The sequence below is a fragment of the Myxocyprinus asiaticus genome, chromosome 47 (assembly GCF_019703515.2).
Source record: "Myxocyprinus asiaticus isolate MX2 ecotype Aquarium Trade chromosome 47, UBuf_Myxa_2, whole genome shotgun sequence".
NCBI lineage: Eukaryota > Metazoa > Chordata > Actinopteri > Cypriniformes > Catostomidae > Myxocyprinus > Myxocyprinus asiaticus.
In genome coordinates, this window is record NC_059390.1 from 23,614,994 (window position 1) to 23,687,082 (window position 72,089).

The window sequence follows — 72,089 nt, forward strand, 5'->3', positions numbered from 1 at the left end:
TTGGAAAGACCGTGTGACATATTCTTCCACTTAAATATCCCCCCCTCTCTTTGGGCGAGGTGTGGTCTCCACGGTGTCTTCCCCATGGGAGGGACACCCCCGACTAGACCTGGCGGCCCAGTCGGATAATCCCCCTTCTTTTTTAGGGAGTGGAAAAAGAGAAGGGGAAAAGAGGCCATGACTGGGTTAAGCCTGTCTCTATCTTTGGGTAGTCGACTTGTCCCCAAAAAGGGCCATTTTTGGGGACACTCATAACTATGTTGGGGGAGGTTATGTGTCGACCTGGTGTGCTGGCTATGAGGCACACAGCAGTCTGCCCACCACACACCGCCAGTTCACGTAACACAGTTCAGCCAGTTGTGGCTTTTCGTATAGGGACCCCTAGTGTCACTACATCGACACAACGTCGAGTGATTTACAGATAAGGAACGTCATGGTTACTGTTGTAACCTCCGTTCCCTGATGGAGGGAACAAGACATTGTGTCCCTCCTGCCACAATGCTAACTACCGGCTGAAATGGCCGGACCTTATATTGGCTCCTCAGCATAAAACCTGAATGAGTGGTTGCATACCAGCTCCTTTTATACCCGTATGTCTGGGGGAGTGGCATGCAAATACCACTCGCCAATTTTCACTGGCCTTTCATCCAAGACCGGAGGTGTCTCGGGCTCCCAAGAGTGACCCCTAGTGTCACTACATTGACACAACGTCTCGTTCCCTCCATCAGGGAACGGAGGTTACACCAGTAACCATGACGTTATGACCTGCGATCACTTTTATAACTGACAAATTAATGATTATAGCCTGATGTACCATTTAAAATATGTGTAGTGTTTTGTAATCACTTATAACTGACAAATCGATGAATATAATCTTTAATCCTGTGTTACTCATGTAATTTTACTAAAAATGGTAACTATTCATGATAAAGCACATCATGTTCCAAGGAAGCCCTTCTCTTCTCTGCGCAACGACACACACGTCCTCCATGCAGAAGGCCTCGCTTCAAAGCCCGCCTCATCATCCATCGACGCAACAGACAGCAAGTTATCTACAATCTTAACAGATGTCCAAAACATCGACGGCACCACCCGAACTTTCTACTAAAAGCCAAAGAACCAAGCAATGCAAGGAAACACAATAGACCTTTGCTGAATGTGCTGGTGTATTATTTAAATACTTTGGGTAATCCGATTGCAAACTGATTTAGAATCAACGAAGTATCAATGGTTCTTAAGGCATTGTCTATAGACTCCATAAAGTTCCTTTTCTCTGTATAGATCATTACCATCCAAGTCACTCTGTTCACTTTACTCACCAACCTGTTTCATATTTGTATGTGTTAGATTAGTTTGTTTTTTATGTTTAGATTAGCAATAAAGTCTTGTTTGTATTCAAAGATAATTTGACTGTGGTCAGCAATCTGAAAATATTTTATGTTTAATGTACAGTTACGAGGAGCTAGATTTCAGAGTAATGAGAGTTCATAGTGGGCGGGGCTACACAGCACAATGCTGCAGAAGAAAAACCAAGTGATCATCAAAATGTCCTCTTGCTTAACGTCTGTTGTAGTCACGGCTGTTTAGGACAACAGTTTTAAAAATAAGTAGTAAGTGAAACAGTGTGCACTTCAGTAGTATGCTACATTGTCGTCACATGATCTCAATGTGTCCAGTTATTGTCTTGGAAATAAATGTGGTTATTTTCAGTGTTGGGTTACTCAAGTTACTCAAAAATTTACTATAAATTACTAATTACTTTTCAAATTGTAATTACTTATTACTTCATCGAAAAGTTATCATATTACTTATTACATTACTTTTAATTTACTTTCTAAAAACACTTTTCATAGAAAAGTTTTAGTTTTTTGCTCAATGAGCAACACTAGTCACACTAGTCACACTCAGGACTACACGTTTCTTCCTTACAATGACTCATTAGGGAGTGTACGTCCTTCAGCTGTCACAGAAACACAAACAGATGTACAGTATGTACATAATATTAACATAATTCATGTTTTGAATTCCACATAAATAATACTGACACTTAAATGAAAGTCAGTAACTATAATCAGATTACTAGAATTGAAAATGTAATTTATTACACTACTTTTTCCCACTGAAAAGTAATTAAACTACATTAATTACTTTGTAATCAGGTTACAGTCAACACTGGTTATTTTGCATTTTTCATTTAATTTTGTTCAAGTTTTAATTAAATCCAATCGGGGCAAGTTGTCAAGCGTCTTAAATGTTCTAAGTGTACAGTACAGTATAATCACAACATTTGTAAGCAAAATGCAATGATTTGACATTACCTTTTTCATTTTTGCTGTTTCATAAATTGTTTAGTGTTTCATAATTGTTTTGTTTATTCAATAAAGTGTAACCTTTTGATGGACAATCAAAGTTAAAATATTCAATAGGTTTTTGTTGCCAAGACTTTAAGGTATAATGTGTCTATTCGGCAACTGAGTTTTAAAAATTTACTTGAGAACCTGAGAAATATTAATGAAGTAAAAAGTGACAACCAACCCCAGTTGCCCCTATATGTTGTGGATTGTCCAATTGTTTGCCTCTCAGTTTCATGGTGTTTATATCAAGAGAAATATTATTTCTCAAATACACACACACACACACACACACACACACACACACACACACAAACATACACCCGTCTCTCTGCTGATGAAGAGCGTTCAACATTGCACAGATATGATCATATTTTCTAATTGTGAATAAATGATAATATAAATTAGCACATGCACAGCTTTACTTCAGCGTATAATAGGCTGGCATAGAAACAGATTGTGTCTTTATGCACGTCTGATAGGCTGTCATAATTCATCCAAGCAGCCTCTCATACCTCCATAACTCGAACAGCATCAGACACGGGCATCTTGCAGACAAAGCTATCGTCTTAAGAGCTCACATCAGTCACTTTAACAACCGGCTGATGTTCTGCACTCCCTGTGGTTCTGATATGGTTGCTTGGAGGGGGGTGAGGAATTCTTCTCATATAAACACTGTGATGGCATGGCGCTTTGGGAACGACCTGGCATTGCAGAGGAATTAAACGCCCGTTTGTCATTTCCCAAATGCCATTCCACTTAAGAGCACAAAAGGAGGGTGGGGGGCTGCCTGATATCTAGGAAAAGGATAATCCTAATGAAAAAGAGAACAGGGAAGAATGTTTGTCTATAGATTTAGCAGATGATCAGTGTGATTTGAATGGCAACTGGATTGTGCAGTGTGTCTGTACTATTCAATCGGACTGATAAAGCCAAGAGCCACAAGCTCTTCTATGTATAGTACATCTGCTTGCTCTTCAAATTTTCCCACAGGACAACTACAATGTCCATATAGCATAATCACTAGACAACGGTTACTACATTACTCAAACATTAATCATTGAAAGACAGTGAGAGTCTCGTATTGGGCCACATGACGAACAGCTAAATATACATACGTATATATACACTATATATTGTAGATACTGCAAAGTGAACTGCAAAAGAGCTAAAAGGGTGATTTAAACATTACAAACTTAATAGCACTTAATAAAATACATTTATTTATTTGTTTATTTGTTTATTTTTATTTTTATTTATATTTATTTATTTGACATTTTTACATTCACTTTATGCATTGGATCAGTTTGCATGTTCCCTGTGAATTAAACCCATCACCTTGGCGTTGCTAGCACCATGCTCTATGAAAAGAAAAACAACCCCACGCTCCTTTTTTTACCTATATGTGTACATGACTTTTATGTCTTTATACTACATGCAATTAATGGTTTTTTTTAAGTTATTTTGGTCAGCTGTTCATTAGGATTATACTTATGGTTTTATTCTGCAATTAAATCATTAATCAATTGCTGATTTCCATATTTTATTTTATATTATTTTTTATTTATTTAATGGATGTAATAAAAATGCAAATTAATTCAAATGGCTTCATAATGCCAAATAATGGGAAATCATCAGGACAGTTAATTTCTGAGATTAATTAATTTCACGAAGCTGTCGGCTTACATTCAACATTTCTGAAAGATATGCAGCAATTAATTGCCAGTGGAGGAAACTGAGCCTTCTGTTACAGCTGGACAGACTTCACTGAATAATTATTTTATAGTGATAGTAGATACCAAGAAGAACATCCACGTCCAAAGGACGAAGGGAAACAAAATAAAGGCATGAGATATCCAAGGGTAGTCTCGCAGAGCCACTTTTTGACTATCGCCATAAAGTGTGGTCCACATTGTAGTTTATTATGGTTAAAAACCACCTACTTGGACAGGTAGATGCCATCTGACCATCATGAAAATGAATCAACCACAGTTCGCTGTTTTTTTCTGTGATGTTAACATTTGAAATTGGTGATTCCTAAATAACAGACCAGGATTCAGAGCCGGTCAACCCATTAGGCGACATAGGCTAGCGCCAAGGGCAGCATCGCTTCAGGGGCACAGATCTATCGAGCCAATAAGTATGTGTTCAATCTGTATCAAACAAAATGCGCCCTGTGTGTTCCAATAACGTGTTTCGGAGCCCCCCACGGAACAAAAAGTCTGTGTACTAAATGCTTTACTACCATACAGCTCTTACAGTTTCTGTTATACCTGTGTTTGGCAAAAAACAGTGAGAGTAGTATGAGTAGTATGCCATTGTGAACACGGCCAAAGACTAGTGTGCGGCTCGTGAATCAGAGTGATGCCCGACGCGTGAATTTATCAGTCTTTTGAGTTGGTTCTTCTCAATGAATTTTTTTTAACAAGCAGGCTGAATCGCTTGAAGCGCTTTGTCATGCAGTAAAAAAAAATAATGGGATGCTTTAGAAGACAGAGAACAAAAACAACACTGAATGAAGTGGATATTTACTTACAATTCATTGAAACAAAACCTGCAGCAGCATTCAATTGTTTGCCAGTGATGAAGAAGGTCATGTGCGAGTACGAGTGCAGTCTGTGAATGATTGTCTACTGCAGGTAAAGATATTTTCTAAATAAAAGTATATCAAAACACTTACATTATATGAAAGCACTTAAAAGTACCAAAATTACCAAACCAATACCATGCTTTTTTGGACATGTTCTTTGGAGTAGCCTTCCATATAAATACCATGAAATAGGCCTACTGTATATAATAAAAATACCAAGGTTTTACCATAGTGTACCATCACTGTACCATGATACTGCCACAGCTGGCTTTTGAGAAAGGTAACTTTGATAAACTTCAACTTGTGCTGTGTAATGTGAAAAGGTGACAATATGTTTTTAGTCCACTCATTAATGCTATACAATATATATATATATATATATATATATATATATATATATATAGGCTACTAAAGAAAATGTTCAAATGATGCTTTTTTTATCGGCATTGATGTTGATCTAAATGAATAGTCAAGAGATGAGGAACACACAAATGAGAGTTACTGTATTTATCGGCATATCGTTCTTGATTGACAGCGTTACGTGAAATGCACTGCAGAAAAAAAAAAGGACAATCCTTCTTTTAAGTGGAGTTTATATCAGCATATGAGTCTTCATTAAGTTATGCTTTTTACATTATGTTTGTGAGGTAATAGTTTGATCAGTTGTTTTTTGCCAATTTAAGCAGATTATAGATCTGTGTTAAATATGTAAAGCTATTTTTAATATCAGCTCCTGTTTTTTACTTCTATGTTGGTGTGCAGTCGACAAACTGTAGGAAAAAAGATTGATCTGCTGTGTTCTTAGAACATTTTACTTGTTGTGTGAATAGATATGTAGACATGCTTTTTTATACATGAATTCATACGGACATTATTGAAACTCATAATTATTATAAGACTATTGTTGTCTTTTGATAAAAGTCATACTCAGCAGCTCACAAACTTTAGGGAAAAGATAGATTTACTTTGTGTTATAAAGCTTAAAACCTCTAATAAAGTCTCTTTGTAGGTCTGTAGACACAAATTTTAAAGGATTAAAATTTTCTTTTGATCGTTGATTCAGTGACTAACTAATTTCACACAAGACACTCATTTGTCACCACCTTCTGGCATCACCAGAAATGGTCACTGAATCATTAAATGGATCTGAATGAATTTTGGTGTATGTAGTCAAAACACTCGAGCCACTTGGATACATTTAAATCCCACAATGCACAAGCACAGAGTAAAAAAATAAAATTGTGCACATGCACAATTGTCATTATTGTGATTGATTAAATAATTGATTCAGGACCAGCTTGTGCTCAGTCTTTTATTTTCATGTGTGAAACAGAAGCAAGTGCTCCAAAAGATGCCCTTTATTTTTGCAGCTAATTTTGCAATTATTTTGCAATACTTGAATCTTTTAAATACTACAAATATTAACAAGTAAATAATATGTATATATTAATATAATACTTATATCATGCTTATATATTAATGTATACTTTAATATATTAATACTGCACTGTAAGTGTTGGGTCTGTGCAAGCCACCTACTGACATCTGTGTCCCTCCACTTTTAAAATAACTGCTACGCCCCTGCCTATATATAGTGATACCCATTTATGATACTTACTTAAGAAGCCATAACATACACTTGCATATTTCTTCCCAACATTGTTATAATTAATGTCTTGCTAGTTTGAGATTATACACATTGTGATGTATTTAATTATGTTTTAATTTGTACTTTTTGTGTGTAAGGAAATTTGGTAGTATAAATGTACACGGTATGGATTGAAGTGCCCACATACCTTCACCAATAATATGTAGGAAATTATATAATGGAATTAGCTGCGTTCGACCACCTTTATAAGAAGGATAAATGACAAATTATCAGATTGTAAATCTGAATTAAATGATCCACCATTAATATGTAATACAACGGCGCATTGTATCCGGTCACAATTTATATGTAAGGAATTATCTTAATAAGGGAATTATAATTAATTCATTTACTGAAAGAATTAAAGTGTATGTCTGATCACTCTGCCACCCTTGGCATCTGTTAACTCTTTAGAGTAATACTATTCTCATGGCTTATTGAAAATAACATCACAAATATGTTTAGATATGGTTCGAGCTTCGGAGCGCAGACCTTTTAAAAAAATCATGTGATGAGATTATTCATCAAAATATACCACAGTCAAATTATCTTTGAATACAAACACTACTTTATTGCTAATCTAAATTGAACAAACTAACTAACATGTATAGACAAACATGAAACAGATTGGTGAATGGAACTTATCTTCAACAGAGAACATTAAACTTTATGGAGAGTATAGACCATGCCATGAACCATCAACACTTAATTTAGTATGCCATGATTTGAGATCAAATTTACTCAAATTATATTAAAGAGACAGAGACACCATTACTTTCAGCAAATGTTGGAGATGTACTTGCGTTTCCTTGTGTTGCTTTGGTCCTCTGGCTGGGTCAGTAGAAAGTTCTGGTTGTTTCAGTCGATGTTTTGGACCTCTGTTAAGATCATGGATGTCGGACAGTTCTTTGTCTATTGCGTCTATGGATGGGTGATGGAATGACCAGATGGGGCTTTGAAGCGAGGCCTTCTGCAAGGAAGACTTACGACTCCCGTCATGTGTGTGAGTCGTAGTGTTGAGAAGAAAAGAGATTCCTCAGAATGTTACGTTCCGAACCTTCCTGTACTCTACATTGTGTGGATCCTGGGTGTAGAAGGGCTAAGGGCCCAGAGGGAAGAGGGCAAGAGTGTGAAGAGAGCAAGAGAAAGAGTGTAAGTGGGCTTTTTTCCTAGGCGGGGAGACTTTGTACTATTGAGGTTGGCCACACCCCAAAGGTGTCTTGAGCCAATCAGTGTCTTTTCAGATACCATGTGATCATCTCCCTGTCCCTCCTTCTGAAGGTGATTAATGAGACTTTGTCTGTGAAGACTCCCATTTCCCACTCAAAATAAGACAATGTTTAATCATGACCTTTTATATCTCAGACACAACTGAATATATAAAAAATTAATTAACATAAACATTCTTGAAATGCTGAAAGAATCTCAACGATAGTAAACATGATGTGCTTTATCATGAATGGTTACCATTCTAGTAATATGACATGAATAAAACTAGATTAAAGATTATAATCATCAATTTGTCAGATATAAGTGATTACAAATCACTAAACATATTTTAAAGGCTACATCATACATTTGCTAGTGTTATAGCTCATAATGTCATGTGTATTTTGTTGATTCATGTCTTTTATTTTGAAAAGTTTAGTTCCTGTTCCCTTGTCATGTGATTACATGTTTTCCCTCCATGTTCATGTGTCATGTTTTCATTGGTTTATTGTTTAATTATCTTGTTAGAGTTTTGTTTGTTCATTGGTTTATGTTCTCCCATGTCTTGTATTTAAGCCCTCATGTTTGCCATTGTCGATTGTCAAGTATTGAATGTGAATGTGTATGTGCATTGTCAAGTCATGTTTATGGTCAAGCCATGTTTATAGTCAATTCATAGTCAAGTTCATGTTTATGTTTTATGTTTCACATTTGTAGTTAGGGTTATTGGTTATCACATTTGTAAATAAACTGCACTTGGGTTCTTCATCTTCACGTCTTCGTCATTGCCAGCAGCCAGCAACATTACACATTATACATGTATATGCTTTGGAAAAACCTAAGAAAAGTTAGTTTTGCTATTGTGTCAAAGTTCCTGGATTAAGATGAGATGTCCTGCTAAAAAGAGTTCAAAGGGATCCTTCCAAAGCAGAGTACAGAGTTTTAGTATGTGACACATGAAATGTCTCATGGTGGTCATTCAGTATATAATTTTAAGTGTTCGTGTGTTCAGAATGAATGAAACAAAGAAGCTTCTTTTGGATTTCTGGCATGGGGGTTTCTTCAGAAGAGTAGTCTTTAAGTCATGTGATGACCATTATGTGTGGGGGTATTTCTGATTTACCACATGTACGAGGAGAGGCATTGGTTCATCTACAGAACTATCTTTGTTCTCAAGATGGTTGACTCCCAACAGAGCAGCTTTTATGGACTCTTTGGTAGACTTTTTGCCATCAGCAGGCAGAGTTTTTCATTTATGACATTGAGGAATTTCTGGGGCCTCTGTGTCTTAGTTTTAATAACTTGGAAGAAAATATCAGTGAAAATCCTAGATTTAAGTCTGTCTGCATAGAAATGGTTAATTCTTCTGCCCATAAGATCGTACATGTGTAAAAATGAATACATAACTCTCTAACTCTCTAATTTAGATGAGATAAGATAGGTACATCTGCATCACACCATCACACACTGACATACACCTAATTAAAGAGAGATTTTTACACCATGTTTACGCTGCAGGTGAACGATGTGACGTGACGAAATTAGAACACTCCTATTTTAAACAAGTGCTTGCAGTGTAGGCTGATTTTTTTGTTTATAAAGGGGCATTCACACTGGGTGCTGGAGAGTCTCACTTAGGGTGCCAAATGGGGTAGGACCGTTACTGCCAGGATTCAACAAAGTGCTAGCTCTTTCAAACAATAGTGCATCCAAATAAAACATTTTTTTTTCCATATGACACCATCCCACTCACAAAACCTGATCAACACTGATAGTAATTCTGCTGTTTTGTTCATACACATTGGGTGGATTGGGAACTATGGAATTAACAGCCAGTTTTAATCACATTGTTTTGATGCTATGGACCGAAGTCAGGGTAGATGCCAAATTGTATTTGATTTGATTGAAAATAGGGCTGTAAGAAACTAAAGACAGACTGTACAAATATCCCTCACAGCCTCATTTTCAGTGGTCCATTGCCTATGTTCTTTTATATTTGTTTCATATTGATTGGAGTGAACAAAGTTCTAGATGTCAGATGGACCTAAAAGAGATTAAAACCAAAAAGGGAAACACTATTTATTTCACATTGTACAGGGGTGGAAAAAAAAATCCTTGAAATGTATTAATATAAAGAAACTTAGAAAATAATATAGAGTACATAAATCAGTTTTATAAATCCCTTTAGTATTGAAGGAAGTGCAACTCTGCTTTAGATTCTGCTCCAGAACCTTTCAGACAGATTTTGATTGAGAAAGCAATCAAAGGTGTTAACTGAAATATTGGAACATCACAAGAGAAGGGTGTTGGAACTGACCCAAATAAGATTGGAAGGCCAATGCATAAAAAATTAATAAATAAATAAAATAAACAAATGGACATAATGATTCCCAGGAAATGGTTGGCAATACCATTTCATAAGCTCCACAATGTTCAGTGGTATTGTGCATATTGTGCATTGAAGAAATAATTTGGGTTTCTCCAAATGCAAATTCATCAGAATATAATAAATATGTTAACAGACAGACCAACTTTCTTGTGTTGCTTCAGTTTTCATCCAACCTTTTCACCATTTCTGTAGTTGTTTTATCACTCAATCGCTTTGTAGTTCTTTGCATCTACCAATGTGCTAGCTATTATCTACAAGGATGACCTTGCGTCTGACTTTCCTTTACAGTCAATTTCATTTAATTGTAAAAACCATTGAAATGCATTCAGCTAAAGACCTGAATGAATTTATGCTCTTGAAATTCACATACATTCTGCCTAGCATCCAGGATGTTGCTAGTGTTTTAAAAGTGTATTAATGCAATACCTGTCACAGTGGCAAGAGCTGAGAGATCTTTGACCTTTGTGTTAGACTCTCTGGATTTACTTTTCTCAGAATCAAGAGCTGGATTTAACAAATACAGCACAGTAAAAGAAAAGACAAGTCTAAGAAAAATACTTTTCTTAGAAAACTGCAAGGAGAAACCGTGGTATGATGCGAACAGTTCTTCCATCAATGTGCAGTGCATCCTGTATCCACATGACTAAAGATTGGCAAACCTAGTCTCACCCTTTCTAGTCTCACATTTCAGTGGGAAATATGCCAACACAGGAAAGAAAACCATTTCATGGGGACTTTAAAGGCAAACATTTTTGTTTTATAAATCAGTAACAAGTAGGTCCCGTCCATCATCCTTGTCGGTGAATCTTTACGCTACACTGGTAACTGGAATGTGACAATGTAACTACACGAAAACCAAGCAAAACGTTTGTGTTTTGGTCCACAATGTATTTAAGTCCTGATGTTTACAAGTTACTTTAAATCCCATTTAAAGTAATGGTTTGCACTGGGTGTTCTTGTGCAATATCTCACAGGATTGCAGGGTATTTCTAATTTCTTCTTCATCAGTAACCCACATCCCAGTTACATTTGTGCAATCACAAAGAGTTCAAAAGACCAATACCAAAATTACAAAACTCTAAAATTGGGATGATCCCCCAAACATGCATTTTTTGTTTTGCAAAAGCAGGAGCGAGAGAGAGGGACTTGTGTTTTCCATTCTTCAAATTGAATCAGGCAAGATCCAATTTAGGCTTGACAGTAATGGGCTGGCTTGCTTAACTAGAAATCAAACACCATTGGCAAGTTCATCAGGATGGGTATTGACTGGAACGAGGTCATCGAAGGAAGAGATGGAGGAAGCATAACTGGATTAAGGAACATCGGAACCCAGAGCGACTGCTTTCCAAATGCGCTGCTTAATCCCTGTAGCAACATTTGCTTCCTTTAACCCATTCGTGAATATGTCTCCTTTTCTACTTTTCTCTGCCTCTCATTTAATGTCTCTCTCCAATAGACTTCCCTCTAGGGCTGGACAATACATCCAGTTGTCACGAGATGTCCTTATTGGTTTTGCTGGCGATATACAACCATATACTACATTGAATATCCACAGTGGACAAGGATATTTTAGCAGTGAGGTTTTTTTTATCTTTACTCTCCCAGAGTATAAATTTCAGCATTGAAAAGAGGCTGCTTTGCAGTTTTTTTTTTCACACACACTCAACACACGTCCACGCCAGCTTCACCCGCAGAATTTCGACTTGCAAATGTATGTGTGACCACGCCTTACTCCTTAAACCTAAACCTAACCGATAGTGTCATAAAGAAGCATATGTAAGGTGACAAACATAATTGCTGAGGCAACCAAGTCATTTGGTGGTGCTTCTATGACACTTTTGACTCAAGTGTCAACTCTCACATGCTGTTCAGGACTCGTACTCCAGTCCTTTGTTTAGTAAATCAATCAGTTCAGCTACTGCACAATTTGATTGCACTTGAACAAGTTTGTAAATGAGTTGGGTATGTCATGCAAATGTTAAAAAAGTATCACCTTACAAGTCATGTACTATATTAAAAGTGTTTAGATGTCATAAGATGAAACACGTGAAACAGGGTGAGAAGTAAGTGTTTAACTGATAATCTTATTCGTGAATTGTGTGAAAGGGAATAAAAGTCATCATTGTTGTAGCACCTCTAATGTTCATTTCACCAGGAAACTGATGCAATATATATAATGAGCCATGTAAAAAAATTTAAATACATATGTTTAGTAACATTGTATTTTTGTGATTATTTGTTTTGAAACAACTGGTCCTAAGGCCAGTTATATTGAACATATGAAGTCTGTTCTCCTAAAAGTAACACGTTTCCTTGCAGAGTAATAACAAGTTCATCAAATTAACTATGTACATGTTCCACTAATTTTTGAAAACCAAAGTGTCCTAATACTTTTTGTCATAGTTATGAACAATATACATATGTACTGTTATAACATTTGAAACCTTAACAAACTTTTTAAAACTCATGTATTATTTGAGCATTTTAGGGTTTTATTGTTTGTTGACTTTACATCGTCATGGTAACAAAGTTGTAAAATTGGCAATAACTTTACACAGAAAAGGTTAGTAAGTGATTTTATCCCACTAAAATCATGTTTACATTCATATTGTTTATGTCTTGTGGCTATACTTTTGAAACAGTGAGTATTTTAATGTTCAAAATTTGGCCTCATTCACTTCCATTGTAAGTGCCTCACTGTAACCCAGATTTTTGCATTTTTTAAAGAAAAGGAGGGGCAAATCAAAATCAAAATGTATTTTTGTGGTCATCAACATAATGCCACAAATGCTGTCGATTGAGCTTAACTTGTATTGAACACAGAATATTCCTTTTAAAAGGTGTGCTATACTTCTTTATAAATGTTACTTGGTATATATTTTGTTACAGTTGTTTTTTTGTTTTTTTTTACACAAAGTCTAAGCATATCATTGTGGCATGGGGGAGAGGGGGAGCGGAAAGGCTCATCACCTGGGTTATGATTATTCTAACACCTGTCTCTCATTATAGTGATGGAGGAGTCAGGAGACAACAAAACAGGTTCAAGGTCAGTCTCTTTAATAACTATTTCAGGTACACAATCAAAGGTAACCTTCAATAACATAAAAAAAACTCGGAGACAAATGAAAGCACTCTTAAATAATAAACACTCCCACAGTTCGGGTCGCTCTCTCTCCCACACTGATGCTCTGGCGTGCCTTATCAGGTCTCCCTCCACCATCACTATATTGAGAGACAGGTGTTAGGGTAATAACAACCCAAGTGACGAGTCTTACCGCTCTCCCTCTCCCATAGAGAGACACATGACCACGCCCCCCCCCCCCATGCCACAATCATATAAAGTTAAAGATAATAACTGATAATAATGATGTTTTGGTCACACATATGAAAGGGTTTGATCCCTTTTGTAAATAGCCAATAGCCTTTAGTTACATCACTGCCATGAACCACATTTTGGTTCTTGCTAGTCGGTTTCAGGTGGTATTATTGGGAGGGACATACTCATTTTAGAGACACAAATCTGTGTAGTGCAAGATGAGTCATCAATTATTTCAGTCTGTTTTGAATGAAGATAAAAACTGTCAATTTTAAATGTGTATATTTGCTAAAAATGAATTTTGTAAACACCCTATACTAGCATTTAGATGACCTCAAAGCAAACACACAGTGACTGGAAGCCACAAAACTGGGTTCTTTAAAGCTTAAGAAATATTGAGATATAATTTTGTTAGCTACATCACTCAGCCCTACTTCCCACCACATATCCTTTGTTTTCTCTTTCTGTTTCTGGTGGTTTCCATGCATCTCTAAGCTTCTGCAGATGTTGCTTGCTCCTTGAATAGACCTTTTGCTCATGGCTGAGTTGGAATATGGCAGGGTTTGCTAATCTACTTTGCCTTAATCTCTGTAGCCCGGACCTGTTTTGCCCAGCTCCTTACCAATTCCTCAGAATGAGACGCACACACATTCGCAATCAATAATAATAAATCTCTTTATTTTTCCAGGCAGTGTTTGGGGACATTAGAGCCAGTGAGTGGTGTGTTGGCATGTGTGGACAGGTTTTAGAATGGTAAATAGATGGTGAATGCTGCACAAGCATGAGAGGAAAGTCTGTTTCTGCCTCAGGGGCTTTGAGATATGATGCGATTCGTTTTTGCGGTCCCTCCGTGCAATTGGGAGGTAAGCCGGCTGGATCCGGAGAGAAAATGCTAGAAAAGTACCACCCGCACAGGGATTTGGGTGCCAACAAAGAATACTGGGACAAAGAGACAGCTACCATTCGATAGCTCATTGATAAGTGAAATAAATTATTTATTTATTTAAAGTAAAAAATTGAGAAATGAGGAATAAAGATGCTAGCATTCTTTACAAGAATGTAGGAACTTCAACCTGCCACTGGAGCTGCTGACTCAGTTCTACTCAGCCGTCATTGAGTCTGTCCTGTGAACATCTATAACTGTCTGGTTTGGTTCAGCCACCAAATCAGACAGAAGAAAACCACAATGGACAGTCAGGACTGCTGAGAGGATTATTGGTGCCCCCCTAACCACCCTCCAAGACCTGTACGTCTCCAAAGTGAGGAAACGTGCAGGTAGAATCACTCTGGACTGCACACACCCTGCCCACTCCCTTTTTGAACTGTTGCCCTCTGGCCGGTGCTACAGAGCACTCAGCGCTTGGATAACCAGGCACAAGAACAGTTTTTACCCTCAGGCCATTTACCACATGAACAATTAAACTGCTTTCAGGACTCCCCCATAGTGCAATAATGTATAAATATTTCATGTAAATTCACTCATATTTAATTCAATAACAGTACATACCCCTACCTTGCACATATATTACCACTTGCACATGTACATATGCCATTCTATGTTATATGTCCTATTTTTTTTTGTATGTCTATTTATACTATTACCTTGTTTTATATTCTGTGTCTCATTGTAAATGTTCAGTGTGCACTTGCTTGCTCGTTTCCCCATCACCAAAAAAAATTCCTTGTGTACGTGAGCACACTTGGCAATAAAACTTATTCTGATTCTGAAGAAACACACACACACACACACACACACACACACACACACACACACACACACACACACACACACACACACACACACACACACACACACACACACACACACACAAGTAACCTGATGCTTAGATTTCATTAAAATTAACCTGCCAATCACCTGCTTGATTTGTTTATCCAATGCTTCTGTGTCTAACTTCTGGTTTTGCATGCAATGCCAGTATCAGGTTTCAAATGAAAGTATCTTTACTGGAACCTCATAATATACACAAGTGTACTGGTGGGTGAAAATCATGGGTCTATGCTCCACATAATGCAACAGATCAGTGAAAGAATTCCTACATATTACAAATAAAACATAATATGTCAAGAGCACAGTTTACACAATATGCAAAACATACAGTAGACATATCAGAATGCCTATTAAACACAAATAGTGCCTGCTGATAGTGTTGTTTATTTGCACATGCTGTCTGTCTTTTTTATGTGCCCAGTTCACTAAGAAATTATATAAATCAGGGAAGAATTCAAACATGGCCAAAAATTAGTGCTGATTGTAATTTCTATGTCGCAGTCTCCTATCTTGCAAGCCATTGCGAGGGCTAGGTTGTGTAAGACACAGCAGACTACCACATTACTTTTCAGGCATACTTTTGTAGGACTGTACAGCATTCAGACACCTGAACTGGCTCTATAAAATAACAAAAATACTCAAGAACCCTTATGGATATATGGCCAAATATCTCTTCTCCATCATTTGATGAATTATTCTGCCATGATTGCTAGAAATTGTACACAAATATTTGTTATAAACAAAATGCTGTATACTGCCTGGCCTCCATCAGCGGTAGGCCTAGTAGTGCAATGTCAGTTGGCTTTTGTGAATATGGTGAAATCCTTAATAAGCCTAATTTAGGGAGCCTGCTTGTGCTGAAAAGAATGGCAATGATACTCATTGTCCAGGGCTATACCAGTGCACATAGTGCTTGGTTAAACTAAATTGCTTGTGGTTAGTAAATAAATGGTAGGTTTTTGTGTTGCAATGGCAAAAGTGGTGCACTAATTTAGTGGTCACCCCAATATGCATAATAAACATAAAACAATAAGCTGCAAGAGGCCATGAGTTACAGTGATCTTAACATACGTATGTGGTGTTTTTAGGCAAAAATATCCAGGATAGATTCCAGAGGTCTGGTCGCGGGTGCCAGATGGTGCCATGTCCCTGAGAAAGAAGGTCCTTCCTCAGGGGAATTTGCCGGGGGGGCTGTTGCGAGGAGCATGAGGTCCGAGAACCACATCTGGGTGGGCCAGTAGGGTGCTACCAGGACGACCTGCTCCTCGTCCTCCCTGACCTTGCACAGAGTCTAGCTGTATGCCAGCGCGTCTGTACCGAAAGGTGCCTCGGTCAGGGCATACCAGAGCGGGCAGTGGGAAGATTCTTGGGAGGTGAACAGGTCTACCTGTGCCTGTCCGAATCGACTCCAAATCAGCTGGACCACCTGAGGGGGGAGTCTCCACTCTCCCTGAGGGTAACCTGCCATGACAGCATGTCCGCTGCAGTGTTGAGGTCGCCCGGGATGTGAGTGGCTCACAGCGACTTGAGGTGCTGCTGACTCCAGAGGAGAAGATGGCGTGCGAGTTGTAACATACAACGAGAGCGCAGACCGCCTTGGCGGTTGACATATGCTACCGTTGCATAACGTGCTTGCCCTGGATCAATGTCCGGAACCTCCGCAGGGTGAGCAGAATTGCCAGCAACTCGAGGCAGTTGATGTGCCAACGCAGCCGTGGGCCCGTCCACAAGGTGGCGGCTGCGTGCCCATTGCAAACGGCACCCCAGCCCGTCTTGGAGGCGTCTGTCATGACCACAACACACCTGGAAACCTGCTCTAGGGGAACGCCTGCCCGTAGAAACGCAAGGTCGGTCCAAGGGCTGAAGAGACGGTGACAGACCGACGTGATGACCACGCGATGTGTCCCATGGCACCATGCCCATCTCGGGACTCGTGTCTGAAGCCAGTGCTGAAGCGGTCTCATATGCATCAACCCGAGCGGAGTGGCCACCACTGAGGATGCCATATGCCCCAGGAGCCTCTGAAATAGTTTCAGTGGAACCGCTGTTTTCTGTCTGAACGCCTTCAAACAGGTCAGCACCGACTGTGCACGCTCGTTCGTGAGGCGCACTGTCAACGAGACTGAGTCCAGCTCCAAACCGAGAAAAGAGACAATCTGAACCGGGAGGCGCTTGCTCTTTTCCCAGTTGACCCGAAGCCCTAATTGGCTGAGGTGCAAGAAAACCAAGTCCCTGTGAGCTAGGATTAGCCAATCATCGAGATAGTTGAGAATGCAAATGCCCACCTCCCTTAATGGGGCAAGAGCTGCCTCTGCAACTTTCGTGAAGACGTGAGGGGAGAAGGACAGACCGAAAGGAAAGACCTTGTACTGATACGCCCAACCCTCGAATGCAAACTGCAGGAAGGGTCTGTGTCAAAGTAGAATCGAGACTTGAATGTACGCGTCCTTCAGGTCTACCGCCGCGAACCAATCTTGATGCTGGACGCTCGCCAGAATGCATTTTTGCATCAGCATCTTGAACGGGAGTCTGTGTAAAGCCCGGTTAAGTACTCACAGGTCCAAGATTGGTCGCAACCCACTGCCTTTTTTTGGTACGATGATGTAGGGGCTGTAAAACCCCTTCTTCATCTTGGCCGGAGGGACAGGTTCTATCGCACCCTTCCGTAGGAGGGTGGCGATCTCCGTGCGCAAGGAAGCAGCGTTTTCGTCCTTCACCAAAGTGAAGTGGATACCGCTGAACCTGGCGGGTGCCTGGCAAACTGAGTCACGTAGCCGAGTCAGACGGTCCTGATCAGCAATCGCGATGGATTGGAAAGCGCAAGCCACGCATCCAAGCTCCGCGCGAGGGGGACCAATGGGACAATCTCTTCGGACGTACCGGCAGGTGCCACAGCATGCCGTGGCTGTGCTGAGTCTAGGGACATCGAAGCACTTACCTGGCTCCTTGTGACCACCCCCAGAACAGCCTGGGATGGGGGAGGAAGAGGCCTGTCCTCATGACCTGTGGAGACTGTCACATCAGGGGCAGATTTGTGCCACAAGGGCAGGGACACCGCCGCTGGAGCGCCAAACCTGCAAAAATGGAATGGTGGACGGTGGTCGTGATGACAGCCGTGCACACCGGGTATGTGACCCAGGGAATGAGGAAACCGCTCTATTGCTGAACTGTTTGGTACCACAGCCACTTGGGTATACGATGAAATCAAATGAAAAGGCAAAAAAGATTCTCCTCCCGGCCCTCCACTGGGGGATGGAGTGGTCTTCTTACCAGCTCCAAGGCAGTGGGTTTCGTCATCCCTGGGTCACCCATCTCAGGTGCGCTTTGAAGCCTTTCGCGGGTTCTTGGCGGCCGGCCGTGAGATGGGTGGCTTCTGCTTCCTGTAGTGGGCTCCACACCGGGGCCAGGCCGAAGGGGTGGGCTGCGGTGGAGCCGGTGCATTGACCGCAGGGGGACGCCTTTGGCGACGAGTAGATGGGGTGCGGGATCTTGAGCCGCGCCAGGGCAGGATATGCCGGATAGCCTCCATCTGCTGCTTCACCATCGAGAACTGCTGGGCAAAGTCCTCGATGGTGTCGCTGAATAGGCCAATCTGTGAGATAGGGGCAGCAAGGAACCATGCCTTGTCGGCCTCACCCATCTCGACCAGGTTGAGCCAAAGGTGGCGCTCCTGGACCACTAAGGTGGATATCGCCCGCCCGAGAGACCGTGCCATGACCTTCGTCGCCTGGAGAGTGAGGTCGGTCGCCGAGCGCAGTTCCTGCATCAAATCTGGGGTGGAACTACCTTTGTGCAGTTCTTTTAGCGCCTTGGCTTGGTGGACCTGCAGGAGAGCCATGGCATGCAGGGCAGAGGCGGCTTGTCCAGCAGCACTGTAGGCTTTGGCCGTCAGGGATGACGTGAACCTACAGGCTTTGGACTGGAGCTTTGGGTGTCCGCGCCAGGTGGAGGCGCTCTGTGGGCATAGGTGCACCGCGAGCGCCTTGTCCAATGGGGGAATCGCCGAATAGCCCCTGACCGCCTCGCCATCGAGGGTAGTGAGGGCAGGGGAGCTGAAAAATCGGGACTGGGCAGTAAAAGGTGCCTCCCACGATTTTGTCAGCTCCTCGTGCACTTCCATGAAGAAAGGTACTGGAGCGGGGCGTGGCTGCTTTGAGCGGCATCACAAGCCCAGGAACCAATCATCGAGCTGCAAGGGTTCGGGGGAGAGCGGAGGGTTCCACTCTAGCACGATGCTTGCGGCTGACCGGGAAAGCATGTCCATCATTTCCGCATCAGCCTGTGACTGGGCAATCGTCCCCGAAGGGGGGAGCCCAGCTGAGGTTTCTGCATCCAACTGGACAAGCCCACACTCCGATGCTGCGCTCGAGAGCTCATCAGCTTCGTGGGCTCCGAACAATAGGTCGAACTCACCGTGAGATGAGCCGGTGGACTCATCCAGAAGCCAGATCGGGGCAGACGAGCATGCTGGGGAATGGGAGGTCCGTGGGAGGCTACCCGGCAGAGGTGATCCCATTGGGGTCCCCAAATCGCCCCCAGTGCTAGCCGCGCTGGCCTCATACCCGTAGGTAGAAGGACCGAGGTGGGGAGCTGCTGGGGTGTCTTGCTTTCTTACGAAAGCAAGCCGCGACCGCAAAGTTGCCATGGTCATGTTCTCGCAGTGAGTACATGAACCATCTACGAACACTGTCTCCGCGTGGGTCGCGCCCAGACATGAAAGACAGCGATCGTAACTATCTGAAGTTGAGAGGTAACAACCGCAACCAGGAATAACACACAAACGGAAAGGCATCTTTAAAAAGATGCGTCTTTAAAAAGACGTTCCGTGTGTGCCGCTCTTTTAGAGAAATATACTCTTTTAGGAAAATATACTCTCTTTTTTCTGCCGAAGCGCCTAGGGGCGTTCTCTGCAGTGCACCGGTGCAGAGGAGGGAGAAGCAGCTGAAATGCGCCGTCAGATCCAGCAGAGGTGAATGAACAGTCAGCTCAGTAAACATCGACCGTTCGGCTCCGAAGAGAAAATCTGAATGAGTGGTTGCACACCAGCAACTTTTATACCCGTATGTCCGGGGTAGTGGCATGCAAATACCACTCGCCAATTTTCATTGGCCTTTTATCAAAGACCTGAGGTGTCTCGGGCTCCCAAGAGTGACCCCTAGTGTCACTACATCAACACAACGTCGAGTGAGTGACAGATAGGGAACTGTAGTCTGTTTGTGGTTGACAAGCAATGTAGAAACTTGGCGCATTAATATAGAATATGCAATCACAGGTGTGCATTTCTTTTCATGACAATTGTCCAGTATAATTATGCTATAATTATTATGCTACTATTACTAAAATTATGCAGTCTGAATGATCGAAGCACTACAAAAGAGCATTACATTTTTCCCCCCTTTTTGTGTTTTGTTCTTTTTCTGTCTTTTTAAATGTATTTGTCATTATCTTTCTATACACATAATGATGTCTTTAACTGTATTCTGTTATTGTACTTCTTCAATGTACTCCTATCTCTCAGTAGAGATTATCATTGTTATTTATTCATTACCCTCACACTGCAAAACTTCATATTTTTTCAAATGTTTTTGTCTTATTTACTTATGTCATCCTTAAAATAAGATTTTATTTTTTATTTCTATTTTATTTCTTTTTTGTTTCAATTGTTTATGCTAAAAATATTTAATAAGTAAATAAATATTTTTTTATTACAATTATTTTGGCATTATTTTATCAAACTTGCATCTTGGCCTTTCCACTCTGAAAAGTAAATGCCCTCTTTTAACAATCTAATCAATTCACACCCTATATTTTTGCATATTGAATATCCTTTCACTCAGATACAGTTTACACCACATGACGGTAGTAAAAAGCTTTGTGAACTCCAATTCATATTGACTTTAAGTATGTTTAGATATTTATACTGAATACAAGACAAAAATACTCATACAGTATGTTGTTGTTTGTTTTTTACAGTGCATTTATTTAATAGCTGCTAATCTACTATGTGTGTTTTATTATTATTATTATCATTATTATTATTATTATTGGTTTTACCTTTAGAACTCTTGTGGTTGTTTGTGTTGCAATAAGTACTAAAGCTTCAGACTTTCATTGCAGGTCTCTCATGAATAACTATAGTATGTTGATTGTTGCTCATGTTGCCATTCAACTCCCTTTGGAAGACTTAAAACTGAACTCTCGCCGTCTGCTCTTGAATATTTCAGTGTTATTATAAAGTGACAATCAAAATGCAAATCTAAATGCACCAACCTGGGGTCATAGTAATAATATAGTGAAACAAGATGACCTGAAAATGTTCTATTCATCACCCGCCCACCCACTCAAACCCTCTCATAGCATTATATCAAGTAATTCATCTGCAGTAATTGATCTTCAATCTAATTACAATCTGGCAGCACATAATAATCTGAGGTGAACGCACAGAGAAGCTGAACACTTACCAAAGTGAACTTTTGTACAGCAACTTAAAATAGTATGCACCATATATTTCATGTGCTCTAAGGTTGCTAGGCAACCGCACCATGCCGGGGGTGGTGTTACACCCTCCTTATAAAAGTGACGGAGGAAGCCAAGACCGTGCGTCATTAGTTTCCAAGTCGCAAAAAGAACAGATGAAACAGGAAAACAATAGTGCAATCTACATATGGATGTTATGTAAGCAGATATTTATGGATTTGTTCATCTGTTTGTTTGCATGCTGCAAAGCAAATCAACAATGGAAGATGAGGGAATGTAGAGGAATGCTATAAATGAATAGGCCTAAACTAATGGCAAATCAACCCACGATGCATCGTGCCTACCCAAGTGCTCAGACATCAAGATTATGGTTGAATTCTAGCAGTATGACATGCCACACCACATTTATACATGCATGATTATACAGTATATGCATCAAAGCCTGCCAATACAATCTGGTGTTGATGATTTCAGGAATTTAAAAAAAAAAAAAAAAGAAAGAAAAAGAATGAAAGAAAGAAAAGATTTAAAGAACCGATTCTGTAAACGCAATTCACAACGGAATCAACATTCAAATGTGTTCTCAGTAATCCCATTTTTTTTTTTTTTTTTTTTTTGCTTTTAACAGGTTATATAAATTACATTTTTGCCAAATGTTGTGCTGTTTATGGCTCCAAATTTATTTTTAATAACAATATTGTTGTAACACTTTACAATAAGTTTCATTCGTTAACATTAGTTAACGCATTAGGTATCATGAATTAACAATATATCTGTTACACAATTTATTAATCTTTGTTAATGTTAGTTAATAAATGTTAATAATGTTAGTTAATAAATGTCTATGTTGAAATTAACATTAACTAAGATTAATAAATGCTTAATAAGTATTGTTCATTGTTAGTTCATGTTAACTAATGTTGTTCACTTATGTTAACAAACGGAACCTTATTGTAAAGTGTAACCCAACTTATTAGTCTCGGTTAATGTTAATTGCAAAGTATAAAGTATTTTTAAAATGAAAAGCTATATATGTTAATATTGAACAAACAATAAACAATTTTATAAATTTTAATTAACCAAGATTAGCAAATGTTGTAAAAACATATTTTTCACATTAGTTTATCTTACACATAATCTAATGTTAATTAATAGAACCTTATGGTAAAGTGTCAGATTTACAAGTGTTCACGATAATAATGATCATATATTTTTTTTCTAATACAAATTATTCCCAATAGTGTTAACAATATTATTGCTATTTTGAAGTTTTACTGAAGTTAAACAAAGTGTAATGGTCCCCAATGTAGCTTTGTACATTCGTTTGACCAAATTCTACAAAAACAATCTTTAAAAAAAATTATAATAAAATAAATAAATAAATAAAATCAAACATCATTACATTATTTTTTAATTTTCATTTGTTTTCTGTGTTGCCTAAAAAAAAAAGTGCATAACATTTAAAAATAAATAAATAAATAAATAAATAAAAAATAAATAAATGTCTGTGAAAATGGTTTGTCTTAAACTGTTCACTGACCTAGAAGATAACTTACGGTCTACAGACTGCCCAGACCATTCACTGACTGTCTGATGCATATTGTACACACAACTGATCTTACAAGCTGTAATCTGACTGGCTGGCTTACAATTGCCTATCAGACATTCAACTGCCAATCAAAGCGTTTTATTGTTCATTTGACTTTTTACTGTAATTACGTTTTGAGAATATGAATGTATGAATATTTGTGAATTAATGTCTTTGAATAAGCCTCAAAAGCTTCTAAAAATCTTAAAAGCATTTACATATCTACATTACAGAGTAAATGGCTTGGCATTTATTTGAGCATTAAATTACAGATATAAAATTACCAGTGTGTTTCCTTGTAATGCGTTGTGAGCTTATAAAACTGTGTATAATTTATTTGTGCATTTTGTCACAAGCAATTGTTTTAGTCTTTGCTATTTACTGCATCAGTGAAATAAAGCTGACAGTTGTTGTATTCCCTCCCCCATCTCCCCTGCACTCCGCTGCTGACCACACCCTCTCTCCCTGGCAGTTTGAAAATGGTGAGAACTGAAATGTACTGAAATGTGCTGAAATGGGGGGGGGGGGGGGGTTCATGACCCTTTAAGAAGACTGGCATGCTGAAAATGAGAAATTTATACTGGTCCTCTTGAGAGGGAAAAACGAAAACACAACAATTACAGTGCATCCAAAGAGTGCATCCAACACACCTAAGGAAGGTTCCAACAAAAGAGAGGCAAGGTGGACATTCACTGGCAAAGTGGAATTACATTGTCAAGTGGGACATGCCAAAGAGAGAAAGACAAGAGACAGGGAGAGATACTGAAAGGGAATGTGGATCTGACATGTGGTGACGGATGGCCCTTCTGGGGGTGTTGCATGAATGTGTGTGTGTGTGTGTGTGTGTGTGTGTGTGTGTGTGTGGCAGATGGAGTAAAGGGACAGGATGTGTCTTGTGAGCGGGGCTGCCAGCTCTCCAGGGAGCAGGATTCAAGACATGTACATGTGGTTGTGTGAGAAAGAGAGACACAGGAAGTGAGTGTGTGTGTGTGTGTGTGTGTGTGTGTGTGTGTGAGTGAGAGAGAGAGAGAGAGAGAGAGAGAGAGAGAGAAAGAGGGAGTTGAACAGAATTAAAATAGAAAATGTATGTACAAATACATTATAATTCAGATGAAAGCAAGAACAGCATACATAACAGCATGCAGTTACAGTTCAGTGGAAGTCTATAGTGGAAGGCCTTGCCCAATAGACTTCCATTGTGAATGTAAGTGCATCACTGTTAACACAGCATTGATTTTGCAAACTGAGGGATGAGTCAAAATAATTTTCTGCAGTAATCAAAAGCATTTCATAAAGAGATAGAGACTTACTTGTATTGAACCTAGAACATCACTTTTACTTTTTATTCTCTAGTTCTCTTACACACAGTCTCTGTCTCAAAAATAACTGGGACTGAGTACCATACAAAGTGTCTCCACTCTTTTGATGATATCACTCCACCCCAATATCATTCAGAGCACTCTGCACCTGACAAATCAGAGAAACTGGAAACAGAATGTTGACTTTTCTATAGTTACAATCGGTCTGTGCTTACCGAAATGCCAAACACTGACCCCAGTGGCCAAAGCGGTAATTGTTGTTGAGTGTATGGGCAAGTTTAAGCTCCATTTTTTGGGTGTATATCCACAGAGGGGTGCCGAAAGCGAGTTTAAAAGCAAGTTGTTTTCAGCTGTACAGGCTGTAATGCATTGAAGAGTGAGTCATATTCTATAAACTGAACCCGCAACCCAAACCCCAAACCTAAACCTAACCATCTGTGAAGTAAAAATGTAATGTTAGATGGAAAAATGCAACCTCCAAATTGTGTTCGTCTCTGATTATGCGAACCTGGTAACTTCCTGGTTTAAACACGGGATCCGAACCCAAGTCTCCACGCTGCTGATGCAACGCGCTTCCGGTTGCACCACGGGGAAGATAAACACTCTTGAGCCAATGCAAAAAATGTCTGATGTGAGATGCCGCTTGTCACTAAATCGGCAAATTGTTTTCGATTCTAGGATACTGGAACTCTCGGAAACAACATACCGACCTCCCATGTGATTGTGTTGGACAAATAATGTCTTTCCACGGTATCAGCCAAGGTGGTGTCAATTGCTGGTCATGCAGCGAACTGTCACTCAGTTTGTCATTCTCACTTGCCGCTGTGACCGTGTACACTAGTCATACAGAAAGTCGATAAACTCAGCGATGGATTTATTTGTCTCGGTTTTAAGTAAAATATCAGAAGGAGCGAGGAGTGCCCAGAATGTGTCATGTGGATACGTTTAAAGTTATTAGTCGCCCTAAATAACAAAATTAGCTTGCAGCTTGAGAGAAAGCCATGAAAATTATGTAAGGACAAGACAAAAAACAGATCTACAACAGCTGAAAAGTAAAGCTTAGTAAAATAGTTAAGAATTTATATAACAGTGACTATAAATAGAAATAAGTAAATCACTTACAGCACAAAATGTTGCTCTGAATTGTTGTGTGTGATGCATTTTTTTTTTAGTCAAGATAAATATCACACAGAACTATGAAAATGAATGGTCAGACTGAAACTGGTTGATCGTATCCGTTCTGTTGAAACTGTTATTCACAGAAGTGTACTGGAACCATTTATCATGGTAACCACAGCTTCTGCCAAAATAACTGCAATTGTTGTTATTAGGTCTACTATGAACATTTCCATTTACGTGATATAATTTTAAAACTGTAAAGGAATCTTTCTGCCTTAATATAAATGTACCACAGGCATTATTTATTTATTTATTTATTATTATTAGTAGTAGTAGTAGTAGTAGTAGTAGTAGTAGTAGTAGTAGTATTGCAACAATGAAATAATGACTAATTAATAGTCCTCTAATAACTATGGTATTTTTAGCAGAAATTATGGTTGCCATGGTAAATTTTTGTAGGGGATACAAAATATTCATATATTAATTGAGCTTCCTCAAAGCATCAAACTAAGTGATATTTTATTCCAGTTCAAACTGGATGTAATTGATTATATCAGTTTCAAAGTAGACTTTTTTAAAAATATCTACAATTTAGGTGGATACCAGGTAAACACACAATTTCTTATTTGGACCCTGTGCCGAGAATGTTAAAGAATCCCTGCTCTAGTTCTTTTGAAAATCACCGACTGGTGCTATAAAGGACACAGAAACCAAAATGTTGATCTCTAAGAGATAATTAGAACCTATAATGTAACATCAAGAATGCAGAAACCAATGTGTTGATCTGCAGAACCTATAATGTAACATAAAGAACCCAGAGGCCAATATACGGATCTGCAGAACCTATCATTTAAAATCAAGAAAGGTTTAATTTGACAAAAAACATAAAGCCATGTCAAGAACAGTATACTGTACAGCAAAAAAATAAAAATAAAAATAAAAATATAAGAAGAGGGTTCTTTGTGGAAAGTAAGGTGCTTCAAAGTACTGTTGAAGAACCTGTAGTTTTAAGTATGAATGTGAGGACAGCAGGGCTAGAGTGAACTAACACATTACCAGACATTAGTAGACAAAATAACCAAGTAAAAACCAATAGGAAAGAAATATGGCAAATGAGACCTCTTTAATATCTCAATAGTTTCTCCTAGACTGTCCTAGACACATTATGTTAAAATATTTGCACACAAAATAAGTGTAGCTTATTCCATAAAACTTTCTGATTGATTTACGGTGCTTTCACCTGTTTATAGGCTTAATAATTGCTTTCTAATTTCTTTTAATATTTGTATTTGTAGACTATTTAATATTCATTACAAAATGTGTGCTTGACCTTTCACATTTTCTTGACACCTTGTGCCTCCAGAATAACATTGTTATACTTGCACACTGCACAGACATAAGCTAAATGAAAATTCTGTTTCAGCAGATATTAATATCAGAAATACCAGGAGAAACCAAAGTTAAAAACATTCCACAGTTAATGTAGCCTACATATCCAGCTTCATCTGGTGAGAAAAAATAAAGAATATATCAATAATACAATAAAAAATAATTATTATTATTAGGCAATAATAATAATAATAATAATAATAGGCCTATCCAAGGCATATTTTATAAACAGAAACTATAAATGTAAGTTTGATAGTTACATTTTAAAATTAGTTTTAGACACTTCCGGTTTAAGCCACGCCCACATCCGGTTCTATCCGAATACAGAAACAGATACAAATAATTTTGTCATAGTAACAAATACAAATACAGATACAGATAATGGCTTCTCTGTACACTCCATTAAATCTCCTGAGCTATGAAAGAGAAACCCTCGAACAATAAAATTTTCCTCTGGAAAGATAAAAATGTCGTCAATTGACGAAACTTGTGTGAATGTGGTGTGCTCTCTGTATCTCCACATTAAATATAGATCACTGGAGCATGACTTCAGAACAATAACACTAATAAAAGAGTAATTACAGCCATTGATTTGAGCACACTGAGACAATGTGAATTTGCAGCTCTGTCTGTCTTAATACAAGCTATTCTCTCTCCCTTTTATTTTTCTTATTGTATCACACATTTGTTTCTTTTTCGAAAGAATGGAATAGCAGGGACTTATTCGTAAAATGAAGAAGGGAGTGTCAGAAAGTAGAGATGAAGGCTATTATGCAATAAAAAAAAGAAACAAATGAACATAGATAAAGAAAGGAGAGAAAATGAGACACTAACTTCCACCAACAGGCACCAGGAAATCCACCTGACAGTTGCTATGGCAACATAGGTGAAGATGGGCCAGACGCCAGGCCCGTGGAGCATCTCTTAATTGGAAGGCTTTTAGCCTTGGCTCTCTAATGTGCAAACACACACATGCCATCGAAGTCCCACACATTCCCCAGAACCTCACAAACATTCAAATGCACACCACTTTATAGTATAGATTAGAGCAATGGTTCCCAACTCTGTTCCTGGAGGCCCCCCAACACTGCACATTTTGTATATCTCCTTTTTCTTACACACCCAATTCAGGTCTTGGAGTCTCCACTAACGAGCTGATGAGTTGAATCAGGTGTGTTTATTTAGGGAGATATCCAAAATGTGTAGTGTTTGGGAGCCTCCAGGAACAGGGTTGGGAACCACTGGATTAGAGCGATATTATCAAACTGGACTGGACTGCGAGAGACATATGGAGCACGTATGCATATGCTTCGTCTAATTGAACTTTTGACTCAAAATCTTATAGTTAACGAGATGAGATGAAGCCCTTGTGACAACTAGCCCTGGTTTCCCTGTAAATGTATACACATGAATAGCAAAGCACAGCAATGTGTGTACATATCTCTGTGGGGAATAAAGGTAAACCATAGACATCTGAAACAGGCTAAGCAAAGAGAAAAAGCACTGTGGGAAGTGCTGATTGCAACGTTGTGTGAATTTTATCCACTCTGTATGAGATTATTACTGATATATTTATAGAATTTTGCCATCCCAGCGGGAAATGTATAGGACAATGTTGGGAAAACGTTATCTGTGAAGTGGAGAGTTTAGCATGCCATTGAGACAGAAATGTGCACTTCTCAAACTGAAGAGTGAGGAAAACTAGACAAAGAAAAAAGAATGGCAGAAAGTAAAAAACATTTTCCGGATAAAAACCGATAAGACTAAACAGAGTACGCACAAATACACAAACACGTGTTCTTTATGCTTTTTAATACTTTGGTAGGAGTTGGTGTGGTGGGTTATGGACATTAAGAAATCAGGACCTACCAAATTTGTGAGGATTAAAAAACTGTGCTTGAAGATGTTAGACAGGTTGGAGCAGGTGTACAAGTGTGACAAGTTCTAGGACCATTCTCTGAAGATAACTGGAAATAAATGTGTGAATCACAATAAAGAGAGTGAGTGGCTAGCGTTCAGATTGGTTAATATGTTAATATGTTAATATCAAGTAGATGAGCGATGAATAGCTCAGTATCAATACACTGTTTCATCTCATTCCATTCTTCATGATTTGTGTGTAGGCCTAGAAAGTGTACTTGGTACTACAAAGTGATGTCTTTGCTTTCCTTAACTACATGAGGATCTTTTAATTGACTGAAACTGTTGTCTGAAGAAAATAAATGTATATATAAACAGAAACGGATTTCATAATTTTTAAAAACAAGGTAATATCTGTCTCGAATTTAGCATACGGATCTAAAATTTCAAAAAGATGCTTGAAGCCCAGCATAAAAAATAATTTCATCAACAAAAGAAAGCAGATAGAGAAAAGTGGGCAGGAAACTGGTGAGTAGGTGGAGCACCAGTGAGTGGGCAGGACTCTTGAGTGGGTGGGCCACTGGTAAATAGGCAGTGCACCATTAAGTGGGCAGGGCATTGGTGAGTGGGTGAGGCATTGTTGAGTGAGTGGAGCACTGGTGGGTGAGCAGGGCACTGGTGAGATGGCAGAGCACTGGTGAGTATTCAAGTTACTGTTGAGTGGGTGGAGCATGGGAGAGGGTGAGTTGGCGCTGTTGAGTGGGCGGAGCACTGGAGAGTATGTAGGGCACTGTTGAGTGGGTGAAGCACCAATGAGTTGGCAGGGCACTGTTGAGTAGGCAGAGCACTGGAGATTGGTAGGCCACTGCTGAGTAAGTGTAGCACCAATGAGTGGGCAGGGCACTGTTCAGTGTCCTGAGCACCAATGAGTGGGCAGAGGACTGTTGAGTGGCTGTTGCACCGATGAGTGAGCAGGGCAGTGTGAAGTGGGTGGAGCACCGGTGAATGGGCAAGGTACTGTTGAGTGGGCAGAGTACCAGTGAGGGTGCAGAGCACTACTGCATGGCTAGAGCACTGTTGGTTAGGCAAAGCAATGCTGGGAGCGCCAATAAGTGGCCAGGGCATTATTAGTTACTTGGAAGGGCACTGTTGTGTTGACAGAGCACCATTTGGTGGCCAGGGCATTACAAATTACTGGGAAGGGCAATGTTGAGTGGCAGAGCATGGGTGAGATGGCAGGGCACTGTTGAGTGGGCAGAGTACAGGTGAGTAGGCATGCCACTGTTCATTACTAGGAAGGGCACTGTTGAGTAGGGGAGCACCAGTTAGTGGGCAGGGCACTGTTCATTTCTGGAAAGGACATTGTTAAGTGGGCAGAGCACCGATGAGTGGGCAAGGCACTGTATATTGGGTGAATCATAGGTGAGTAGGCAGGCCACTGCTCATTACTGGGAATGGCACTGTTGAGTGGGCAGAGCACAGATGAGTGGACAAATCACTGTTGAGTGGGCGGAGCACTGGTTATTGGGCGGGAAATTGTTGAGTGGGCAGAGCACTGGTTAGTGGAAAGTGCATTGGTGAGTGGGTGGATCATAGGTGAGTAGGCAGGCCACTGTTCATGACTGGGAAAAGCACTGTTGAGTGGGCAGAGCACAGATGAGTGGACAGGACACTGTTGAGTGGGTAGAGTACTGGTTAGTGGGCATCCCATTGTTCATTACTAAGAAGGGCACTGTTGATTGGGCAGAGCACCGATGAGTGGACAGGGCACTGTTAAATGGGCAGAGCATGGGTGAGTAGGCATGTCAATGTTCATTACAAAGAAGGGCTCTGCTGAGTGGGTAGAGCGCTAGTTAGTGGGCAGGGCACTCTTTATTTCTGGTAAGGGCATTGTTAAGTGGGCATAGCACTGGTTAGTGGGTGGTGCATTGTTCATTACTGGGAAAGGCACTGTTGAGAAGGCAGAGCACAGATGAGTGGACAGGGCACTGTTGAGTGGGCAGAGCACTGGTTAGTGGGCGGGACATTGTTGAGTGGACAGAGCATTGGTTAGTGGATGGTGCATTGTTGAGTGGACAGATCATAGGTGACTAGGCAGGCTACTGTTCATTACTGGCAAAGGCACTGTTGTGTGGGCAGAGCACAGATAAGTGGACAGGACACTGTTGAGTGGGCAGAGCAAGGGTGAGTAGGCATGCCACTGTTCATTACTAAGAAGGGCACTGCAGAGTGGGCAGAGCAAGGGTAAGTAGGCATGCCACTGTTCATTACTAAGAAGGGCACTGCTGAGTGGGTGGAGCACCAGTTAGTGGGCAGTACACTGTTAATTTCTGGGAAGGGCATTGTTAAGTGGGCAGACCAATGATGAGTGGGCAGGGCACTCTGGAGTGGATGGATCATAGGTTAGTAGGCAGGCCACTGTTCATTACTGGGAAAGGCACTGTTGAGTGGGCAGAGCACAGATAAGTGGACATGGCACTGTTGACTGGGTGGAGCACCAGTGAGTGGGCAGGGCACAGTTTGGTGGACATTTTGAACAAATTACATTTATATCCTCACAGCCTTGTTTTCATTTGTGACAAATTTTATATGGTATCTATTCTGACTAAGGTCCATTACAATCCATTCCATTAAATTAATCTATTATTTGAATGTAGAATTGTATTTTAGGTCATTTTGAAGCAACCCCAAACTGACAAGTTGGGCTGAAGAGTTCTATTAAAAGTCTTGAAAGTTCCGGCTCGACAGTCACAGAGAAGATCTCAACTTTGCTGTCTGACATCTTGGCTTGCTTGACAACTTGGATATCTATTTATTACCTAAATCTGAACATTCCTCCAAGCTTAAAATACCTCCCCCACTCCTCTTCTCCCTATCTCGGTGTATCCTGCATGTGGATTGAATGTTACACGCAACTTTATATTCTTTTGTGTGGATGTCACTGCCAACCTTTCTTGGGCAATGAACATCATTATCTCCTTCCTAAGAAGAGAACTGGTCTCTAAAGCCCCATCCTCTCCAGCTTCTACAGGGGTGTCATCTGGGGTTCCCTGAATTGCTACAATACTGTCTGTTATTGAAGCACCCTTCACCTGAGTTGGAAGTCCCTGGAGCAGATCATCAATGGGGCCCATCTTTCCACTGTCATGGACGTCTACTCTGAGAACAAATCATGAGTGTACTTAGGAATATCTTTGTTGATTTCATTATGTATCTCGGGAGCAAAATTTCAGAATTAGCAAAGGATAATAGGGGTGCAATAAACACAACCCACAAAAGTTAACCTATTAACAGTATTTTTATTTTTTTTATCATATTATCATTATTATTTTAATTATTTATTTATTTAGACACTCTATCAATATTTACTCACTCATGTGTTACAAACACATTTGCTTTTAGGAGTTTGACAGCCCCTGGTCACTATGAAGTTTATGAAAAAAAAAAAAAAAAAAAAAGAAACCGCATGAAGATTATTGAAAAATATCTACATTTATGTTCTTCTGAAAAATAACAGCAAATTAATTTGAAATTTCATGAGTAAGTAAATGATGAGATTTCTTTTTATTTATTTATTTATATATATATATATATATATATATATATATATATATATATATATATATATATGTACAGTTAGAGTCAGAAATTTACATACACTTAGGTTGAAGTCATTAAAACTCATTTTTTTAACCACTCCACAGATTTCATATTAGCAAACTATAGTTTTGGCAAGTCTACCATCTACTTTGTGCATGACACAAGTAATTTTTCCAACAATTGTTTACAGACAGATTGTTTCACTTTTAATTGACTATATCACAATTCCAGTGGGTCAGACGTTTACATACACTAAGTTAACTGTGCCTTTATGCAGCTTGGAAAATTCCAGAAAATTTTGTCAAGCCTTTAGACAATTAGCCAATTAGCTTCTGATAGGAGGTGTACTGAATTGGAGGTGTACCTCTGGATATATTTTAAAGCCTACCTTCAAACTCAGTGCCTCTTTGCTTGACATCATGGGAAAATCGAAAGAAATCAGCCAAGACCTCCACAAGTCTGGCTCATCCTTGGGAGCAATTTCCAAATGCCTGAAGGTACCATGTTCATTTGTACAACAATAGTATGCAAGTATAAACACCATGGGACCATGCAGCCATCATACCGCTCAGGAAGGAGATGCATTCTGTCTCCTAGAGATGAACGTAGTTTGGTGCAAAAAGTGCAAATCAATCCCAGAACAACAGCAAAGGACCTTGTAAAGATGCTGGAGGAAACAGGTAGACAAGTATCTATATCCACAGTAAAACGAGTCCTATATCGACATAACCTGAAAGGTTGCTCAGCAAGGAAGAAGCCACTGCTCCAAAACCGCCATATAAAAACCAGACTACAGATTGCAAATGCACATGGGGACAAAGATCTTACTTTTTGAGAAATGTCTTCTGGTCTAATGAAACAAAAATCTAACTGTTTGGCAATAATGACCACTGTTATGTTTGGAGGAAAAAGGGTGAGGCTTGCAAGCTGAAGAACACCATCACAACCGTGAAGCATGGGGGTGGCAGCATCATGTTGTGGGGGTGCTTTGCTGCAGGAGGGACTGGTGCACTTCACAAAATAGATGGCATCATGAGGAAGGAAATGATGTGCATATATTAAAGCAACATCTTAAGACAGCAGCCAGGAAGTTAAAGCTCGGTCACAAATGGGTCTTCCAAATCGACAATGACCCCAAACATACCTCCAAAGTTGTGGCAAAATGGCTTAAGGACAACAAAGTCAAGCTATTAGAGTGGCCATCACAAAGCCCTGACATCAACCTGATAGAAATTTTGTGGGCAGAACTGAAAAAGCGTGTGCGAGCAAGGAGGCCTACAAACCTGATTCAGTTACACCACTTCTGTCTGGAGGAATGGACCAAAATTCTAGCAATTTATTGTGAGAAGCTTGTGAAAGGCTACCCAAGTTTGACCCAAGTTAAACAATTTAAAGGCAATGCTACCAAATACTAACAAAGTGTATGTAAACTTCTGACCCACTGGGAATGTGATGAAAGAAATAAAAGCTGAAATAAATAATTCTCTCTACTATTATTCTGACATTTCACATTCTTAAAGTAGTGATCCTAACTGACCTAAGACAGGGAATGTTTTCTATAATTAAATGCCAGGAATTGTGAAAAACTGAGTTTAAATGTATTTGGCTAAGGTGCATGTAAACTTCTGAACTCAACTGTATTTGTTTTTTAAACTATTCCTTTAAATCTTCTTCAGAGTAATAGTAACCGGCATAGTCTACAGAATGACTTGATACAAATAAAGAGGAGAGGTGAGATCAGTGTGTACAAAAAAAATAAAAAAAATATAAGGGAGCAAAAAAGTTTGATGCAAAAGGGCAGAAATTTGCTGTGATTTCTCATGGGAGATAACATTTTGTAGAAAACTAGAACACAGCAGAGAGATGGCATTTGAACGGAGCTCTGAGAATAATGGTCAGGTGGTCAGACAGAAAATGGACAGACAGAGATGTTCCATGGTGACATGTCAAACTAGAGGCTTCTAAAAGAATCTAAAATGTTTCTTTTTTTTTTTTTCTTTTTTTAAGCTCTTTCAATTAAAAGTTAGGTTGGACGCAAAATACAATTCAAGTTCAAACAAAATCTTTTAATAAGGGGAATAATGCACCTATCTTTTAATGGGGTTGATATGTGAGATAAGAATTAAAAAAAGACACTTTAAAAGTAGGGGAAGACAGGGAAAGATGCCCCTTAGGGTAAGACGCAAACTGGGCTTGAAACTTCTACTTATAATGGAGAACCAACATTGCACAGAGCTCAAAACATGATAGCATGCTTTTCCAGAAATATTTCCTGATAGCTACTTAAACAAGTAAAAAATACTTTTAATGTTTGTCATCAGGGTGATTAGCATCGTGCCTCAGGGAAATGATTGGGCTTACGTTCTGCAGCTATAAACATGCTGCAAATTATGTTTGATTGACCTGTTTGATTGGGGCTATGCAATGCAATTGCTTGCTCGAGTGTTTTGTGAGAGAGGTAGATGACCAAAGCAACTTTAAAAAGTAGAGAAATCTGATTGTAAGGCCATGAGCGCTAAAACAACTTTGGGTTTATGAGGGTTAAGAAGGGTTGAAGGTGGCAGATATGCTAAAGAGATGGAGAATATTTTATTTTTAAACTAATTAATGTTGCAGTTAAACTATTTTAGCTTTGGAGTGTGAAGTGATGAAAAGGAGGACACAAGCATTTTATTTTATTTACTTATTTATTTATTTTTTTACTGACTGGCATATTGAACAATGCAAGGGTCTGTCAACAAGAAGTTTTTTTTTTTTCTTTCTTTTTTTTTTTTAAACAACAGTCACAGAAGAATTGGCAGGAAATTAAAGGATTTGATGCCAAAACATACAATCCTTATTTTAAATCTTTGGAAAGACAAACATGAAACATGAAATGATACATAACAATTAAAATGCTGTATATGAATCACAGACAGACACTGACCCACACACATACAGGTGCATCTCAATAAATTAGAATGTCGTGGAAAAGTTCATTTATTTCAGTAATTCAACTCAAATTGTGAAACTCGTGTATTAAATAAATTCAGTGCACACAGACTGAAGTAGTTTAAGTCTTTGGTTCTTTTAATTGTGATGATTTTGGCTCACATTTAACAAAAACCCACCAATTCACTATCTCAACAAATTAGAATATGGTGACATGCCAATCAGCTAATCAACTCAAAACACCTGCAAAGGTTTCCTGAGCCTTCAAAATGGTCTCTCAGTTTGGTTCACTAGGCTACACAATCATGGGGAAGACTGCTGATCTGACAGTTGTCCAGAAGACAATCACTGACACCCTTCACAAGGAGGGTAAGCCACAAACATTCATTGCCAAAGAAGCTGGCTGTTCACAGAGTGCTGTATCCAAGCATGTTAACAGAAAGTTGAGTGGAAGAAAAAGATGCACAACCAACTGAGAGAACCGCAGCCTTATGAGGATTGTCAAGCAAAATCGATTCAAGAATTTGGGTGAACTTCACAAGGAATGGACTGAGGCTGGGGTCAAGGCATCAAGAGCCACCACACACAGACATGTCAAGGAATTTGGCTACAGTTGTCGTATTCCTCTTGTTAAGCCGCTCCTGAACCACAGACAACGTCAGAGGCATCTTACCTGGGCTAAGGAGAAGAAGAACTGGACTGTTGCCCAGTGGTCCAAAGTCCTCTTTTCAGATGAGAGCAAGTTTTGTATTTCATTTGGAAACCAAGGTCCTAGAGTCTGGAGGAAGGGTGGAGAAGCTCATTGCCCAAGTTGCTTGAAGTCCAGTGTTAAGTTTCCACAGTCTGTGATGATTTGGGGTGCAATGTCATCTGCTGGTGTTGGTCCATTGTGTTTTTTGAAAACCAAAGTCACTGCACCCGTTTACCAAGAAATTTTGGAGCACTTCATGCTTTCTTCTGCTGACCAGCTTTTTAAAGATGCTGATTTCATTTTCCAGCAGGATTTGGCACCTGCCCACACTGCCAAAAGCACCAAAAGTTGGTTAAATGACCATGGTGTTGGTGTGCTTGACTGGCCAGCAAACTCACCAGACCTGAACCCCATAAAGAATCTATGGGGTATTGTCAAGAGGAAAATGAGAAACAAGAGACCAAAAAATGCAGATGAGCTGAAGGCCACTGTCAAAGAAACCTGGGCTTCCATACCACCTCAGCAGTGCCACAAACTGATCACCTCCATGCCACGCCGAATTGAGGCAGTAATTAAAGCAAAAGGAGCCCCTACCAAGTATTGAGTACATATACAGTAAATGAACATACTTTCCAGAAGGCCAACAATTCACTAAAAATGATTTTTTTATTGGTCTTATGATGTATTCTAATTTGTTGAGATAGTGAATTGGTGGGTTTTTGTTAAATGTGAGCCAAAATCATCACAATTAAAAGAACCAAAGACTTAAACTACTTCAGTCTGTGTGCATTGAATTTATTTAATACACGAGTTTCACAATTTGAGTTGAATTACTGAAATAAATGAACTTTTCCACGACATTCTAATTTATTGAGATGCACCTGTATACACCTATCTCACTATCAGTAGAGTTTGTCTTGTATGTGTGTGTATGTTTGTTTGAGTGTGTAATCTGACTGATTTGATAAGAGTCAGACAGGCCTACCGGAGACCTCAGCCGCCAGGTCAATGTTATCAGGCATCTCAGCGAACAGCCTGCAGAAAATAAGGCCTATCTGGGAAACACTCACATACACGCACTCACACACAAACATAGGATCGATTCTTATCGACATACCCAGTAATTAAATTTCATTAGCTTTAGCTACTAATCCAAGACTTCCTGAGAGGACCCGAATGAAAGCAGAAAGAATGATTGTGGGGAAATAAAAATGGCAGGAAACAAAGAAAACAGAAAAAGGAATGAGGGACTATAGTACGACAGGAAACCAGTCAGACAGGACAGTGAGACAGAAAAGCAACAATTTATAAAATAAATTTCTAATACTCTTTCAGATTGAGAGAAACGTTTTGTTAATGGAATAATTAACCTCCAAAAAAAATAAAAAAATTAAAAAATAATAATAATTACCCTCATGTCGTTCAAAACGATGTAAACTGTTATTGGTTTGCTGTGGAACACAAAAGTAGTTTTGAAGAATGTTCATGCGGTTCTTTTCCATACAACGTGAGTGTATGCGAATTCCAAACTAAATTCTGGTTTTCTCTGAAAGATATTAAAGATGTTAAGTACATTTACGTGCACTTTAAAAGTTTGTTTTCAGTCGGACTAAAACAAAAAATTGCCTTTTTAGTTCGACTGATCTGATTTTTGCCATCCGACTAACAGAAAGCATTTAGATGCATTTAGAAAAAACAAATATACTATCCTCTCTGTTCCAATTTCTCTTTATTTATTTATCTTCTCTTCCGTTCCTGCTTTGCACATTTATCCCCGGAAGGAGGCCGTCAGACTGTTAATGAATTTTAAATGACAGAGCAGACAGAGGAACCTTTATTCTTTAAAAGCAGACCAAGTGCTCAATGACTCTTTTTAAGGGAATGTCTCTAGCTACGACTTCAAGTGAACTCTGTTTCCTTTTTATTTTCATAATAGTCTATGTAAAATTCGGTTTACTTGGGGCAAAATATATTTTAAATATACTATTCGTATTTTTTCGATCATAATTTGTGGTGAATTACATAACACTGTTTGTATTAGGCCAGAAACACACTCTATGCAAGTAACAAAACACAGAGACAAATTACTGGCCAACACATTGCAAGTGTGTCTGTAATCTGTTATATACATATTTTGCATGTTTGCATAACCGTGGCGGTTACAGACCTCAGTAAGGGGGTGACAAAGTTACCTTCAAATGACTGTGCAATTAAAGGAGCGTTCACACAGACAGCGAAAACCGACTAAAGAAGAAGACTGTTTTACACTAATGTCCACCATAGCATCTCTTGTGGCAAACACTGAAATTGCAATGAAAACACCCAAAATATGTTAAGACATACGTACCACAACATGTGAAATTGAGTTTGCATTCCTAGAAGTGTTTGCGTTCCTGCACTTGTTTTCTGTCAGTTTCTGTCAGTGACAGTTCACCCCAAAAAATACATTTTATACATCACCACCACATTTTTTTCAAAACCCATATGACTTTTTCTCTTGCATTTTGCGAAGTCAGTGCCATCTCCATTTCAAAAAGGTAATTTTTTTAAAAGAAATATATGTACGATTTTAAACATTCTATTAGACAAAAAATGTCTAAGTATTTATAAGTTGCACTGTGCCATCTCAAGCTTTAAATAAATAAAAACAAAACAAGTAAATGTGTATATATATATTTACATGTACATTTACTTGTTTATTTATTTATTTTTTATTTGAAGCTTGAGATGGCACAGTGCAACTTATTAACTTATTACGCGGATGTTGACAAGATGACAGTGTGCAACCGTTAAAGGCGTCCGTGTAGTGCTTGTTCAATGCACAGCATTTAAGGTACCAGAAGTACCTTAAAGCACCACTTTTCAAAACACCTGTTTGTCACTATGCACCCTGCAAAATTTTCCTGATCCATGAGATCTTTGCGTGTGGTGTCTAAAAGCTGATTTTAAGGCAATTTGATCTTATTTTTAATATATATATATATATATTTTTTAAATGCTGTAAATTTATGTCACTAATGAAAAACCCTGAAATTAACACATTTCTTTTGAGACATAATACTAATTTATCATTTTCAGTTTTGTTTAAGGTCATTAAATCAAAAAAAAATTTTAATAACTGTCTCATAAGTATTTGGGGTAAAAAGCCCCTCTGTTGCAGGGGCTAAAGGCCCCTATTAAACACATTGTTTTTTTGTTTTTTGTTTTTTAAAAGTGGGGCAAAATGGGCTCACATTGACTGATCCAATTATAATAGAGATTAGTTTGTTTATAGAATACTTAAGATGTTATGTAATGTCAAATATGTTTGAAATTAACAGAAAATAGTAAACCCATTTCTGAAGATATTTTGAGTAAGTATTATCTTAATTTGTTTCTCAAAAAAGCATCTTGCTGTCTCAAAATTATTTGCATTAGTTGACAAAATTTTGAACTACAACTATTGCCCCTATATCTACATGATATCACTGTAAACCACCTAGGGGCCTTTCACCCCTAAGTGAGGGAGCCTTTTACCCCAAGTGTGGGGTTAATGGCTCCCTCACCACCTTTTTTGAAAACTGAATTTTAATCAAAACATCTCCCCTTATTATTTATTTTCACACAAATGATGTTGCCCCATCCATTTTCAATACATACTAAAAATACTACTACTACTACTACTACTACTACTACTAATATATATATATATATATATATATATATATATATATATATATATATATATATATACACACACACACTACCGTTCAGAAGTTTAGGGTCACTTACTCATTCTTTATTATTATTATTATTATTTTTTTTTTTTTTTTTTTCACGTTTTAGAATAATAGTAAAGTCATCACAACTATGGAATAATAGAAATAGAAATATGTGAATTATGTTGTGACTAAAAAAATCCAAAATAAATAAAAACTATGTTATATTTTAGCAACTTCAAAGTAGTCACCCTTTGCCTAGAATTTGCAGACATGTACTCTTGAGATGTTCTCAACCAACTTCTTGAGGTATCACCCTGGGATGCTTTTTAAACAGTATTGAAGGAGTTCCCTCATGGTTATGCTGGGCACTTTGTGGCTGCTGTTCTTCAAAACTTTTTTTTTTTTTAAATAAAATTTTAGTTTTGTAATTAAATAAATTAAGATGGTGGCACAATTATATTTTTTCTACAAAACTCATTTCAATCATTTAAGCATACGCCTTCAGATCAAAAGGTTTTTAAGATCATGAGAAACATTTCAGGCAAGTGACCCCAAACTTTTGGACAGTAGTGTATGTATATATATATATATATATATATATATATCTCCAATCATATATCCATACGCTGAGGAGCCGATATAAGGTCCGGCCATTTCAGCAGGTAGTTCAGCGTTGTGGCAGGAGGGACCAACATCTCGTTCCCTCCATCAGGGAACGGAGGTTACACCAGTAACCATGACGTTCCCTATCTGTCACTCACTCGACGTTGGTGTCGATGTAGTGACACTAGGGGTCCCTATACAAAACGCCACAAGGCTGAACTGTGTTACGTGAACTGGCGGTGTGTGGTGGGCAGACTTGCTGTGTGCCTCATAGCCAGCACACCAGGTCGACACGTAACCTCCCCCAACACAGTTATGAGTGTCGAACAGCCCTTTTTGGGGACAAGTCGACTACCCAAAGATAGAGACAGGCTTAACCCAGTCGTGGCCTCTTTTCCCCTTCTCTTTTTCCACTCCCTAAAAAAGAAGGGGGATTATCCGACTGGGCCGCCAGGTCTAGTTGGGGGGTGTCCCTCCCAAGGGGAGGACACCGCGGAGACCACACCTCGCCCCAGAGAGGGGGGGATATTTAAGTGGAAAAATACATCACATGGTCTTTCCAACCATGTGGAGAGCCTTCAAGGTAGATCCTGCCCAATGGGGGAGGAGTTACTACAACATGGAGACTGGGGCAGAGGGGCTCTGCCCAAGGAAGACGCAGTTTGCCAGCAGGGAAACAAATTAGCGGAAGATATAGATCGCATGGGGTTAGCCTTACAGGGATCCGCCACATGCAGAGCACCTACCCCAGAACAGGGCTCTTAGTTAGCGCGTGTACTGGGCCGGCAGTGAGTCTCTCCAAAAACTCGACTGCCACAGGGCTCGGAGGAAGTCAACCAGGAACAAGTTTTGTGAACACTACTGGGAATTAACAGTGTACGTCTTCAGCTCAAAAGGAGGTGGAAGGCACTATGTGCAAGCGATACACCCAGCCGGCTATCCCGGGCTTATCCGCTTAAGTTGCGTGCCACTACCTGGGATGAAACCGGTTCCACCCGGAGGTTGTAGAACCTTGCAAAGGTGTTGGGTGTTGCCCAGCCCGCTGCTCTGCAATGTCTGTTAGAGAGGCACCTCTGGCCAGGGACCAAGAAGCCGCTACACCACGGGTAGAATGGGCTCGTAGCCCTACTGGGGGCAGCATGTTTTGGGCAAGATATGCCATAGATATGGCATCAACAAGCCAGTGGGCGATCCTCTGCTTGGAGACAGCGCTTCCTTTCCGCTGTGCACCAAAGCAGACAAAGAGCTGCTCAGAGAGTCTAAAGTTCTGCGTGCGATCCAAATAGATGCGCAAAGCGTGCACCGGACACAGCAACGCCAGGGCTGGGTCTGCCTCCTCCTGGGGCAGCGCTTGCAGGTTCACCACCTGGTCCCTAAAAGGAGTGGTGGGAACCTTGGGCACATAGCCCGGTCGGGGTCTCAGGATCACGTGAGAATAGCCCAGACCGAACTCCAGGCACGTTTCGCTGACAAAGAACGCTTGCAGGTCACCTACTCTCTTGATGGAAGTGAGCACAGTCAGGAGGGCAGTCTTCAGGGAGAGTGTTTTAAGCTCGACTGACTGCAAAGGCTCAGAGGGGGCTCTCTGTAGGCCCTGAAGAACTACGGAGAGATCCCATGAGGGAACGAGGGGCGGTCTGGAGGGATTCAGCCTCCTGGTGCCTCTTAGGAACCTGATGATCAGGTCGTGCTTCCCTAAGGACTTACCGTCAACTGCGTCGTGGTGTGCTGCTATGGCAGCAACGTACACCTTCAAGGTGGAAGGGGACAGCCTCCCTTCCAACCGCTCCTGCAAGAAGGAAAGCACTGATCTGACTGCGCATCTCTGGGGGTCTTCGTGTCGAGAAGAACACCACTTAGCGAATAGACGCCACTTAAAGGCATACAGGCGCCTCGTAGAGGGGGCCCTAACCTGAGTGATCGTGTCTACCACTGCGGTTGTAGGCCACTTAGGTCTTCCGCGTCCCGTCCAGGGACCAGACATGGAGATTCCAGAGGTCTGGGCGCGGGTGCCAGAGGGTGCCCCGTCCCTGAGAAAGAAGGTCCTTCCTCAGGGGAATTTGCCAGAGGGGAGCTGTCGCGATGAGCGTGATGTCCAAGAACCACTTCTGGGTGGGCCAGTAGGGTGCTACCAGGACAACCTGCTCCTCGTCCTCCCTGACCTTGCACAGAGTCTGTGCAAGTAGGCTCACTGGGGGAAACGCATATTTGCGAATGCCAGGGGGCCAGCTGTGTGCCAGCACGTCTATGCCGAGGGGAGCCTCGGTGAGGGCATAACAGAGAGGGCAATGGGAGCTTGTTCGTAAGGCGTGATGTCAGGGAGACTGAGTCCAACTCCAAACCGAGAAAAGAGATGCTCTGAACCGGGAGGAGCTTGCTCTTTTCCCAGTTGAACCAAAGACCAAGTCGGTTGAGGTGCGAGAGCACCAGGTCCCTGTGTGCGCATAACACGTCTCAAGAGTGAGCTAAGATTAGCCAGTTGTCGAGATGGTTGAGAATGCGAATGCCCACCTCCCTTAACGGGGCAAGGGCAGCCTCTGCGATCTTCGTAAAGACGCGAGGAGACAGGGACAGGCCAAAAGGGAGGACTTTGTACTGATACGCCTGACCCTCGAACGCGAACCGCAGGAAGGATCTGTGTCGAGGAAGGATCGAGACGTGAAAGTACGCGTCCTTCAGGTCTACCGCCGCAAACTAATCTTGATGCCAGACGCTTGCTAAAATGCGTCTTTGCGTCAGCGTCTTGAACGGGAGTCTGTGTAAAGCCCGGTTCAGTACTCGCAGGTCCAAGATTGGCCGCAACCCACCACCTTTCTTTGGTACGATGAAGTAGGGGCTGTAAAACCCTTTCATCATCTCGGCTGGAGGGACAGGTTCTATCGCGCCCTTCTGTAGGAGGGTAGCGATCTCCGCGCGCAGGGTAACAGCGTTTTCGCCCTTGATGAAGGTGAAGTGAATACCACTGAACCTGGGCGGGCGCCTGGCGAACTGCATCGCGTCAACCACCGTGATGGATTGGGAAGCTCAAGCCATGCGTCCAAATACCGTGCGAGGGGGACCAAGGGGACAACATCGTCGGACGTACCGGCAGGTGGGGCCTCGCGGCGGGGTGGAGCACGAGGTGCCACAGCATGTCGTAGCCGTGCTGAGTCTAGGGACATCGAAGCACTTACCTGGCTCCTTGTGACCACCCCCGGAACAGCCTGGGACGGGGGAGGAAGAGGCCTGTCCTCGCGACCCGTGGAGGCTGTCACATCGGGGGTGGATTTGTGCCACAGCTGGGCGCTCAGGGGTGGAAAGGGCACTGCTGGAGCGCCAATCCTGCAAGATAAAGCCTGTGGACGGTAGTCGTGGTGACGACCGTACACACCGGGTATGTGACCCAGGGAGGAAGGAAGCCGCTCTTTTGCTGAACTGTTGGGTACCGCAGCCACTTAGGCATGCGGCGAAATCAAACAAAAAGGCAACAAAAGATCTTCCACCCAGCCCTCCACCGGGGGATGGAGTGGTCTTTCTACCAGCTCCACGTGAGTGGGTTCCCTCGTCCCTGGGTTGCCCATCTCAGGGGCGCTTCGAAGACCTCTGTGGGTTCTTTGGTGCCGGCTGTGAGATGGGTGGCGTCGGCTTTCTACGGTGGGCTCCACGCCGGGGCCGGGCCGGAGGGGCGGGCTGCGGTGGAGCCGGTGCAGTCACCGCAGGGGGACGCCCTTGGCGAGGAGTAGACGGATTGCGGGGTCTTGAGCCGCGCCGGGGCAGATTGTGCCGGATTGCTTCCGTCTGCGCTTTACCGTCGAGAACTGCTGGGTAAAGTCCTCAACGGTGTCGCTGAATAGGCCCGCCTGGGAAATGGGGCAGCAATGAACCTTGTCTTGTCGGCCTCGCCAATCTCGACCAGGTTGAGCCACAGGTGGCGCTCCTGGACCACTAGTGTGGCCATCGTCCGCCCGAGAGACCGCGTCGTGACCTTTGTCGCGGTAATATATGTACCATTTTTAAAGAAAACATGAGTGAGCAGGCAAAACACATTTCTTTTATTTCTTATGGGATTCATATTCAACTGTAGTTTATAACAGAATGGCACAATCATAAAACAAAACATGGCATCAAATCAAAAAATGATATGACCCCTGTTCAAAAGTCTGCATACCCTTAGTTCTTAATACTGTGTATTGCCCCCTTTAGCATTAATGACAGCGTGCAGTCTTTTGTAATATTTGTCTATGAGGCCCCAAATTCTTGCAGGTGGTATAGCTGCCCATTTGTCTTGGCAAAATGCCTCCAGGTCATGCAAAGTCTTTGGTCGTCTTGCATGAACCGCACATTTGAGATCTCCCCAGAGTGGCTCGATGATATTAAGGTCAGGAGACTGTGATGGCCACTCCAGAACCTTCACCTTTTTCTGCTGTAACCACTGGAGGGTCAACTTGGCCTTGTGCTTAGGGTCACTGTCATGCTGGAAAGTCCAAGAGCGTCCCATGCACAGCTTTCATGCAGAAGAATACAAATTGTCTGCCAGTATTTTCTGATAACATGCTGCATTCATCTTGCCATCAATTTTCACAAGATTCCCTGTGCCTTTAGAGCTCACACACCCCCAAAACATCAGTGCGCCACCACCATGCTTCACAGTGGGGATGGTATTCTTTTCACTATAGGCCTTGTTGACCCCTCTCCAAACATAGCACTTATGGTTGTGACCATAAAGCTCTGTTTTGGTCTTGTCACTCCAAATTACAGTGCACAAGAAGCTGTGAGGTGTGTCAAGGTGTTGTCGGGCATATTGTAACCGGACTTTTTTGTGGCATTGGCACAGAAAAGGCTACTTTCTGGCAACTTGACCATGCAGCTAATTTTTGTTCAAGTATCATCGTATTGTGCTCCTTGAAACAACCACACTATCTTTTTCCAGAGCAGCCTGTATTTCTCCTGAGGTTACCTGTGGGTTTTTCTTTGTATCCCGAACAATTCTTCTGGCAGTTGTGGCTGAAATCGTTCTTGGTCTACCTGACCTTGGCTTGGTATCAAGAGATCCCTGAATTTTCCACTTCTTTATAAGTGATTGAACAGTACTGACTGGCATTTTCAAGGCTTTGGATATCTTTTTATATCCTTTTCCATCTTTATAAAGTTCCATTACATTGTTACGCAGGTCTTTTCACAGTTCTTTTCTGCTCCCCATGGCTCAGTATCTAGCCTGCTCAGTGCATCCACGTGAGAGCTAACAAACTCATTGACTATTTATAAACAGGCAATAATTGCAATTTAAAAAACCACAGGTGTGGAAAATTAACCTTTAATCGCCATTTAAACCTGTGTGTGTCACCTTGTGTGTCTATAACAAGGCCAGACATTCAAGGGTATGTAAACTTTTGATCAGGGCCATTTGGGTGATTTCTGTTATCATTATGATTTAAAAAGGAGCCAAACAACTGTGTGATGATAAATGGCTTCATATGATCACTATCCTTAAATAAAAGACAGTTTTTTTTTTTTTTTTTTGCATGATCAGTCATATTTTCAAAATCAATGCCAAAATTTCACAATTTCTGCCAGGGTATGCAAACTTTTGAGCACAACTGTATATATACAAAGCTGAAAAGGAATCTCGTTCAATATATACTGAATGAGTGATATACAGGTGCATCTCAATAAATTAGAATGTCGTGGAAAAGTTCATTTATTTCAGTAATTCAACTCAAATTGTGAAACTCGTGTATTAAATAAATTCAGTGCACACAGACTGAAGTAGTTTAAGTCTTTGGTTCTTTTAATTGTGATGATTTTAGCTCACATTTAACAAAAACCCACCAATTCACTATCTCAAAAAATTAGAATATGGTGACATGCCAATCAGCTAATCGACTCAAAACACCTGCAAAGGTTTCCTGAGCCTTCAAAATGGTCTCTCAGTTTAGTTCACTAGGCTACACAATCATGGGGAAGACTGCTGATCTGACAGTTGTCCAGAAGACAATCATTGACACCCTTCACAAGGAGGGTAAGCCACAAACATTCATTGCAAAAGAAGCTGGCTGTTCACAGAGTGCTGTATCCAAGCATGTTAACAGAAAGTTGAGTGGAAGGAAAAAGTGTGGAAGAAAAAGATGCACAACCAACCGAGAGAACCGCAGCCTTATGATTGTCAAGCAAAATCGATTCAAGAATTTGGGTGAACTTCACAAGGAATGGACTGAGGCTGGGGTCAAGGCATCAAGAGCCACCACACACAGACATGTCAAGGAATTTGGCTACAGTTGTCGTATTCCTCTTGTTAAGCCACTCCTGAACCACAGACAACGTCAAAGGCGTCTTACCTGGGCTAAGGAGAAGAAGAACTGGACTGTTGCCCAGTGTTCCAAAGTCCTCTTTTCAGATGAGAGCAAGTTTTGTATTTCATTTGGAAACCAAGGTCCTAGAGTCTGGAGGAAGGGTGGAGAAGCTCATAGCCCAAGTTGCTTGAAGTCCAGTGTTAAGTTTCCACAGTCTGTGATGATTTGGGGTGCAATGTCATCTGCTGGTGTAGGTCCATTGTGTTTTTTGAAAACCAAAGTCACGGCACCCGTTTACCAAGAAATTTTGGAGCACTTCATGCTTCCTTCTGCTGACCAGCTTTTTAAAGATGCTGATTTCATTTTCCAGCAGGATTTGGCACCTGCCCACACTGCCAAAAGCACCAAAAGTTGGTTAAATGACCATGGTGTTGGTGTGCTTGACTGGCCAGTAAACTCACCAGACCTGAACCCCATAGAGAATCTATGGGGTATTGTCAAGAGGAAAATGAGAAACAAGAGACCAAAAAATGCAGATGAGCTGAAGGCCACTGTCAAAGAAACCTGGGCTTCCATACCACCTCAGCAGTGCCACAAACTGATCACCTCCATGCCACGCCGAATTGAGGCAGTAATTAAAGCAAAAGGAGCCCCTACCAAGTATTGAGTACATATACAGTAAATGAACATACTTTCCAGAAGGCCAACAATTCACTAAAAATGTTTTTTTTATTGGTCTTATGATGTATTCTAATTTTTTGAGATAGTGAATTGGTGGGTTTTTGTTAAATGTGAGCCAAAATCATCACAATTAAAAGAACCAAAGACTTAAACTACTTCAGTCTGTGTGCATTGAATTTATTTAATACACGAGTTTCACAATTTGAGTTGAATTACTGAAATAAATGAACTTTTCCACGATATTCTAATTTATTGAGATGCACCTGTATATATACACTACATTGCCAAAAGTATTCGCTCATCTGCCTTTAGACGCATATGAACTTAAGTGACATCCCATTCTTAATCCATAGGGTTTAATATGACGTCGGCCCACCCTTTGCAGCTATAACAGCTTCAACTCTTCTGGGAAGGCTTTCCACAAGGTTTAGGAGTGTGTTTAGGGGAATTTTTGACCATTCTTCCTGAAGCGCATTTGTGAGGTCAGACACTGATCTTGGACGAGAATGCCTGGCTCGCAGTCTTCGCTCTAATTCATCACAAAGATGCTCTATTGGGTTGAGGTCAGGACTCTGTGCAGGCCAGTCAAGTCTTTATGGACCTTGCTTTGTGCACTGGTGTGCAGTCATGTTGGAACAGGAAGGGGCCATCCTCAAACTGTTCCCACAAAGTTGAGAGCATGGAATTGTCCAAAATCTCTTGGTATGCTGAAGCATTCAGAGTTCCTTTCACTGGAACTAAGGGGCCAAGCTCAGCTCCTGAAAAACAACCCCACACCATAATCCCCCCTCCACCAAACTTCACAGTTGGCACAATGCAGTCAGACAAGTACCGTTCTCCTGGCAACCGCCAAACCCAGACTCGTCCAACAGATTGCCAGATGGAGAAGCGTGATTTGTCACTCCAGAGAACGCGTCTCCACTGCTCTAGAGTCCAGTGGTGGCGTGCTTTACACCAATGCATCCGACGCTTTGCATTGGACTTGGTGATGTATGGCTTGGATGCAGCTGCTCGGCCATGGAAACCCATTCCATGAAGCTCTCTACGCACTGTTCTTGAAGTAATCTGAAGGCCACGTGAACTTTGGAGGTCTGTAGCGATTGACTCTGCAGAAAGTTGGCGACCTCTGCGCACTATGCGCCTCAGCATACGCTGACCCCGCTCTGTCATTTTATGTGGCCTACCACTTCGTGGCTGAGTTGCTGTCATTCCCAATCGCTTCCACTTTGTTATAATACCACTGACAGTTGACTGTGGAATATTTAGTAGCGAGGAAATTTCACGAATGGACTTGTTGCACAGGTGGCATCCTATCACAGTGCCACGCTGGAATTCACTGAGCTTCTGAGAGCGGCCCATTCTTTCACAAATGTTTGTAGAAGCAGTCTGCATGCCTAGGTGCTTCATTTTATACACTTGTGGCCATGGCAGTGATTGGAACACCTGAATTCAATTATTTGGATGGGTGAGCGAATACTTTTGGCTATATAGTGTATATATGTATATATATAATTTGAACAATATTGCTTTTCAGCTTTGTCGACTTCTCACACGTCACAAAAGTCTCTTTAACTTTTAACCACCTGTCACTTGCATCCAGGTCTATGTAAGGCTCACTTACATACATACATACATACTGTACATATATGTATATATATTTTTTTTAATCCATAACCTATATTACTGAAGTGAAATGGGTTGTGAATGACATTTCATTTTTAATTTAATAGGCCATAATGCATTTTTTGCGCTGACAATACATATCTGTGCTGCATCCCTTACTGTCAAAGCACATCAGACTGACAAAGAAGAAAGACAGGGAGACTTTAAAAGCGGAGGAGGGGGCTTGTCTCTTATTTGTTGTCCTCACGAGGAACAAATAGAATAAGGAAAAGTGACAGAAGGATAGAAATGGTAAAAACACAAAAGAAAAAAGAAAAATAAAGTGAGAAAGGGTTTGACAGGTGTCTTGAGCCTTTCTCACTTCGGGAGCTGATGTGTGTGTGACTGTAATTAGTTATATCTCAGGTGAGAGGTAGCTGACAAGGCATGGAGGACAAATAACCACAGTGACAACAGAGTACACTTAAGGGCGGCGGCTTTTGCACCATTTCAGGAGATTGGCCAATCATGGCTGAGGAGAAAGTACGTGGGCAATTAATTACAACTCCTGTCAGCTGAATCAGACATCAAACCACATGCCAAGCGACAGAGCACCTGTGTGTCTATCACATGGGTTACCAGTTATAACTGTGTGTGTGTGTGTGTGTGTGGGGGGGGGGGGGGTGTTGTGTCCAGTCTTGGCAAAGCTGTCTATGGTTTATAAAAAGCTTAGCCTTGTTAGTGAACACATACAGTGTATCAACACAATTTGCGAGGAAATAAAGGCTGCTAGCGCACACGGCAGTGTGTGGGTGTGTTTGTGGGCTGGAGGTGGTACTGGGAGATAAGTGTGTGTTTAGTGTTGTTTATTGATTTCTTCCGTTCTCTCTATCTTTAAGGCCATCTAAGATAACACCCACCAATATGCAACTCACACTGGTGGTTTATACGTGTGTATGATCTTTAAAAGGAAGTAGATCACATCACAATAGAGGGACAAAGCATTGTATTTGGTTTCCCATTTATTTATTCCCATTCCCATCCATAAGAATAACATATGCAGGCATCTGTGCATATGTACAAATGAACACACACTGGTTAATGATGTGACACCTTTTTCTTTTCTTTTCTTTCTTTTTATACGAAAAGTGATACACTTTTGTTTTAAAATATTATTAATTTTAGAAAAAAAAACTTTGTCCATTAAATTATTCAAACATGTACTATTCTGTTGCCATGTAAAAAAAACAAAAAAAACAAAACAAAAAAAAAAAAACCCGAGAAGACCCCTTTAGACCCTCAAAACTATGAAATAATAATAATAATAATAATAATAATAATCAGATAATTTTGCATTGTTTTAAAAAGGCACTTTTTTTTTATTGAGGTCAAATTAAGTAACCCTAAGAAAACTTTTTGATATTCGTACTTTTTTTGTGTTATACTGTATATACACCTGAGTTTATACAATTTAATAATTCATTAAAAAGTTTTTTTTTTTTTTTTTTTTTTTAGAAAATCCTATAAATGTTATTTAAAAATGTATGAAACCAACATGGACACAAATATTAAATTTCCATGATCTTGAAAAATGTGTTTTAAACTTTCTTAATTTGTTTCTTAATTTCATTTTCATTTTTTGATTTCTCATTTTCATCACCTCGTATATCATTTTTGTATATGACCCACACACGTTTGTTTTTCTGTTATACCAGGGACTTTTCATTTACTTTAACTAATCATTTTATGTTTAGCTAATGACAATTCCTATCCTATAACCCTATCCCTAAACCTAACACTCACATGAACCTTTTTGTATTATTTGATTTTCATTAACACATTATTTACAATGTTTATTAAGGCATTGACTGCTCCCCACAAAGTAGGTGATTTCAGGACTTATTACAACTGCCCCATCAATGTAGGCAAACACCTGAACCAATCTCACAAAACTCTGAATTCCTTTAGAAGATTTGATCCCACAAACATGGCAAACTTTGACAAATCTAGTAATTAGTTCTTCCTCAGATGCGCTCCTTGTCAGAGCCTGGTGCCTTGTAAACATGGCTTGGTTTCCAGGCAAATTAAAATAAATTCAATTTAAAACACACACAATGACTTATACACAATAATGACATATGGGCAAACACCCCTATAATAAACAGTAGCTATTCCTGCCTTTATGCCACAACAAACATACAAATTGCAATAACATCCACCTTCTATTACACTGCACCAATCATATAACATCCCCCTAAATATTGGCAGGCTGTTATCTAAATTCTTTAATCAGCTAGTGAATGTCTTCAATAAGCGCTGCTCTAATGTTGTGCACATGAAAGCACAATGGATGTTGAATGCAAAGGATCTATACCATTGATTCCACAATATGCTTCAAGAGATCACTTACAGTTGTCACGATAAATTGCATGGATGGATGGTGGATGGAGTAACAGTCTGATGGATGGATGGGCAGATGTATGGATTTAATAATGGATAGACAGTTGGATGTATTGATGGATGGATGGATGGATGGAGTAACGTACAGATGGACGAATGGGTGGTTGGACGGATTTGGTAACGGATGTACAGATGGATGGATGGATGGGGAAACAGATGGATGGATGGATGGAAGGATGAATGGACAGAAGGACAGATTGAATAAGAGATTGATAGAATAATGGATGGATGGAAGGAGTAACAGACCAACGGATGGATGGGGGGTTGGATGGATTTAGTAATGGAAAGACAGATGGATGGATGGAGTAACAGATTGATGGAGTAATAGATGGACAGACAGACAGATGGATGGATGGATAGGTGGATGTAGGAACATACATGGAACAGACAGGCAGACGGACAGATAAACAGCCGGCAAACAAAAAGGTATGGTACTACCATCATCCATGTCTAAAAACATGGATTTTTTTTTAATTTTTTTATTTTGCAGCTCCACTGAGAGGCTGCTGCTGCTGCTATAATTGGCTCTCTGTGTGTTTCTCATGAGAAAAATTAAAGTGAGTAAGGTTTTCTAAATGACAAATCAATAAAGTGCTTTGCTTACAACTGTCTTAAATACGAGTAGAAACAGGAGTCTGTGTTGGGGCAGGGTTGTGCGCAGTCATATAGAAAAATGCTGTGCTTTATCTGAGAGCTGTAATGCAACAACAGCATTACAAAGCAACTGTGTACTTGGCCATGAAAGCTTCAAAGCCAACGATTTCACACAAAAAACGCTAATAACGTAAATAAGCTAATAACAGACTGTTCAGACCTTGTTCTCTAGTCTGCCGTTCTGATAACGCTAATATATTTAGTTTTCATAGGCAAAGTAATGCCTTGTGTAAGGGAATAAACTCAATTACCTCAGTGTGTGAAGCTTTGAAAATTGCAGTCTTGTAAAATTATTATAACCAGTTAGTGGAGTCTGCTAAGGCAAGCATCGCTTTTATTATTGTTCAAACACACATACAGAAACATACTTGAGGATCTTTGCAGTGACACTTTAAGCAAAGTCAAACCTTCATCCTGTGCTCTGCCTTCTATCACACAGCATCTTCTCATCAACCTCTTCGATGTGTGTGTGTGTGTGTGTGTGTGTGTGTGTGTCTACACAGCACTGAAATGGATATGTGGGAAGCAATCAGGCGAGAAATAGTGCCACACACCAGATCTGATGAGTTAGTGGTGCACACATTCACACTCCCACACACATGCACACACACACACACACACACACACACACACACACACACAAACACACACACACTCAGTATATTTAAGAGACAGGATCATATTTGACACTGAGCTCTGGCCTGTCAATTCAGCTCTGTATGTGTGTGATGGATGTGTTTAGCATGGAGAGCAAGCCCGTGTGTGTGTTTACACTGCTCTGAGCTCTGGGGCCCGTTCTTCATACTTTGTTTAATATATCCAAGATGATATGACGTATTCCAGATCTTATGATCATGATAATTTCTCTCTGGCAAATTCTGTTCTTCAAACGCAAGAGCAGATTTGATTAGTATATGTGGATTGAGTTGTCTGAGATAATTGTGCATTCCTCTGATGACTGAAAAGGACACATACCTGTATATCGACACTCAAAACCATGATCAGCAATGCAGTGATTGGTTTGTGGTATGACAGAGAAAAAAAGAACTGTGTGAAGTGTTAGCAAAATGGGTACTCAGTATTGAGAAAAGCATGTAAAAAAATAAAATAAAAAAATAATAATAATAATAATAATAATAATATATATATATATATATATATATATATATATATATATATATATATATATATATATAAATATATACATATATATATATATATATATATATATATATATACATTATATATATATTTGTGCAAAAGTCTTAGGCACATAAAATGTTTTACAAAGACATTTGTCTAAAAATGGTTATTTATTTCTTCAATTTTAGTGTGTCAGTAGGAAATATATATTTTAGACTCCCAACTATTCCTTTTGCTAATTGAATAGAATAGAAGAACCCTGCAACAGATGGCATTGCCCCCACTGAGCCCCACACTGAACATCAAGTCAGTCCGGGATTACATTAAGAGACAGAAGCAATTGAGACAGCCTAAATAGATAGAAGAACTGTGGCGAATTCTCCAAGAAACCTGAAACATCCTATCTACCAACAACCAAGAAAAACTGTGTCCAGGTGTACCTAGGAGAATCGGTGCTGTTTTGAAGGCAAAGGTGGTCACACCAAATATTCATTTAGCTTTTTTATGTTTACTGGACTTTGTATGATGTTAAATGATAAATGAAAAATATTTATGGCATTATTTTTTAAGACATTCTCACTGCAACATTTTTCACAAGTGCCTAAAACTTTTATATATATATATATATATATTCGTATATATAAGCAATTTATCTACAGGAGTCTGCAGTTGCGTGTAAGTGTGTTTATTTCATTGTTTTACTTTGTTGTAGAGTGGTATTCTTTGCTAGACTTGTGCTGTTTGTTTACTGGCTTGAACTCGTGTCACTTAAACGTGTGATGGTGTGTGTGTGTTATTGTTTTGACTCGTCCCAGGGTATTCACTGCTAGATTTAGAGTTGTTTGTCCAGTCTGTGTAAAACCATCATTGTTTTTAGTGTCTATAAACAGTGCTTCACTTGTTTTTGTCTATTATTTATTGCTAAAGTGTAGCATAATTTATTTGCGGTGTACTGAAGTTGCGTTTGTTCCCGCGCTGTTCACCTCATGCGACCCATAGTTTCGGTTTCCCCTGGCTCTCTGACGTCCTTCGTGAACATCAGACTGACCTCAGGGCAGCTGAGAGGAGATGGCAGAAATCTAAAGATCCAGCAGATCTAGGTAAGTATCAGTCTCTGCTTGCAACTTTTTCAGATAACGTTAAATCTGCAAAAATATCCTACTACCAGAACAAGATCAACAGCACCACAGACACTCGCAGCTTGTTTAGAACATTCAACACACTCCTCTGTCCTCCCCCTCCACCGCCTGACACATCACAGACAGCAGATGTCTTTGCCACATTTTTTACTAATAAGGTTACAACCATCAGCAATACATTCTCAGCACCTCACCCTGTCAAACACCCGTCTCCTGTATGCAACTCCTCTGTCTCTATGTTCTCTCCTCTGACTGACACTGAGGTCTCTAAACTCCTCCTCTCCAAACAACCCACCACCTGTTCCCTTGACCCCATTCCTTCTCACCTTCTCCAGGCCATCTCTCTGTCCATCTTACCTGCACTCACTCACATAATTAACACATCTCTACTTACAGGCACTTTTAATATTTAAGTCTTTTTTTCCTATAAATCTCCACTTTCACATTCTTCTTTTGTTTTTGGCAATTTACATTCTTTGTGCATTTCGCCACCTAATGGTGGATTTAGGGCAGAGCCGGGAGAGGCTTTTGAGCCATTTGAGGCTCGAGGGGCGAAGCAGTGGAAGGCGGAGCCATGGGAGGCTCAAGGGGTGAAGCCGTGGAAGGCGGAGCCATGGGAGGCTCGAGGCTAAGAGTCTTGGATGACTGGGAAATTACCTCCATGGTCGTGAGCATGGGCAGAGACTTGGGAACAACCTCCGTGGTTGTGAACACTGGCAGAGACTTGGGAATGACCTCCGTGGTCATGAGCACTGGCAGCAACTGGGGAACGACCTCCGTGGTCATGGGCACTGGCAGTGACTGGGGAATGACCTCCATGGTCGTGAGCATTGGCAGCAACTGGGGAACAACCTCTATGGTCATGAGCACTGGCAGCGACTGGGGAACGACCTCCATGGTCGTGAGCACTGGCAGCGACTGGGGAACGACCTCCGTGGTCGTGAGCACTGGCAGCGACTGGGGAACGACCTCCGTGGTCGTGAGCACTGGCAGCGACTGGGGAACGACCTCCGTGGTCGTGAGCACTGGCAGTGACTGGGGAATGACCTCCATGGTCGTGAGCACTGGCAGCGACTGGGGAACGACCTCCGTGGTCATGAGCACTGGCAGCGACTGGGGAATGACCTCCGTGGTCGTGAGCACTGGCAGCGACTGGGGAGAAGGTGTCCTTTTCCTTCTCCTCCTTTTCCGGACAGCTGGGAGGATAGTCACGGGAGCGGACAAGGCCACAGGCATAAGCGCTGGCTCGTTGGCCGTGGCAAGCATGGGCACCGGCTCATTGGCCGTGGCAGCGTGGGAGCTGGCTCGTTGGCCATGGCAGGCATGGGCGCTGGCACATTTGCCATGGAAAGCTTGGAGCAAGGAGCCGTGGATGTCTTGGAGCAAGGAACCGTGGAAGGCTTGGCGCAAGAAGCCGTGGAAGGTTTGGACAAGGGAGCAGAAGATGCAGGTTTAGGCCCGGGGTTCCTGCCATAATCCACTGTGTAAAGTGATCTGCAAAGTTCCAGAGCCTTCTCCACATATTCACAGAGAATCCAGTGAAAATCAGCCGGAGGCATCAGCTCCTTCAGTGCACTATTCAGGCCGGTCCGGAAGAAAACCACCAGAGAGCGGTCTGGATAGTGCACTAAATTCGCTAGCTCTAAAAACTCACAGACATGATCCTCAACTGAATGGTCCCCTTGCTTCAGAAGCAGAATTCTGACAGCCGCTAGATCTATTTTTGGTCAGTCTTTCTGTGACGAGGCAGACGAGGAATGAGGATTTAAACGCAGCTTTTAATGAAACAAAAGATAAACAATGTAACTCAGAATAAACAGAAACAAAATACAGGGAACCTTGGCACAGAACATGACACATGTGAAAATTGACAAAGAAACCAGGGAAAACAAGGGCTTAAATACACAAGGGAAAACAAGGGAATGAGGAACACCTGGGGAAACACTCAGAGGAAAACCAATCAAGAAATAAAACTACAAAACTAACACAGGACACAGGAATGGGTAACTAAACAAGAATTTCAACATAAAAGTCAAGACAAAAACAGGGAATATGTGACAGTTTGCTAATTATTACATTTATCCAGTGGCGACCCGTGCATTTGAAGTCTTGGCCTTCAGTGCCATTCATGCCATTAAGAAAACACTATTTCACAGTTAATAAGACACCATATGCCTATGGACATCATACATTACATCGCAGCCAAATAATAAAACCCATTGATATTTTTAAAACACATCCACGCCCGAAAGCTAAAACCAAGAATGTCTAATACCAGGAAAAACTCTAATAATATTTGCAATCTAAATGTTGCTTGCAATAATTTTTGTTTCATAAGGGTACATGGTTATTTTTCAAAACTTAAACTGACACTGAATGCTCCAGCCAGCCTAAATTACACTTAGAAAACTCTTGATGTTGCTATAACAATGCAAAAAGCACTTACCAATTTTTTTGAAGTGAAAATCAGCCCTCGTTTCCTGTTTACATCTCAGGTTTTTAAATCCATAAGGATCTCTTTCTCAACGGCAATAACAGCAGTGATGACAGCCGACTCATCAGTAAGATCTCACACTCTTCGCTTTCAAATTACATACATCACTTAAAGCGTGACTGCGTCACTCAAGGCCAGCTAGAAGGCCTCGACTGGGACATATCCTAAAGTCCACACCCACCTAGAACAAATAAATCAATCTTATTGGCCGGCGAATCTGACAATCTGACTTTAGATGCCTATTCACTGCACTGTTGAGGGATTCTGTAAAAATTCTGAAGGTTTAACTGGGTGGAGCTCAGACTCACGTGCTGCTTCAGCTAAAGCACTCAGCTTTGGGCATGCAATTTGTGAACCAGTCGTCACGCTTCGCTTGTAAGCATCAAGAAAAAAATTCTGACTGGATAAACTATTTGTTGTTTGCTATTAGTTTTTAGATGAATTAGAAGTGGAAAGCAACATACATAGGCAAAAAGGTAAATGAGAATGAAAGGATGAAAAAATGTGGTAATGCTTTAAATTACAGCCCGCAATTTACAGTGTAAGTACACCAAATTTACAGCATACCTTTTTGTATTAATAGTGTAACTACACAGTACGTACTTGTAGGTATAAGGGAACAATATGCAAAGTTTGGGGAATAAAGGGGTAACAACCTGGAAAATTACAAATAATTTATACTGTAAGTATTTTATAACTAAGGGGTAACTATTCTAATATTACATGGTAGACCTTATACTATGCTAAACAATGATCTTTGAGAACAATTAAGCAAGAACATACACAGTGTACCTTTTTGTAATAATAGTGTACCTACACATATAGGATACTGTAGGTATTTTTTTAACTATGGGGTACATACTCTATTATTACAGGATACGTGAGTTACCTTTAACTACATGGAACAAGGGGGTAACAAGCACCACTTCAATTTACAGCCCGCAAATGTTGCACTTACCCTATAACTACAGGAAAAAAGGGGGGTAACAAGTTGGACTTACACTGTAACAACACGGAACAATGTAAATTATATATTTACACAGTAACTACATATTTTATTTTATTTATTTTTTTTTTTTTTGCAATAGTTCTAATTTTGCTTGCCTTATTTTCCCTAGTTGCCTTGTCTAGTTTTAACTGAGCAGCTGAGATGGACTGTATGCAATACACTTTCATAAGGTAAGTAGCCTTCATTGTCAATTCTAAATAAAATCATAGCAGAAACTCATTAACTAATTTCCCTAGATTTAAAGTTTTGTTGTTCAGTAACCTCCATCATGTATCCTGTAATAATAGAATATGTACCCCGTGGTTAAAAAAAAAAAAAAAAACTTAAAAAAAAAAAAAAAAAACCTAGGCCTATATATATATATATATATATATATATATATATATATATATATATATATACTAATATAATACCTATGTATTATTACAAAAAAGGTATGCAGTGTATGTTCTTGCTAAATTGCTTGCAAATGTAAGATTGTTGTTTAGTATAGTAGGTCATACATACCATGTAATATTAGAATAGTTACACCTTAGTTATAAAATACTTACAGTATAAATTATTTGAAATTTTCCAGGTTGTTACCCCTTTATTCCCCAAACTTTGCATATTGTTCCCTTATACCTACACGTAAGTAATTTATAGGTACACTATTATTACAAAAAGGTATGCTGTAAATTTGGTGTACTTACATTGTAAATTGCGGGCTGTAATCTAAAGTGTTACCAAAAATGTTTATTTTTTAGACATGTTAGGTCAGCAGAGAAGGCTTTGCTGGCCCTGAGAATTTGCCACTGCATTTATCCAATCAATAAAGCTATGGTATAATCATTAGAGCACATAAATGAGTGAGTGAGTCTGAGTGAGTCTCAGTAGCAATGTTTTACAGTGGCCATATTCTGCACTTACATTATTTTGTAGAACTTCTGCTACTGTAGCTTTAAGATTTCTATACGTAAATAGCCTCTGTTCCGACTGGGTAATATGTGTGTGTTGGCATAGTTTGTGGTTCTTCATGACAGTTCAAGTTCCTGAATACAGAATGGTTATAGATATACTGTAAATGAAGAAGGTCATGTTATAGTGCATATCCATGATGATTTCTGAAAGACTTGTTTTTGCAGCATAGTTGCAATAAATGATCTGGGTGGACAGGGGAGGGAGCTTTACATTCTGAACATAAATGGTGTGTCTACATAGTTTATCAATCTCATTTATTTCAAAAGCATTAACATTCCTGTTTGCCATGATACATCCCTTTAATTAAACTAATTTTAGCTACACTGAGGTAACCTGTTATTTTACACCAGAATACCTTGAACTTTGCCACGTCCCATGGCGTGACTGAATTTGCCAATAAACCACAGGCACAGCAAGACGTCACCAACCCCTGAGTGAGTGACAGGAAAATGCACAGACTGAGAGGAGAAGTGAAAAGGAAATGGAAGGATGGAGAGAAGGAGTGATAGAGAAATGGGCAATAGAAAAGCAAAGGCATAGCGGGTGATGCGGGGAATGAAGGGAACTTCAATCAGAGGAGACGAATGAAATGAGTTTGAGAAGGAGAGAGAGATTTAGACAGAGAATGGCTGGGTTGTCGGGTGGTGCATGAAGTATAAGTGTGAAAAAGAGCACATGATCTGGAAGAGGAAGAGTGAAGAATAAAATAAAAAAATAAAATAAAATAGGGATAGGTAAATATAAGCAGAGGTTGAGAGGGAAAAGATTAGGCGAGAACTAGAGATGAGAACTATATTGAATATTTACAATATATGGCTGTAAGAGTACACACACACACACACACACACACACACACACACAAACACACACACACATATATATATATATATACACTACCGGTCAAAAGTTTTGAAACACTTATTCTTTATTATATATACACACACACACACCCCCACACACACACACACACACACACAGTGCATAAAGAAAGTTTTCAGACCCCTTCATTTTTTTTCACATTTTGTTATGTTTCAGCCTTATGCTAGAATGCTTTCAATTATTAATTTTTTTTCACATCAATCTACACTCCATACCCCATAATGACAAAGCAAAAACCTGATTTTTGATAACTTTTAAAATTTATTAAAAAGAAAAAACTAAAATATCACATTGACATAAGTATTTAGACCCTTTGCTATGACACTTCAAATTTAGCTCAGGTGCATCCCATTTCTCTGGATCATCTTTCAGATGTTTCTACACTTTGATCCAAAAAATTCCATCAATTGGACATAATTTGGAAAGGCACACACCTGTCTATATAAAGTCTCTGAAGACAAAAATTTTCATGCTGCAGTATTATTACTCATTAGTTTTATTAATCACTGTTAACTATCATCAGTATTCATAATCATTTAGTAGCAGTATTGATCACTGTGTCTTTATGTTATGTTGTGTAAGTCAAGGCATGTCTAAAACCTAATGTAAGACTCAAGGTTGCATATGTAAGCTTTATATAGGTTGCATATGTGCTTTTACATCATGTGTCTGTATGCTCTTACAGCCATGTGAAGCTTTATATAGGTTGTATGTGTAAGCTTTCCTTATATGAGTTGAAGTTTGTATGTTTTGACGTGTTTTAAATTATAAGGGGAGGGGAAGTTATTTTAAACTGCTAGGGTATGCTTAAATACATCCTGCAAATGTACTCCTTTAGAGAAAGACTGCTCTTCAGAGAAAAACAGAGAGACCGAGCGAACGAAGACCATCACAAAACACCGTTATAATTGACATTTTCTTTCCCTCCTATGTATGATAACTAAAGATATAATAAATGTTTTATTTCTTGGCAAATTTAACTGGTGTTTGTCTCTGTGACTGCACAATGGGGAAAAGACATTAATAAGTATTCAGTCTAATAGCTGAAAATGCATATCAGAGCAAAATCCAAGCCATGAGGCCAAAGGAACTGCCTGCAGAGCTCAGAGACAGATTTGTGTCAAGGCACAGATCTGGGGAAGGCTACAAAAAACTTTTTGGCTGCATTGAAGGTTCTGAAGAGCACAGTGGCCTCCATAATTCTTAAATGGAAGAAGTTTGGAACAACCAGGACTCTTCCTAGAGCTGGCTGCCCAGCCAAACTGAGCAGCTGGGGATAAGGGCCATGGTAAGAGAGGTGACCTGGTAATAGAGGTGACTTGATAAGAGAAGAACCCGATGGCCACTCTGGTTGAGCTCCAGAGAATCTGTGTGGAGATGGGAGAAACTTGCAGAAGGACAACCATGACTGCAACACTCCACCGATCTGGCCTTTATGGCAGAGTGGCCAGACGAAAGCCTCTCCTCAGTGCAAGACACATAAAAGCCCACTTGGAATTTGCAAAAAAGCACCTAAAGGACTCTCAGACTGTGAGAAACAAGATTCTATGGTCTGATGAAACAAAGATTGAACTGTTTGGCCTCAATTCCAAGCAACATGTCTGGAGGAAACCAGGCACCGCTCATCACCTGTGCAATACCATCCCAACGGTGAAGCATGGTGGTGGAAGCATCATGCTGTGGGGGTGTTTTTAGCGGCAGGGACTGGGGGACTGGTCAGGGTTGAAGGAAACCTGAACACAGCTAAATACAGAGATATCCTTAATGAATAACTGGTCCAGAGCACTCAGGACCTCAGACTGGGACAAAGGTTCACCTTCCAACAGGACAATGACCCTAAGCACACAGCCAAGACAACGCAAGAGTTGCATAGGGACAACTCTGTGAATGTCTTTGAGTGGCCCAGCCAGAGCCCGGACTTGAACCCAATCAAACATCTCTGGAGAGACCTGAAGATGGCTGTCCACCAATGGTCCCCATCCAACCGGACAGAGCTTGAATAGCAAAGTTATGAAAAATAAAATGTTTGTCTTGTCATTATGGGGCATGGAGTGTATATTGATATACATAATTTGCATAAGGCTGTAACATAACAAAATGTGAAAAAAAAATGAAGGGATCTGAATACTTTCTGAATGCACTGTTTGTGTGTGTGTGTGTGTGTGTGTGTGTGTGTGTGTGTGTGTGTGTGTATATAAGCGCTCTGGAAAAAAATTAAGAAACCACTCCAAATGTTCAATTTCTCTGGATTTACTATTTACAGGTATGTGTTTGAGTAAAATGAAACAAAAAAATGTTTTAGTCAATAAACTACTGACAACATTTCTCCCAAATTCCAAATAAAAATATTGTCATTTAGAGCATTTATTTGCAGAAAATGACAACTAGTCAAAATAACAAAAAATATGCAGTGTTTTCAGACCTCGAATAATGCAAGGAAAACAAGTTCATATTCCTTTATAAACACAATACTAATGTTTTAACTTAGGAAGAGTTCAGAAATCAATATTTGGTGGAATAACCCTGATTTTCAATCACAGCTTTTATGCATCTTTGCATGCTTTCCACCAGTCTTTCACATTGCTGTTGGATGATTTTATGCCACTCCTGCCATCCATGTAGAGATACTGATTTAAGAAACATTTGGAGTGGTCTCTTAATGTTTTTCCAGAGCTGTATATATATATATATATATATATACACACACACACACACACACACACACACACACACACACACACACACACATATATATATATGTATACACTACCGGTCAAAAGTTTTGAAACACTTATTCTTAATTTATATATATATATATATATATATATATATATATATATATATATATATACACACACACACACATATATATATATATATATATATATATATATATATATATATATATATATATATATATATATAAATATAACTTAAATTGCACAAACAATTATCCATCCATCTTCGACCGCTTATCCGGGACCGTGTTGTGGTGGCAGCAGACTATGCAAAGTAGCCCTTACGTCCTTTTCCCCGGCCACATTCTCCAGCTCATCCTGGGGGATCCCAAGGTGTTCCCAGGCCATCCTAAGAAGAAAGCTCATTTCGGCCATTCGTTTGTATTCACGATCTTATTTTTTCGGTCACTACCCAAAGCTCATGACTATATGTGAGGGTTGGAACATACACCGACTGGTAAATTGAGAGCTCTGCCTTCAGGCTCAGCTCCTTCTTCACCACCACGGTCTAGTAGAGTGGCCACATTACTGCAGACACTGCACTGATCCAGCTATCGATCTCACGCTCCAACTTTCCCTAACTCTTGAACAAGACCCAGAGGTACTTGAACTCCTCCACTTGGGGCAGCTGCTCTCTCCCTACCTGAAGAGAGCAATCCACCATTTTCATGCAGAGAACCATCGGACTTTGCCCTAAGGTGCTCTGGTACCAAACAAACTTATGAACAACCTTATGTTTGAACATACTGTTTGTTATGGACACAATAAAATTATAGAGTCAATAAATAAAGAAAATGGCATAATACTTACAGAATACTGCTTGTGCTATTACACCTAATCCCTAATTTAAAATTTCACCCTTCCCTCCTAGTTTTCATTGATGCAAAATCATGATACTGTTGATCATAGTTATCTTATGTTTGTTCAGAATGTAAGAATGCATTATAAACATCCATAATCCTAACCATATATCCTTTAAGGCTGAGTAGGAACAACTCAGGGCACCTTTCTCCCATTGCGATCTTGCGAGCTCAGTGCCGCACAGACTGTGCTGGGGCGGGGTGGCACAATTTGGGGCACCTTTCTCCCACTGCGATCGAGCCAGGGGCAGGGAGGCACAATTCGGGGCACCTTTCTCCCATTGCAAACTTGCGAGCTCTGTGTGAAGGCAGTCGAGCAGGAACTCTGCCGTGCTGCCACAGAAAGCATTGCCACCCTAGGTGGCTGCCTATATCGCCTATGCAAGGATCCGCTACTGTATTCTTTATTATTTTCTTGGTGATATACAATTGACAAAAATTTAGAATATTTCAACAGTTTAAAGGAGTTTATTATTATTATTATTATTATTATTATTGTTGTTGTTGTTGTTGTTTTTAATTTAACCATTGACATTCCTAAAGACCATTTCAGTAGACTAATTTCTTGCCCATTTATTTGTCCCTTCCATGGTAACCATGGTGAGTACATTATGAAAGTTTTAGGATTTTTAAAAGCATCTCTAAATTTAGGCTGGAATAAAATAAATAAATAAAGATCAAAATTATTCAACCCCCCTGACCTGCAATACATTCTGGTGATGTGAAATAACACATCAACTAAAACCTCAGTAAACAGTCAAAGTAAGTTTTTAATACACTGTAACGTATGCTGGAACTGCTGACAGTGATGGCAATGACGAAGACGTGAAGATGAAGAACCCAAGTGCAGTTTATTTACAAATGTGAACACCAATACCCCTGACTACAAAACAAAACATGAACATGGACTAAACTAGACAAGACTTGACTTGACTTGACTATGGCTTGACTTGACTACGGCTTGACTTGACTACGGCTTGACTTGACTACGGCTTGACTTGACTACGGCGTACCAAACACATACTATCACATTCAATACTTGACAACCAGACAATGAAAACATGAGGGCTTAAATACAAGACATGGGAGAACATAAACCAATGAACAAACAGAACTCATAACAAGCTAATTAAACAATAAACCAATGAAAACATGACACATGAACATGGAGGGAAAACAGAAATCACATGACAAGGGAAACAGGAACACATGACATGAAACAGGAACTAGAATTTCAAAATAAAAGACATGAATCAACAAAATACACCTGACATACACATTTGAGTGATTTTGAGAACAAAGAGTTCAGTTTACCCAAATTTTTAAATAAAACATTATCTCCACAAATGTCATGTCAAAAATATTCAACCCCCAAAGTCAATCATTTGTGGAGCATCCTTTATCCTTAATAACAGCAAATAAATGTTTCAGGTAAGTGTTCTCAGGCTTCGGACACCTCTCTATTAGAATTTTTACACATTTCCCATGAGCAAAAGCTTCCAGCTCATTGACATTCTTTGGTTTCTGTGCTGCCACTGCATCCCAACAAAGGTTTGCAGTGGGATTTTTATGATTCCACGACCTATCCCTGAACCAGATTTTGGACAACTTGGATGTATCCTTGGTGTTATTGTCTTTCTGGAAAGTCCAGTGATCACCGAGCTTCAATTTACACACTGGAGGCATCACATTTTTCATGCCAAAATGGCCTGATACCTGAAAGAATCCATGGTGTCAGTCACATAGTCAGGATAGCCGTTTCCTGCAGCCGCAAAAGAAAAAACCCATAACAGGACTGACCCATCTCCATGCTTGACTGTGGGGATGGTGTCGTCCTTGTCATCACCTTGTCATCTTACTCCAGACGTACTGCTGACCCATGGGTCTAAAACTAATTTTCAGTTTAGTGTCATACATCTATAAAAACCTTCTTCCAGGACTCCACAGGTCTTTACTACTTCTTTCCTATTACTTCTTGAATATTCAAGTCAACATTTCCGTTGGTGAAGATTTGCTTTCTTCCACACCCCAAGAAGGTTGCTGTTGTACCATATTAAAAAAAAATAATGAATGGTGCTGCCAACTTTGTCTATCGGAAATTGAAGTGCCTTGGAAATGTACTTTTAGCCATGACCTTTCATGTAATGAAATAATCTCCTCTATTAGCTTTTGAGACAGCTTATTTTTAATATCATTTTTGCATAGAAATAAATTTTTGCTTACAATGCTAAACTTAAATTTTTAAACTTAAATAAGTGCCATTTGCAGATTGATGACTTAATTTTGTTTTAAAACAATTACTTGTGTAGCCTTACATATTTAAGAAACAGCTACATGCAATAGGGGTTGAATAATTATGACATGGGTGTATTTAAAAAAAATCCTGCTATTTACAAATATTAGTTATATATTCACACTATGACTTTGTGTCACTCAACTGATATAGATGTAAAGTTTAAAAATTCTGGGTCATCAGAAAAGCTTACCTTTGCAAATCGTTACTGTCTTGGGGGATTAATAATTTCGATTGCAACTGTACATACATACATGTCGATTTGCCAATTATGATTAATTTCACAGCATCTGTTCTTTCAACTAGGGCTGGGATTCAATTCCAAAAAGAGTAGATTCTTCAGTTGCAGGCGTTGGATATCAAGACTCAGATTAGAGGCGAGACATGTTTGGATTTTGTTTATTTCCTTAATCGTCAGACTACTACACATTCCAGAGTAGCTTTAGCAGAACTGTTTAAAAATACAGACTTTACGGCAGCTAAACAATTGTAATTTCTTGAATGATCAACTTCTTGACTCTTTTGTAGTCCATCAGCAAATCTGATCCATTTGTTCAGCGATCACAAAAGCCCTTCAAACTGTATTATTTGGATGCATTTATTAAGTATACAAAATTACATACTAATATACTGTAAATAGGCTACTCTTTTTAAACAAGAACTGATAACAGGCAATTTTACTGTGTTGGCAAAATGCAGCTTTTAATATTTTGCATTATTTGCAGAAGTTCTTTGGAATACAGGCACATCTGATCAGCCAACTTTTCCTCAAATTCACCCTATATGGGACTGAAGTGTTGCACTTTGGGATGCATATAGACCAGCACAATCTCTTGACAATTTGTATTTGAATATACATTATAGGGATTTGCCCAAAGCCGAATACCTTATTTGGAAAGGCACGAATAATGACTTCAAAATGAATAACGGATTCATCCAAATAATATAAAAAATATTGGTATGACTGATTATCCAAGAAGCACAAGTATAAAGCGACATTTTAAACAAACATATCCAAAATTACAATGGATTTATGAATCTGTGCCCAACTTTATATTTCTTCAAAACTTGATGAGATTTCACAATTCTCCAAATTAGCAGAGTGTATCAATGAAATAAAAGATTGGATGGCCAGAAATTTCCTTCTACTCAATTCCGACAAAACAGAGGTACTAATTATTGGACCAAAAACCTCCAAAATCAAGCTGCAAAAATATAATTTGACTCTCGATGAATGTACTGTTACATCATCTTCAACAGCGAAGAACTTAGGTGTTATATTTGATACCAATCTGTCCTTTGAAAATCAAATTACCAATGTTTGTAGAACAGCATTCTTCCACCTAAGAAATATTGCTAAATTACGACATATGCTCTCTGTTGCTGATGCCGAAATCTAATTCAGGCGTTCATGACCTCAAGACTAGATTATTGTAATGCATTACTGGGAGGATGTCCAGCAAGATCAATAAATAAACTTCAATTGGTTCAAAATGCAGCAGCCAGAGTGCTGACTAGAACCAAGAAATATGATCATATTAGCCCCATTTTATCGTCGTTACATTGGCTACCTGTTAAATTTCGTATTCATTTTCAAATTCTGTTAACTATGTACTGTAACGAATGAGGCTGGTATCCCTTCAGCCGACCACCAGAGGGAACCCTCTCCCGAATATTGACACTATACCATTTCTTCTATGGTGACTTCCTGTTTGTACTATATAAATAGCCATGCTTCTCCATTGTGTCTTTGCGAAGTATTGCCAGTTTCACTGCCTTACCAAGCGTTATTCTCATTGTCTGTTTCATTGCCTACTTGTTATGACCATTGTGCCTGCTTTACTGGATTACCGATCTTTGGATTACTGTTTTGCTCTGTTTGCCTGGTTGGACTGATTACCTGTGTAACGACTACTTTGCCTGCTTCTACGATTACGTCTCTGCCTTGTGTCTTGGATTTGTTTGCTGATTGTAATAAACTTCTTGCATATGGATTCTACCTTCGCCTCCATGTCGAGTCCCTTACACGTACAAAGCTTTGAATGGTCTAGCTCTGCAGTACTTAAGTGAATTTCTACCATGCTATTTTCCATCACGTTCATTACGATCGCAAAATTCTGGCCTGTTAATAGTTCCTAGAATATCAAACTCCACAAAAGGAGGTAGATCCTTTTCATATTTGGCTCCTAAACTATGGAATAGTCTCCCTAACACTGTTCGAGACGCAAACACACTCACTCAGTTTAAGTCTAGACTAAAGACTCATCTATTTAGCCAGGCATACACCTAATTTATCCTTCAACTCACAAATAGGCTGCTTTAGTTATGTCTGCCGGAACCAGAAACCAGAAACATTGATTGTAATCTATAACTCTGCAATAAATTGAATCACATCTATACTAATATTATTCTATTTGTTTCCCTGTCTCAACCTCGGGACTCCTATCCTGAGGACACCAGAACCGGCTAGATCCAGCTCCATTCCTGCTTCGTGTTGGACTCCACAGCTACGTGTCGCTGAGTGATGATGACTAATAGCAGCCGGTGCCAGCCAAACATCACTTCAGTCTATTACTATGGACTTCAGAGGATGAAATGATGCCAACTCCAACCATAAGACATGGGATACTTCATATGCCACTGCCTGAACCTTGGATTTAGGATAGAATTTCGCTAAAATTACCGGCCAGGTTAAACTGCGGTGCACCTAACTGATCTCTGCCTACATCACCTCGGTCTAATGATGGACTACACTCTTATACTGGAATACATTGCATCTATGTGAACTTCTGCAGTTAATCCAGGATGGACTTCAAAGACATTAGTCATTAATCTTACAGTTCATACAAAATCTGTGTTTAAACACTGACCCTTCACACTTACTTAGTTTAATAATTTTAAACCATGACTTGCACTATACATAAGTAATATTGGCATTATAATCATGATGTTAGCCAGAGGGGAACTGGCCCCCACAGTGAGCCTGGTTTCTCCCAAGGATATTTTTCTCCATTAACCAACATCTTATGGAGTTTTGTGTTCCTTGCCACAGTCGCCTTCGGCTTGCTCACCGGGGTTATAAATAAAATTGTTATTTAATTACTTATTTTTAAACACAGTTCACAATCGTATTTTATCAAACTCCACAATGATGACTCTAAGACTTTATAGATATTACAGTTTAATTTTCTGTTAATGCATGATCTTCTGTAAAGCTGCTTTGAAACAATGTGTGTTGTGAAAGGCGCTATACAAATAAAAATGACTTGACTTCTGTGCAGCCAATATTTCTAAATTGTAAACCTTATGAACGGAAAGGTGCACATTGTGATTTCAGTTCGGATGGACGTGGTCTCGACTCCATTTGAGGTCTCTGTTAATTGTGCACTTCTGGAGCTTGTCAAGTGTAACATTAACTAAGTTACGACATCATATACACTTTACACTTCTTGAATTGTCTGTTAATGTATCTCACGATTCACATGTGATTCCCATGTATTCATTTATAGCCTAATCCTGAGCGCGATGTTAAATTCCTGACCTGAAGTGATGGTTTCACATCAGAGCTGGTCTATCCGTCTCTTAAAGTTGACAGCATTTATTTTCACATCAGCAATTAAGGTTATCTGGTTAAGACTGTATTCCTAAAAATAGTCTTAAAGTCTTAACTACTCAACAGAATAGTCTATTCATCTATTATGTAAATATATTCCTCCTTATGTAAAATGAAGAAACTGAAATACTCAGTCTTTTTTCTTCTTCTTTAAAACTGTGCTAAATTTGAGAATGTTAAGTGTTCTTGAACTCTAGAAAAATGCTATATAAATTTAACATTATTATTATTATTATTATTATTATTATTATTATTATTATTACTAAATAATGGTGTCCTATCGTAACAATTCTTGATAGACTTATGGCACTTTCACCTGTTTGTAGGCTATATTGATTTTATTTTCATTTCTTTTAATGTTTGAATTTGTATTTATTATTCACTGCAAAATGTATACTTGACATTTCACATTTTGCTTGACACCTCCTGCCTCCAGAATAATCTTGTTATGCATGTGCAGACAAACAAAAAAGTTTGATGCAGATATTAATATCTGAAATACCAGGAGAAACCGGTTAATAACATCCTCCACAGTTAATGTGGCCAACAAATTCAACTTCATCTGGTAAGAAAAAAAAAAAAAAAGAATAAAAGAATATATATAATTTTTAAATAATAATTGTATAATAATAATAATGATGATGATGATGATGATGATGATTAGGCTATTATTATGAAAAGGCATATACAAGGCATATTTTATTAATAGAAACTATAAATGTGAGAGTAACACTTAAAAATCGGTGTTTCATTTAGTTTTTACGTACTTCCGGTTTAATCCCCACCCATACCCGGTTCATTCTGAATACAGAGACAAATAATTTTGTCATATGAACAGATACAGATACAAATACAGATAATGGCTTCACTGCACACCCCTAATTCATTACTGCATAGAACATGTCAAGATCTTTTGTCGTTCAAACTATCAGTGACTAATAAAGTATGATTTCATTGCCCAGTTTATTATAAGATTTCACGCTGACTTCTGTTTTTGTAAGAATAAAAAAATAATAATAATTGGACCGACATTTTTAAATAAGTGCCTTTAACTACAATGTACTCAAAATATAAAAATTAAGCATTTGATGCAATGTACTTACTTATTATGTACATACATGTTGTTACATTGCACTTTTATTTAGAGTACCTGCATGTAGATACATCTGTAATACCACTGTTGACACTACCCTTAAACCTTAATCTACCCCTAAACCTGCCCGTACCACAACCTCGGTAGCAGCAAATGGAAATCACACAACATTTTGCAGAATAACATGCATGTACATGCTATTGCATCAAAAGTACATTGCATCAAAATGCTTATTTATTTTTATTTTACAATGAAAGCACACAGTACTAGATAAAGACAACTGATATAAAGTGGGACCAGAAAATTATCCTGGAATCGACATTTGGAATTCTAAAAACCTGGAATATCAGTCAGACTTGATTCCAAAATTTCTAAAATTGAACATCAATAGTTTAAACCTTTTTATTTGTTGGAGTAGTCACTCAAAAATGTCCCCGACATTGTATGTTTTAATAAAATATATGCAGTCAAATATAGCTATTAATTACTATCTATTTTTAAATTTGTGCACAAAAATAAAAATCATCATACAAGGCTGAACAATGTTGATACTTTTTTAATTATTATTATTATTAGTAGTAGTAGTAGTAGTAGTAGTAGTATTAATATTATTATCATTGGAACAAAAGAAATGGAAGTGCACAGTCAATCAAGTGAAAGATGGATAGAGGATATGTAGAAAGAGGATGATGGGATGCAGAAAAGAGGATGTATTTAGAAGAATGGACAGAGATATATGGAGATGCTCAGAGGAGGGCTTGCACTGTATATCTAGGCTGTATAATAAGTAGGCTTATGGATCAGTGCCCAACCAATCCCACAACCCCTATCAAACTGACAGCCTGCTGCACATAGACGACACACACCACTGCCTCACACACACACTCGTAGGGAGATGGAGACTAGAGTTAGCAGGTGAAACTCTTTAATCAATAACATACATTTATTATCAAACATGTACTCAGACACAGTGGTCCGGTAATATACGACCTGTGTTGCGTCTAGAGATCTGATATTAAATAATCTGTTTAAGTAATAAATAATTAGTCATTTTTTTCACAACGAAAGCGAATTGTAGCTTTTGAAATAAAACCCTAAACCAGAGACTTTTTAGCCCAAGACGGAGCACATATAAATGGGAGAAACTGGAACACCCAATATGGTGGATGTAGAAAACGAAGTCCCGCCTACAGGTAAAAGAGCCAATCACCTTTAAGATACAGACTTCACCTGTCAGGCAACTCGACAACATGCATGAGCATTAGCTAGACAAGCCTGAAAAATAACATTTATTAGAGTGATCTGAGCTAAAGAAGCATTATTTATGATACCAGTGTTGTCAGATTTAACAGCTGATCTGAAATATGTAATTTGACCGTAATCTTGACCAACCGTTTAGGAGATTTAAGTCTTTTCTCCATTCAAATAATAGATAAATAGGAGCTGTACTTCATGCCACTTGTATTCATAGACAGTAGCTGTTTGCGAGCATTCCCAAGATGGCGCCGCGTGGCAGACTTGCCTTGAAAAAGACTTTACCTAAACACAAGTATGCAAACACAGACATGAATTACTTGACCAGTGCATAACAAACATGATTCCACTGTACATACTTAACATCCATTCTTGTGT